General features: G+C 37.0%; 1 protein-coding gene across 5 annotated transcripts; it reads left to right on the top strand.

Moving 5' to 3' along the window:
• The first annotated feature begins 30,460 nt into the window (after positions 1 to 30,460).
• On the top strand, positions 30,461 to 54,687 carry LOC131627716 (probable leucine-rich repeat receptor-like serine/threonine-protein kinase At3g14840). 5 transcript variants are annotated; one of them, XM_058898568.1, is made up of 24 exons: positions 30,462 to 30,769; positions 31,060 to 31,210; positions 31,469 to 31,540; positions 31,668 to 31,739; positions 31,931 to 32,002; positions 32,120 to 32,191; positions 32,316 to 32,387; positions 32,484 to 32,555; positions 32,644 to 32,715; positions 32,813 to 32,887; positions 47,396 to 47,467; positions 47,670 to 47,741; positions 47,871 to 47,933; positions 48,123 to 48,185; positions 48,267 to 48,302; positions 48,431 to 48,468; positions 50,982 to 51,367; positions 51,598 to 51,796; positions 51,887 to 52,036; positions 52,337 to 52,458; positions 52,573 to 52,783; positions 52,901 to 53,138; positions 53,295 to 53,445; positions 53,978 to 54,686. In XM_058898568.1, the coding sequence occupies exons 1-24, from the start codon at positions 30,673 to 30,675 to the stop codon at positions 54,374 to 54,376; spliced, it is 3,027 nt and encodes a 1,008-aa protein (XP_058754551.1). In that variant the 5' UTR covers positions 30,462 to 30,672; the 3' UTR covers positions 54,377 to 54,686. The 5 variants fall into 5 exon arrangements, with proteins under 5 accessions (XP_058754554.1, XP_058754551.1, XP_058754553.1 ...); XM_058898569.1 differs by having other exon boundaries at positions 30,463 to 30,769; positions 52,340 to 52,458; XM_058898570.1 differs by lacking the exon at positions 32,316 to 32,387.
• The last annotated feature ends 17,402 nt before the right edge of the window (positions 54,688 to 72,089 follow it).

Below are 72,089 nucleotides of genomic sequence, written 5' to 3'. Positions count from 1 at the left end.
TTAAGGATCTCCAAGCTCAAAACACTGAATTCCAAGCCTTAATTCTGAATTTGTCCAAGGGGCAAGAAGAGCTGAAAGCCATGCTGACTAAAAAGAAGAAGAAGAAGGGTAAGAAGACTAAGGTGAAAAAGCTTAGACCAATCTTGCAACTCAGGGATGCTGAAACCTCTGAAGACAGTGACGAAGATGAGCAAGATGATGATGCTAGTATCAAAACTGAGGCAAAAAGTAACCATGATTCTGCCAAACCCTCTGAAGAAGAAGAGGACTACCACCATGAGGATGAACATCCTGATGACAAATATAAGTTGCTGGAGGAACGTATGAAAGCCATAGAAATTCAGAAGGTACCTGGACTGGATTTTGAAGATCTAGGACTCGTCTCTGGAGTTGTTATACCTCTGAAATTCAAGATTCCAACTTTTGCAAAATACGATGGAGTCTCTTGTCCTAAGCTGCACTTGAGGTCCTATGTAAGAAAGATTCAAGCTCATACTGCTGATAAGAAGCTATGGATTCACTTTTTCCAAGAGAGCTTATCTGGAACTCAACTCGAATGGTACTATCAATTGGAAAGTACTAACATCCGTACATGGGAAGATCTGATGGGTGCCTTCTACCAACAATATCGATACAATTCTGATCTTGCACCAACTCGCATGCAACTACAAAGCATGTCTATGGGCTCTAATGAAAGTTTCAAAGAGTACGCTCAGAAATGGAGAGATCTAGCTGGAAGAGTCAAACCTTCTTTGACTGATAGGGAGCTGGTAGATATGTTTATGAATACATTGACTGGCCCTTTCTAAAGTCATTTGCTGGGAAGTTCGTCATCTGGATTCGCTGAGCTTATACTAACTGGGGAACGTGTCGAGAATGGCATCCGAAGTGGTAAGATTCAAGTGGCTACATCCTCAAGTACTACAAAGAATCATTTCAATGGGAGGTCTGATTCCAATGCTGTGTATGGGCAGAAAAGGATAAATCACGATCAATCTATTGGGGCAGTTCTGAGCACCACACCGGCACCTCAACAAGGTCGTCAAAACAAAAAAGATACGCCCAGACGTCAATTCACAAAGATCAACATGTCACTAGGTCAAGCTTTACAACACCTGCTAAAGGCAAATTTGATCACCCTGAGGGATCCTCCTAAGAATCCTAACACCTCTGCTCCTAGTTATAAGCCCAATGCAAGGTGCGCATATCATTCTAATAGTCCTGGACATGACACAGAGAATTGTTGGCCGTTGAAAAACAAGATCCAAGATATGATCGACGCTGGCGAAATTGAGTTCGACATCCCTGCAACTCCTAATGTGATCACTGCTCCCATGCCTAATCACAACAAGATTGCTAATGCTATGGATGGCTAGAAGGATGAAATTTTTAGATCATTAGATTTACTTTCATTTGCAATTTCTATTCTGTTTGTTTAAACATTCGACTTATGATAGACATTATCTGTTTTAATAATTATCATCAGTGCATTGCATATGTTTGTCTTGAATACATTATTTCGTTATCACTCATTTTAAATTGCGTATTTACTTTGCATATGTTTTGTGTTTATTCAACTCCTGCTAAGCTGTAGGCCTTTTAAGGGAGGATGACGAAAATGATACCGCAACCTCATACAGTATGCTTTTGGACGGACTATGTTAGAACAAGATTTGTTCTTATCAATTATCTTAGTTTTGATGATAACAATAATATGAATTTTGCTTAAGATAATATGGTACTCTAATCCAATGCAATTTCCCTTTCAGGAAATATATAAAGAGTACGCATAATTCAGCGCTCAGAAGTTGTGTCTCAAATGGTTCAGCATGCAACATCAGAACATGGTCTGGCAAGACATCAGAAGATGGTCGAAGCAGAATCAGAACATGGGTCTATGGAAGCATCAGAAGAACATGAGATCAGAAGCACTGAAGATCAGAAGATGGTATCACGCTCAGAAGCACTTCAAGATCAGAAGATCAGAAGATGCTATGCACCAAGCTGTTTGACTCTGATGATATTCAAACGTTATATTCACAAACATCAGATCAGAAGGAAGTACACGTGGCAGACTACGCTGACTGACAAAAGGAACGTTAAAGCTACTAAAGGCAACGTCAGTAGACACAGCGTGAACAAGGCTCGAGGTAGTTGACAAAAGCGTATAACATTAAATGCGATGCTGTACGGAACACGCAAAGCATTAAATGCATTCAACGGTCATCTTCTCAACGCCTATAAATATGAAGTTCTGATGAGAAGCAAGGTTAACGATTCTGCACCAAAACAACTTATATCAAACTTGCTGAAACTCTGTTCAAATCAAAACTCAGAATCTTCATCTTCATCAAAGCTCACTACATTGCTTTTGTAATATCTTAGTGAGATTAAGCTTAAACTGTAAGAGAAATATCACAGTTTGTGATTATAGCTTTTAAGAAGCATTTGTAATACTCTTAGAATTACATTAAGTTGTAAGGAACTAGAGTGATCGTGTGATCAGTATACTCTAGGAAGTCTTGGCAGTTGGCTGAGCAGTTTGTAACTAGAGTGATCAGGTTGATCAGAATACTCTAGGGAAGTCTTAGGAGTGAACTAAGCCTAGAGTGATCGTGTTGATCAGTAGACTCTAGAAAAGTCTTAGGAGTGAACTAAGCAGTTGTTCCTGGAGTGATCAAGTTGTGATCAGAATACTCTAGAAGACTTAGTCGTGGACTAAGTGGAAAACCATTGTAATCCGTGCGATTAGTGGATTAAATCCTCAGTTGAGGTAAATCATCTCTGCGGGGGTGGACTGGAGTAGCTTCGTTAACAGCGAACCAGGATAAAAATAATTGTGCACTTTATTTTTATTGTCCAAGTTTTAAAGTCACACTTATTCAATCCCCCCCTTTCTAAGTGTTTTTCTATCCTTCAATTGGTATCAGAGCGCCGGTTCTAAGGTGCAAGCACTTAACCGTGTTTAGAAAAGATTCAGGAAGAGAAAAACGCTTCATTTAAAAGATGGCTGGTGAAACTCCGACAAATCCACCTGCATCTACATCTGGCTCTGCTGAGCAATACAACGGTAACAATGGTTATACAAGACCGCCGGTATTTGAGGGTGAAAACTTTGAATACTGGAAAGATAAACTGGAAAGTTACTTTCTTGGTCTAGATGGTGATCTATGGGATCTTCTGATGGATGGTTACAAACATCCTGTAAATGCCAGAGGCGTAAAGCTAACAAGGCAAGAAATGAATGATGATCAAAAGAAGCATTTCAGGAATCATCATAAATGCAGAACTGTTTTGCTGAATGCTATTTCTCATGTTGAGTATGAGAAAATATCAAACAGGGAAACAGCCTATGATATATATGAGTCCTTGAAAATGACTCATGAAGGAAACGCTCAAGTCAAGGAGACCAAAGCTCTAGCCTTAATCCAGAAGTATGAAGCCTTCAAGATGGAGGATGATGAAGACATTGAAAAGATGTTTTCGAGATTTCAAACTCTGACTGCTGGATTGAGAGTTCTTGACAAAGGATACACCAAGGCTGATCATGTGAAGAAGATCATCAGAAGCTTACCCAGAAGATGGGGTCCTATGGTGACTGCATTCAAGATTGCAAAGAATCTGAATGAAGTTTCTCTGGAAGAGCTGATTAGTGCCTTGAGAAGCCATGAAATTGAGCTGGATGCAAATGAGCCTCAAAAGAAAGGTAAGTCTATTGCATTAAAATCAAATATCAAGAAATGCACTAACGCTTTTCAGGCTAGAGAAGAAGATCCTGAAGAATCAGAATCTGAAGAAGAAGATGAACTGTCCATGATTTCCAGAAGGCTAAATCAACTCTGGAAGACCAAGCAAAGGAAGTTCAGAGGCTTCAGAAGTTCAAAGAAATTTGAACGTGGAGAATCTTCTGATGACAGAAGATTTGACAAGAAGAAGGTCATGTGCTATGAATGCAATGAGCCTGGACACTACAAGAATGAATGTCCTAATCTTCAGAAGGAAAGTCCCAAGAAAAAGTTTCATAAGAAGAAAGTTCTTATGGCAACCTGGGATGAGTCAGAAGATGATTCAGAAGATGAGCAGGCTAACTGTGCGCTGATGGCGACAGAAGATGACGGATCAGAATCTACATCAGAATCAGATTCTGAAGAGGTATTTTCTGAACTTACTAGAGATGAGTTAGTTTCCGGTCTAACTGAACTACTGGAACTCAAGTCTCAGATTAGTCTCAAATACAAAAAGCTGAAAAAGCAATTTGAATTTGAAACAAAGAAGCTTGAGTTGGAAAATTCTGAATTAAAAGAAAAACTTTTAAAATTATCCAATAATGTTGGATCTCCTTCTGATTCAGAAAAATCCACTCCTAGTCTAAACCATATTCTGAAAGAATATGATTTAAGTTTCAGGAAGTTCTTATCTAGAAGTATTGGCAGAAGTCAGCTAGCTTCTATGATATATGCCGTATCCGGAAACAAAAGAGTTGGCATTGGTTATGAGGGTGAAACCCCATACAAACTTGAACCTGTTGATGAAATGAAACTCACATACAAGCCATTGTATGATCAGTTCAAGTATGGCCACTCTCATGATATTAGGCACACTTCACATGCACAAAGTTTTCACATAACACACACCAAGAAGCATGTGACACAACCTAGGAAATATCATGAAACTCATATTAAAAATTATCATGCTGTTTCTCCTATTGCTTATAATGTCAAACCCAAGTTCAATCAGAACTTGAGAAAATCTAACAAGAAAGGACCCAAGAAAATGTGGGTACCTAAGGATAAGATTATTCCTATTGCAGATATCCTTGGCTGCAAGAAGGACAAAGCACAACATGTCATGGTACCTGGACTCTGGATGCTCGCGACACATGACAGGAAGAAGGTCTATGTTCCAAGACCTGGTGCTTAAGTCTGGAGGAGAAGTCAAGTTCGGAGGAGATCAGAAGGGCAAGATAATTGGCTCTGGAACTATAAAGTCTGGTAACTCTCCTTCCATTTCTAATGTACTTCTTGTAGAAGGATTAACTCATAACCTCTTATCTATCAGTCAATTAAGTGACAATGGTTATGATATAATCTTTAATCAAGAGTCTTGCAAGGCTGTAAATCAGAAGGATGGCTCAATCCTATTTACAGGCAAGAGGAAGAACAACATTTATAAGACAGATCTGCAAGATCTTATGAGTCAGAAGGTGACTTGTCTTATGTCTGTTTCTGAAGAGCAGTGGGTCTGGCACAGGAGATTAGGTCATGCTAGTTTGAGAAAGATCTCTCAGATTAACAAACTGAATCTTGTCAGAGGACTCCCTAATCTGAAATTCAAATCAGATGCTCTTTGTGAAGCATGTCAGAAGGGCAAGTTCTCCAAACCTGCATTCAAGTCTAAGAATGTTGTTTCTACCTCAAGGCCATTAGAACTCTTGCACATTGATCTGTTTGGACCAGTCAAAACAGCATCTGTCAGAAGAAAGAAATATGGATTAGTCATCGTAGATGATTATAGTCGCTGGACGTGGGTAAAATTCTTGAAACACAAGGATGAGACTCATTCAGTGTTCTTTGATTTCTGCATTCAGATTCAATCTGAAAAAGAGTGTAAAATCATAAAGGTCAGAAGTGATCATGGTGGTGAATTTGAGAACAGATCCTTTGAAGAGTTCTTCAAAGAAAATGGTATTGCCCATGATTTCTCTTGTCCTAGAACTCCACAGCAAAATGGAGTTGTAGAACGAAAGAATAGGACTCTGCAAGAAATGGCCAGAACCATGATCAATGAAACCAATATGGCTAAGCATTTCTGGGCAGAAGCAATAAACACTGCATGCTATATTCAGAATAGAATCTCTATCAGACCTATTCTAAATAAGACTCCCTATGAATTGTGGAAGAATAAAAAGCCCAACATTTCATATTTCCATCCTTTTGGATGTGTATGTTTTATTCTGAACACTAAAGATCATCTTGGTAAGTTTGATTCCAAAGCTCAAAAGTGTTTTCTTCTTGGATATTCTGAACGCTCAAAAGGCTACAGAGTATACAATACTGAAACATTGGTTGTAGAAGAATCAATCAATATCAGGTTTGATGATAAGCTTGGTTCTGAAAAACCAAAGCAGGTTGATAATTTTGCAGGTTATGATATTGACATATCAGAAGTTGTTGAGCCAAGAAGCAACGCATCAGAAGCAGAGCTTCTCAGAAGCAAAGAATCTGAAGATCAAGTATCAGCTTCCCTGGAGGATCTAAGCATTTCTGAAGAACCATCTGTCAGAAGATCATCCAGACTCATCTCCGGTCATTCAGAAGATGTCATTCTTGGAAAGAAGGATGATCCAATCAGAACAAGAGCATTCCTTAAGAACAATGCAGATTGTCAATTAGGTCTTGTATCTTTAATCGAGCCAACTTCTGTTGATCATGCTCTAGAAGATCCAGACTGGATAATTGCTATGCAAGAAGAACTGAATCAGTTTACAAGGAATGATGTTTGGGATCTTGTTCCTAGACCAGATGGATTCAATATAATTGGTACAAAGTGGGTCTTCAGAAACAAGCTCAGTGAGAAAGGTGAAGTGGTAAGGAACAAAGCCAGACTGGTAGCTCAGGGTTATAGTCAGCAAGAAGGGATTGATTATACAGAAACCTTTGCACCAGTGGCCAGGTTAGAATCTATTCGTCTATTAATTTCATTTGCCACTCAACATAACATCACTCTTTATCAGATGGATGTTAAGAGTGCCTTCTTAAACGGTTATATAGATGAAGAAGTTTATGTCCATCAACCTCCTGGTTTTGAAGACTCTATGTCTCCTAATCATGTTTTTAAACTTAAGAAATCATTGTATGGATTGAAACAGGCTCCTAGAGCTTGGTATGAACGTTTAAGTTCTTTCCTTCTAGATAATGGTTTCACTAGAGGAAAAGTGGACACTACTCTCTTTTGTAAAACCCTTGAAAAGGATATTTTAATTTGTCAAATATATGTAGATGATATTATTTTTGGAACATCTAATGCTACACTTGGAAAGGAGTTTGCTAAGTCTATGCAGGCTGAGTTTGAAATGAGCATGATGGGAGAACTCAAGTACTTCCTTGGAATACAAATAAATCAAACATCAGAAGGAACGTATGTTCATCAAACCAAGTATGTGAAGGAACTTTTGAAGAAGTTTAATCTTCTAGACTGCAAAGAAGCCAAAACTCCTATGCATCCAACATGCATCCTAGGTAAGGATGAGGTAAGTAAGAAGGTAGATCAGAAGTTATACAGAGGTATGATTGGATCTCTTCTATATCTGACTGCTTCTAGACCTGACATTCTGTTCAGTGTTTGTTTGTGTGCTAGATTCCAATCAGATCCTAGAGAATCTCATTTAACTGCTGTTAAGAGAATTCTAAGGTATCTGAAAGGTACTACTAATGTTGGTTTAGTTTACAGAAAATCTAAAGAATACAACTTAGTAGGATTCTGTGATGCTGATTATGCTGGAGACAGAATTGAAAGAAAAAGTACTTCAGGAAGTTGCCAATTTCTTGGAAGTCATTTGATCTCCTGGTACAGCAAGAAGCAAGCAACTATTGCTCTATCAACAACAGAAGCAGAATATGTCGCTGCTGCTGGCTGTAGTACACAGATGCTCTGGATGAAGAGTCAGTTGGAAGATTATCAGATATTTGAGAGTAACATTCCTATTTTCTGTGATAATACTTCTGCTATATGTTTATCTAAGAATCCTATTCTTCATTCAAAAGCTAAACATATTGAGATTAAACATCATTTCATAAGGGACTATGTTCAGAAGGGTGTTATTTCTTTAAACTTTGTTGATACAGACCATCAATGGGCTGATATCTTTACAAAACCCCTGGCTGAAGATAGGTTTAAATTCATTCTGAAGAACATCAGTATGGATCTATGCCCAGGATGAGAAGATGAGAAGTTCTCATGTATGAGTATCTTCTGAAATGAAAATGGATTATTTTTTTATATCAGAAGTTCTGATTGAAATCTTTTAGAAATTATGATTCGGTTATTACTAACGTTTCATTGTCTAAGTTGATTCAGAACCTCTTTTAAAGCAAAACAGCTGTTACGTTTTTATCTCGGGATGGTAAACCTGTCGTTACTATTCATGGATAAACGTGCGTGCAGTTGAAGGGACACCGACCATAGGTAACTGTGCTAGTCACCTCATTTGTCTTTATTATCTCTCCTCACGTCACGTAACATTAAATGCTTTTCATCATTCGTTTCATTTTATTTCTTTTTAAATACTCTTCAAAATGGTTTTTGGTTTCCTATCTCTTTGTTTTCCCCTTAAAGATTTTTTTTCTCTCTCTCTCTCTCGTTTTTCATTTCTTCTCTCAAAACCTAGCGTTCACCCTAAGCCTGTTGAAGCTCCATGACTCAAAGGCGACAGATCTCTGTGCATCTCGGAATGGCTCTTCTAATACCTCTCAAGTCAGATCCTTCTTTGATGTTGTTATCAACTTTCATCCAAAGACAGAAGACTTTCTTGAGTTGTAGGAAGATATGCTCAACTTCTATGTTGAGTTTCTTGACCGAATGTTGTATTTTTTTTAATTTTTGTAGTGATTTCCTCTTTGGAAATTCTACTGTGTATTTGCTAGGAATGTTTTTCATCTTGTTAAACATAGGAACCTTTTGTAATATCTTTTGATTATCAATGAAAAGTTTCTTTGTGTTTTACATTCCAGTAAAATGTTTTCCTTTGTCGTTTTATACATCTGAATCTTTTGAAATATTCTTTTTGATGTTATGACAAAAAGGGGGAGAAGATAAATGATAAATGATTTGATTAAATCTATCAGTTGCTGGGTAAAGCTCCCACACATTCACTAACAAGAACTGCAAGTTCTATATGGTTTAAGTGTTTTGCAGGTACAAAGAAGTGAAGAGAATCTTCAAAGCAAACACTAGAAGCAAAACCATAAGAAGCGTTATTCTGTAAAAGGAATAAGCTCTTGGAAACTGAAGCAAGCTGAGTGCTGTCAAGCTTCAGGAATCAGAAGCACGATCAGAAGCACTGATAATAGAATTTGAATATCATTGTCTATCCTGTTCTGACAAAATTCTATTTGCTCTGATACATATAATGTTATGGCTCTGATACATTATTTGCTCTGATACACGTTTTTAGCCTAAATGCTCTGATACATTTGGCTCTGATACATATCATGTATTGGAATATACATTTTATGTTCTAACTCGTTCATGCTGACTTTTGTCGTTTAGTTTTTTGTTCTGTAACATTTCAGGATTTAGAGATGCTCTGATGATGCTCTGGTACATTCAACAATGTTCTGATACAAATCTAGCATGAAGCGATGATTGGTAGACATTCAAAGTTCTGAAGCTATCCGAGGGAAGCAGAAATCAGAAGATATGAATGTTCTAGAAGATCCAGAAATTCAAGTTCTGAAGCTGTCCTGAATGGAAGCAGAAGTCAGAAGCTGTGAATGTTCTGAAGATCAAAGAAATTCAAGTTCTGAAGCTGTCCACGATGGAAGCAGGAATCAGAAGCTGTGAGTGTTCTAAGGATCTAAAGAAATTCAAGTTCTGAAGCTGTCCAATGGAAGCAGAAGTCAGAAGCTATGAATTCTCTGAAGGCGGAAGCTTATATGATCGTCTCTACCGAAATAATCAGGGAAGTCTTTTATTAAAGTTCTTCGAGTATTTATTTCAGGGGGAGATTATTTATCTCAGGGGGAGATTGTTAATCTCAGGGGGAGACATATTCATATGCTTATGCTATAGCTGTGTAATTTGTCTTTTGCCGTCTACTCTTTCTGATCGCAAATTCATATCATTTATATATGTTTTTGTCATCATCAAAAAGGGGGAGATTGTTAGAACAAGATTTGTTCTTATCAATTATCTTAGTTTTGATGATAACAATAATATGAATTTTGCTTAAGATAATATGGTACTCTAATCCAATGCAATTTCCCTTTCAGGAAATATATAAAGAGTACGCATAATTCAGCGCTCAGAAGTTGTGTCTCAAATGGTTCAGCATGCAACATCAGAACATGGTCTGGCAAGACATCAGAAGATGGTCGAAGCAGAATCAGAACATGGGTCTATGGAAGCATCAGAAGAACATGAGATCAGAAGCACTGAAGATCAGAAGATGGTATCACGCTCAGAAGCACTTCAAGATCAGAAGATCAGAAGATGCTATGCACCAAGCTGTTTGACTCTGATGATATTCAAACGTTATATTCACAAACATCAGATCAGAAGGAAGTACACGTGGCAGACTACGCTGACTGACAAAAGGAACGTTAAAGCTACTAAAGGCAACGTCAGTAGACACAACGTGAACAAGGCTCGAGGTAGTTGACAAAAGCGTATAACATTAAATGCGATGCTGTACGGAACACGCAAAGCATTAAATGCATTCAACGGTCATCTTCTCAACGCCTATAAATATGAAGTTCTGATGAGAAGCAAGGTTAACGATTCTGCACCAAAACAACTTATATCAAACTTGCTGAAACTCTGTTCAAATCAAAACTCAGAATCTTCATCTTCATCAAAGCTCACTACATTGCTTTTGTAATATCTTAGTGAGATTAAGCTTAAACTGTAAGAGAAATATCACAGTTTGTGATTATAGCTTTTAAGAAGCATTTGTAATACTCTTAGAATTACATTAAGTTGTAAGGAACTAGAGTGATCGTGTGATCAGTATACTCTAGGAAGTCTTGGCAGTTGGCTGAGCAGTTTGTAACTAGAGTGATCAGGTTGATCAGAATACTCTAGGGAAGTCTTAGGAGTGAACTAAGCCTAGAGTGATCGTGTTGATCAGTAGACTCTAGAAAAGTCTTAGGAGTGAACTAAGCAGTTGTTCCTGGAGTGATCAAGTTGTGATCAGAATACTCTAGAAGACTTAGTCGTGGACTAAGTGGAAAACCATTGTAATCCGTGCGATTAGTGGATTAAATCCTCAGTTGAGGTAAATCATCTCTGCGGGGGTGGACTGGAGTAGCTTCGTTAACAGCGAACCAGGATAAAAATAATTGTGCACTTTATTTTTATTGTCCAAGTTTTAAAGTCACACTTATTCAATCCCCCCCCTTTCTAAGTGTTTTTCTATCCTTCAGACTATGCTGACGATGTACAGGCATTGTATCAATTCCTAAACAGTGGAGATATAAGGATGATAATCCCTCGTCAACCCCTTTTGAGCCTAAGAAGTAGAAGTTTCTTGCTTGTACTAATTAAAACCCTTGATCATAACCTGGGGCAGGGTAGTTCTCAGTTAATTTGGCTGTGCATTCTATTTTAAGAGAATCATTCAGTACACCTTTCAACAAAGGTTTCAATCACAAGTGTTCATCCGCACACATCAAAGAAGTGTTGGAGATGTCAATCAAAAGCCAATGATGGTCCAATCAATCATTACGTAAGGCAGTCAATATCTTTCAAAAAAAGAAAAAAATGAAAAAACGTATGTACAAAGAAAAGCCTGCTAAGTCAAAAAACAAAAGATGACTTAGGCAAAAATCAAGGCGTCCCGCTGACTGTAAGCTCAAAAGAGACAGTTCAGGCAAAAGTTAGGGATATCAAAAAGATGAAAAAAAGAAGTCAATAAATTCTTGAACAACTCAAAGTTGTGACTACCAAAAGGAAGAAGTGACTGTCATCTCAAAAGTTCTCTCTGCTTGTGAACCATCATCATTATCAAAGGTGAAAATCCAAAAGTCTCTTGGAACCTGAATGCATAAGTTGAATTAGCTGAGCTTAGGATCGAAGAACATCACGAAGAGGGGTGGGTACAAATAAACTTTGAGCCTTTATCCTTTGTTTCTGAAACCATGAACCAAGCCACGTTACAACCCTCGAAAGTCCTAATTGAAGCATGGTTAGTTCGAAAGCATACTGTCACCAAAAGGGTATCCTGACTCCTTAAGGTTTACCAAAAATGCTGAGTTGATATTTCTTCTACAAACATCATGTTGTTACAAAAATCATGTTTCTATAAATATCCCTCTTTTACATCTCTTGTTTTAATGTGTTTTCAAAAACTCAAGACAAACGTATGCATTGCATCTCATGAATACATTATTAAACATATTCTGCTACATAATTTCAAATGTTAGCAACAGAAAGAATTTGCACAGGGTACAACTAATGACTGAAAGTTATCCCGACAGACAATATTACTCCAAGAAGCCATGTCTCTTACGTATACAAGGGGCATGACATGTTTTGCCCAATCAATCTGGGGCAATCAAGTCAAGATTCCGAGAATCTCTCATGGATGCTCGAACAATCAGGGGCAGGCATCCAAGTATATCTAAAAGCTACTCCCCGATCAACATGGGACATTGTCATGAGCCTATAATTACTGGGGGCATGCCGCCCATAGGGAACATCTCATAAAGTCCTCGCGAGGCGAATCTTTCCAAAGTTCCTGCTAACTGGGGCAAATCTATGCAAGTCCAGTTCAACATCTTGATCAATACTCAGTAGCGTGTCCTGAATCGAGTAGTAAGTTACTATGATAATGGGGGCAACTTTCAAGACACCCACATCTCCCCACAGAGCCAGGTTCATAAGATCATATCCCCACAAAGTAATCATTAAGAAGATATCTTCAAACATACCCATCCAACAAAAGACATAGCTCCTCAACAGAGTTTACCTCTTCAACATTGCTGGTTCCCCGACATCTTTCTCTTCTCCAACATGGGTCACTAATACTTTTGTCCCCAATCAGGGTACATCAAGTTACTGATCATCCCCAAGCAGAAATCATAAATCCCCAGCTGTACTTCTTCAAGATAAGATCAAGCGTCAAAATCACAATGATACAGAGATTTAGTTTCTCGAGATACTCCAAAATAACATGTTCATACATCATGTATCATAGTAAATTCATACATAACATACATACGTCTCATTACATAGTCATATTACTCTCATTCATTTCAAAATCACAATACATGCATCACGACATTGCATAAAACTGATGTTTCTTTTGCAGTATACTTCTACAATCAAATGAATATTATCTTCTAGATATAGTGCAGAGATAATCCAGTCAAAGATTTAATTCTGACACTCATTCAAGATGAAGATTTAGTTCTGATACTTAATTTTGGATATCTTCCAAAGATAGTTCAGAGATAATCAAGACAGAGATTTAATTCTGATACTTAATTTTGGATATCTTCCAAAGATAGCTCAGAGATAATCAAGACAGAGATTTAATTCTGATACTTAACTTTGGATATCTTCCAAAGATAGTTCAGAGATAATCAAGACAGAGATTTAATCCTGATACTTAATTTTGGATATCTTCCAAAGATAGCTCAGAGATAATCAAGACAGAGATTTAATTCTGATACTTAATTTTGGATATCTTCCAGAGATAGTTCAGAAATGATCAAGACCAAGATTTAGTCCTGACACTTAATTTTGGATATCCTCCAAAGATAGTTCAGAGATAATCAAGATAGAGATTTAATTGTGACAATTATTTCGAAGATAGTTCAGAGATAATCAAGACGACGATTTAGTTCTGATACTTAGTTTCGAGCATCCTCCATGAATATTTCAAAGGATTTGGATCTAATTCAGTCACTACGAACAGTGCTGACATGATCAATCTCTAATAAACTTCCTCTCAAGGCTTCGATGGCATCTTTAAGCCCATCTCCGACAAAAGTCCCTACGTTAGCTAGGGCAAATTTCTTGGTATTCTAGTGTTCAATCATCTTCCACCTTCAGATACCGACTGGCACACAAACCACTCTACATCTTCAGGTTTAAGATAATTGAACAGGGGCAGCTGTCATACCCCAAAATTTGCCCACACTATTTTTCTATTCAAAATCAGTTCAATGCACAAAACTCATAAGACACATTCTCCTACACAAAGGCTCTGAACTAGGGTTTGATTCTTTCAAAGGAAAATCACTGAATCAATGGCTTCCAAGAATCTCATATGGCTCAACATGTCTCACACTATCCCTATGACAAGTATCAAGGCTCAATTCAAAGGAATAGTCATTCATTTGCTCAGAAAGTCAACAGTCGACTATCTTAACCTAAAAAGTCAACAAAAAGACACTTTTTTCAAAAGGACATAAAATGAGCATGGAAAATAATTTTGATATGAGACCAAAGACACTGGTTAGAGGACTCTCTAAGGTTTCTAAAAAGTCCTAGAACACCTCCATACCTCAAAAATTGAGGGAGATATGTCTTGTCAAAGTTGGACTATTTTTGAGAAAAAATGTGAAGAGAAAAGGTTCAAAATTCCAAACATTTCCAAATGGGCCTATGTTTTTTCCATCCAAACTTCATCTTAGGCCCATGCACGTCCCAAGGATATATACTTTTATTTTTTATTGTTTTTATTGATATTTATGGTTTTTATTTATTAAAAATTATAAATTAATCATGAAAATAATAAAAGTAAGAGATATGATTTTTTTTCTCAATTATAAATCAAATTCAATCATTATTTATGTCATATAGCCAATATAATCTCATGGATATGGTGATTGAATCGATTAAGGTCAAAAATAGAAACATTCAATACCAATTATCAATCAAATTTCTCCAAATCCAATTTCATGGTTTAAATGGATATTTGGTTCAGATTATGACCTAAAAGTGATATATTATATATACTTGACAAACCCTGGTGAAGAATGGTTGGAAATTCGCTGCAGAGAAACCCTTGCCATGTTCAAGAAATCCGTGAGATCCAAGCAAGGTGCATACTGAGAATTTGATCGATTCAAGCCATTCTGAGGATCCTGGAAGCTACCTCGGCATTCTCTGAAGGGAATTGGATCGTCATCAACATCCATCACGTCCAGAATCGTTCCCATTAAGACCACGGTTTGAGCAAACTTTTTGAATTCGATTCTCATCGTACACATATTATGAATTGAATTTGATTGTATAAATGTGTTCATAACAATGTTTGTGAGCTTTCTGTGTCATTCAATTTGATTTGTATCGCATGATTAACAATTCACCATTGCTAGGGTTTATAAGCCCCAAATTGGGGAATTTCGGATAAAGGCCAAATCATTCGAGATTAATGGCATTTTCATGTTTAGGGGATAATGTTTAATCGATCTGTTTTTTTATTTGAAGTTTATTGAGTCCGTATCATGAGTTTGAAGACGGCAGGGATTAACCACGACCATAACCGTAGCTAAATGGAAGCTACATCGTGGCAAGAGTTTCAGTCCAAGGTTGAAGATGAAGAGACTGGGCGCGGGACTGCTTCAGTTTGAATTTTCTCGCTTTTGATTTTTATGATATTGATATTGAAGCGTTTTAATTGCATGTGATGACTGCAGCTCGTATGGCAAGAGGCGTGTGACTCCAAGTGGGAAAACGTGAGTTCGATCCTTACTCACGACGTTATTTTTTAACTTGTTATTTTGCTCACAGATCCTATGTAGCAAGCAGCCCCGGTCCATGGTGAACCTACGCCCTCAACCCTCAGATCTCCGTGAAGCATGATCGGACGCCCATAGATCTGCAGGCATACGGTAGACATTCAAGCGCCAGCCACACAGAATCAATTTCGCTAAGTTTCTCCAAATTTCTTTTTATTTTTCTTTTTATTTCATATTGTTTTTTTTTATATTGTTTCATTGTTTTATAAAAAACTATATATTTTCTAAAAAAAAAAAAATTCTTTATATATAATAATAATGTTTATTTTCACTTTATTTTTTTTAACATATTTATTTATTTATCTATTTTAATTTTATAATTCATATATATTCTATTTTAATTCATAAAAATTCATATTTATTGTATTTAAATTCCAAAAAATACCTGAAATTCTTTTTACACTTAGTTTAATCTTCTTGTTCCGATTTAATTAATTAGGTCGAGAACCAATAATTAATTAATTCGATTTTATTTATACTATTAACCATGGTTAACTTGCACCCTAATCAGGGTTTACGAGAACATTACCCTACACTGAATATTTTTCTATGCTTTTTCAGGGTCGACTTTTCAAGTGCCTTCCGACTGTGCGCCTGATCAAGGCTCAAAGCTAAGTATACTATTTTACTCTTAAAAGTCTACTTTGTTTCCTTTTAAAATCAGGGTTTACCTTGCCTTCATTATTTTGCCCTTGCCCTTTTTTCAGGGTTTTCCTCCGACTGTCAACCATGTCCGATCAAATCCAAATGCAAAGCTAAGTATTACTTATTTAACTTATTATTAGTTTCTTTATCCTTTATCTTATTAAGGGTTAACCCTAATTGTCCCTGAACTAATAATGTACTCACCCCTTTCTGTTTATTCTTCCTTTTCCAATTTTCAGGGTTTGTCAAATTGTCAAAGCTACGAGTATCGGTAACCCTAAATCATAACCCTGATATTTTCTGTCTTTATTATTACTTATGTCAAACCCTATTAAGGGATCCGCTGGTTACAATTTCCCTCCCCCTTTATTGCTTTATATACTGCGTGGTTAGTAAGTTAGGGAGTGCAAATTTAAACTGGATTAGAGTCACTAACTACAAGATAAATAACTGAATTGAACCACATGATTGATGCACACACGCACTCTTTTGGGGTAACCTCTCTGTTGCCTTGTTGCCTGTTGCCTTGTTGCCTGTTGCCTTTGTGTTTTTTGCAGAATAAGCCATGTCCCTCGAATACGAGGATACCTCAGCCATGCTGCCTCGATAAATAAAGGTCATGCGACCCTAAATGATGCTGCCTTCGATACACAAATATGACCTCGACCCTCGGAAGTTGCCTACGGGAAAGGCTGAGGTATCTTCTGGCTGCCTACAAAAAGGCTATTCTGATCCTTCCCTTTAGACTACCTGCCTCTCTATGGCATGGGATAGTTTTAAGGTGAATGATAACTCGACGACCCTTCAACCTCCAAATGAAAGGCTTCCTGCCCTCTTATGGCAAGGATAGACCCTTTCATTCTGAAAGGCTAAAAAGAGACCTATCATCTGAGTTTAAGGTAATTGCCTCTAATTGCCTTGCCATGCTCTATTTTCTATATTCTTTCTCAAAATTCTTCAAAAACTGGCTACGCTCATTTACGAGCTAAAGTCCATTTTTCCTCTTTCATCTACATTTTCTGAAAACGAGCAAGTAAAGCAATTAAGAGCCCATGGAAAACCATGGATGCAAAGGGTGCCTTACACCTTCCCTTTGCATAAATTACCCCCCGAACTTAGATTTCTTTAAAAGGTTTTTTCTGTTTCTTTTAGCCTTTCTGAATTTGTTTGGATAAAATAAAAGTCGGTGGCGACTCATGCTTAACCGCGACATTTCGATCGATAAAAAGTCAGTTCACCGTATTACAGACCGTCAGAATTGAAGACCGGTATCATACAGTTGATTTGTGCAAGTCCTTTCGGCGGATTAGACCACGAAGATCCGTACACGCATCTTACTCGGTTCTATGAGTTAGCGGGTACAACTAGTGTAGCTCAAGCTGATGAAGAGACACTATTCAAGAGGTTGTTCCCACATTCTTTGTTATCTAAGGCAAAAGATTGGTACTTGTATCAACCCGAAACAGTGATGACCGACTGGAATACCTTAGAGGAAAATTTTTTAGAAAGGTTTTACTCTCAAAACCGATTCTTTGAAGCAAAAACAGCAATAGCAGTATTCTCTCAAGGCTGTAATGAATCATTGAATGAAGCATGGGAAATGTATAAAGCTATGTTGAGAAAATGCAAAGGACACGGTTTTGCAGAAGTTGATCAAATCCACATGTTCCGTAACAGTCTCACAGCTACAAACAAGACACTCTTGGATGCCACAGCTGGTGGTTCACTTATGTCCAAGACACCTGCTGAAGCTACTCAGATAATAGAGCGAATGGCTCTGAATGCTCGTCAAGGGAATCATGATCGAACTGTCAGAGATAAGAAAGCCGGAATTTTGGAATTGAATAACAGTGATGCTCTGCTGGCCCAAAATAAGTTACTAACATCACAAGTGGAACTTTTGACACAACAAATGTCTAAATTACCACAACAACTCAAGGAGCTAAATGGTGTATCTAATTCTTATCAAGTTGCGAAGTGTGAGTTATACAAGGGAGAGCATCAAACAGGATTCTGTCCACTAGTTCTGGAAGAAGAAGTGAATTACATGAACAACAACCAAGGACAAAGACAGAATCAATATCAAAATCCTCCGTATCAACAAGGTTATCCACCAAGGAATAACAATCAAGGTTATCAGCAAAGGCCATATAATCAAGGTTATCAACAACAAGCCTTCCAACCTTACACCCAACCACCACCACAACAACAAGGAGGACCGTCAAAGTTAGAAGAAACTATGACACAATTCATGCAAATGTCAATGACAAATCAAAAGAATCAAGAGGCAGCTATAAAGAATTTGGAAACTCAAGTGGGCCAACTGGCTAAACAGATTGCAGCTAATCAATCAAATGCAACTTTCTCAGCCAACACTCAAGAAAATCCAAAAGAGCATTGCAAAGCGGTGGTGACAAGGACTGGACAAAAAGGAAGTAATAATGAAGTTGGAAAGAATGATGTTGAAGATGATACGGAAGAGAAAGCTGAAAAACATGATGGAGAAGATGAAGAATATGAAATTATTGATAATAATGCTGAAGAAGAAAATGTGAATAAAGAAGTTAAAAAGAAAGAAAAGCTAAAAAGAAAGAGTAGTAGAGAAAAGATGGCAAGCAACGTGATACCAAGTCAACATTTGCCATATCCCCACGCCCCATCAAAGAAGGACAATGCCAGGCAATATACCAGGTTTATGAGCATCTTCAAACAACTTCACATAAACATACCATTTGCCGAAGCACTAGAGCAAATGCCCAAATATGCTAAGTTTATGAAGAACATGCTCACAAAGAAAAAGGGATGCAAGGATGAATCAACTGTGATGCTTGATGCCCAATGCAGTGCTATAATCCAAAGAACTACCCCACGAAAGGAATCCGATCCAGGGCGAGTAACCTTACCGTTAAATATTGGAAGAAATTTTACTGGTGATGGGTTAATCGATCTGGGGTCGAGCATCAACTTAATCCCGTTAGCCATTGTCAAGAAGCTAGGGAATGTGGTAATGAAGCCCACTAATATGACACTACAATTAGCCGACAAGTCCATCACTTCACCTTATGGAGTGATTCAGGATCTGCTAGTTAAAGTAGACAAATTCTTTTTCCCGGTGGACTTTGGGGTAGTCGTCATGGAAGAAAATCATGAGGTACCAGTAATTCTAGGAAGGCCATTCATGAAAACAATCAGAATGATGATTGATCTGGATGCTGGAATCATGAAAATAAGGGTGCAAAATGAAGAGGTAAAATTTACTCTGTTCAAGGCCAGGAAGCATTTTAAGAACAAGAGTGACGTTTTCCAAATCAATGCAACTGAGGGAGCAGCTAAAGAAGATAAAACCCAACCTCCGGGACGCTATCAAGTTGGACAAAAGGTGCTCCTATACAACTCAAAACCAAGATGTCTCTTAGGTAAAGCAACACAAAAGTGGTCTGGACCATTTATAGTAAAAGAGATATGCAACCAAGGAGCCATTATAGTAGAGAATCCGCAAACAACAGAAAGGAGAACTGTTAATGGGAAAAGGTTAAAAGCTTACTTCGAGGGCGTGGAGAAAAGTATGCCACACCTAAAGTCTTGAAAGCATGCATCGTCGAGCTTGAACGACGTTAAACAAAGCGCTTGTTGGAAGGCAATCCAACATGGTAAGAAAGTTTTAGTTTTTTTTATTGAATCATCAGATCACTATGGCAAAAAGGAGGGGGGGAAAACAAAAGAAAATTTTTACTTTTGAAAACCGGCGAGCCGCGCTAGTGAAAGGACGCGCCACGAGCACAAACAGAAGGTTCTGCGCGCCTCGCCAATAAGGACCGAGGCGCGCCAGTGCGTCTTTTGTTTTTTTTTAAAAACTCAGAAATAGGGTTTTAGTGAACCCCATTTCAATTGTTTGCCCCACCGAGCAGCCACACTTCTCCAGCGAGGCTCGAACCAAAAATTTCAAAAATTTCATTCATTCTCATCATCTGCATCTCATCCCTATCACAACTCAAGATGCAACCAGCCAAGAGAGGTCGCACAAAGTCCACAAGTGCCGGTCCTCGTGGAACCCATCCTCGAGAACCCATTGCCCGACGCTTCTTAGGACCTGCCCAGAAAGAGAGGTTCACTCAATTGGCCTCTCGCACCATTCTCCCAGAGAAGTTGATTGTCCCGAAACCTAAAAGCGACTACAGCACACTGTGGAGTTACTTTGAACACAGGAATTGGGGCCGTGTGTTTGAACCATACACGGAGATCAACATGGATATTGTGAGGGAGTTTTATGCAAATGCTCTCAAACTTACTCCAAAAACTGTTGCTTACAACTACGAGACGTTTGTTAGGGGTCACACAATCCGCTTTGACCGACAAGCGATCAGCGAGTTTTTGGGTAATCCACTGGAGTTACCTGAAGGTGAAAAATGCTATTATAGGAGTCATCTATATGAAGGATCATACAGGTTGGATGATGTGACTAGGAAGATCTGTGCCAAGGGAAAAGGACCCGTACTTGGAAAGAATGGGGCACCAATCCACTACCATAGGAAAGATTTAAATGTCGATGCTCGAGCTGTGTTGTCAATCATGAGTTACAACATCCGACCTCGGGCACATGTAACCACCATTCCTATGGATGCAGCTTTGCAAATAAGAGTCCTCATGTCTCGACACTCAGTGGATATAACTACGATTATGGCACAAGAGCTGAGGAGAGCAGCTCTAAGTGATACTGAGCATGGGATTAACGACAAATGTGTCCTACCGTTCCCTAGTCTGATTATGGGTTTGTGCCATGTTGAAGGAGTGGATTGTTCTGATAAGGGACATCTATTAATCCACTCCACTATTGATGATGTTTACATTGATAGGTTTTGCAAGACTCCATTTGAGAAGGAACAGCAGGCTGCAGCAACAAGCTCTCAGGCAGGACCGTCTGCTGGACCTCCTCCCTCCTTTGACCCGCTGGTAGCACATCACTACTATGAATCCATGTGAAAGGCTAGTCAGCGTTCTCATGTTTTCTTGCATGATGTGATGCAGCAGCAGTACAGGAACACCATCTGTGCCCCTGAGGAGCGTACCTTTCCCACTCGAGAAAGCTATTTCACATACTGTGGATGGCCGGAGTCCGATCCTTATCCTGTGGGGGGGTGGGGCCACTAGTGGAGTTGATCAGCAAGGGCAGACTGAGTAGGAGCATGAGGAGGACAGTTTGTCAGATGATGAGGATCACATGTGGTGATCGTGAGGAATGAGAGATTATTATGGATTTCCTGTTTTTTTGTTATTATTGTCTGATGATATTTTTAATTCCTGTCGATTAGTAATTGTCTTGGTTTGTGAATCTAGGGTGGCATTTTTGTCACCATGACTCAATTTAGTTTTAATATTTATGTTTGAATGATTTTATTTTATTTATGTTGTTCCCAATTTAGAGTGAGTAGTCCTGAAAACACAAAGAAAAACTCAAGTGAAGAGCAAGCAAAGTACCAACAATGGAGCAACATGTATGAAAGTGGTAGTAAGTGAATGTTCAACAATTTCAATTTTCACTTTCTTTTTCAATAAGTAACAAGTCAGGTATGAATTTTCAAACTCAAACTCCTAGTGTGTGCAGGAAACATAGGTTGTTAGTAAATACTTGGCAGAAGTTCTTTATGGTACACTATTTTTGTTGGATCGGCTTAGCCTTAACCATTGTGAGGAAAACTTTCCATTGTTTACTATATATGCAGAAGACCATCGATTATTTCAACTTTTTTGTATCATGCTAAACCATTTGTCGCATCGTTTGTGGAAATCTGTGGAAGTGATTTAGGCATTTGTTTGAATCTGAGAGTTTCTTTGAGCCGATTCCATCTTAAAACTTATTTTCTTCTGTGAGAGTGTGATCCTTTGCTAACCATTCTTGGAGCCTGAGGTCAAGATAAATTTCATCATATGCACCAAGGAAAAACCTGGTGAGTTTTGATCTCAATAAAAAATTTTATTTTGGACCATCAACCACAAAATTTGGTGATGTGTTTTCTCTTTTACCTTCATAGAAAGTAGGGGAGCATTCATAGAATTTGAATACAGGGTGATCTCCAAGTTGGGGAGAATCATACTAAAAAGAAGAGTAAGTCTGTAGGTGGTGATTTGTAAAGAACGAAAGAAATTCGTAGCTTAAAAAAAAAGAAACAAAAGAAAAACAATGTTTGAAAGAAAACAATTGGTGAAAAAAAAGAATAAGAAAAACATCGAGCTACGAATAAAAAAAAGGGAGAAGTGGGTGAGAAAGTTTGAGGTATAAAGGAAAAAGGAAAGGAGTTATGATTCGGATACTTCCCTAGAATAGGAACAACCCTCGTTTATCTTCTTCTCTTTGAATTTAAAACCACATTACAACCCTGGAAAGACCTTCTGATTCTCAGATTCCACAGGACTTGATGCTAACGATATGGTGAACGTATGATATGGATTTTTGTTGACTTAATCGTTTGGATGAGTGTTTAACCCCTCTATTATTCATCATACTTTTTTATGAGAGTGATTAGTGCTGATTCAATTGCGATTGTGTAGTGTTTTGAACTTCTGGAGGTAATTTTCTTTCAAAATCTGTTTCATGTATGTGTTCAGAGTTTGCAGGGAGATGAGGAGTATCTGATTTGGCTGCTGAATTGAGCCACTTGAAAAACCTTTTTTGAAAAACTCTTGGCATGATTGTTGGTAGTTTTTTGTTGTTTCGTTGAGGTAAGTAATTTTGTTTAGGGACAATCAAAACTCTAAGTTGGGGAGAGTTTGTTAGGAATGAATAAATGGTGTTTTCATGTGTTACATTAACTACCTTTTGAGCTAAAAGTGAATATATCTTGTGATTTTTAAAGATTTTATAGTTAAAATTGAACTTTCGAGGTTCAATGTTAATTGTAGAATGACTTGCATCACTTTGGGTGTTATTTGTGCAGATATTGAAGTTAAGAAGCAAAGACGAAGGAACACGCAAGCGTAGAAGCTCTAAAGAAGAGGAATCACAAAGAATTGGGCTAAAGCAAGTGGCGAGACGTGCGAGACCTTCTGACTTGGGTTCGCGCCTCGCCAGCCCATGTCGCGCCGCGGCGATTGCGTTATAAAGAAAAAAGGCTATAAATAAAAGCCCTAATCCTCATAAGGAGGGGACTTTTGGAGAGACTTTTGGTGAGCGAAATTAGGAGAGCATTCTGATTCTGAAGCTGAGAACAACAATTGAAGGTGGATTCTTTACCAATTGAAGACATTCCTTTGATGAAGATGAATCCCTCCATTAAATCTTGTGTGTTCTTCATGTCTATGGAGAGCTAAATTCCTCTTGTTGAGTTTAAGGTAGTAGTTAGCCTATGAATATGCAATACCATTGATTAATTCCTATGAACAATTGTTTGAATTTATTATCAATAAGAAACCGTGTTTTTATCTTAAATCATTGTGGAGTCTTTAATCGAAAGAAAAGATTCTAACTTTTGCCCTAGGTTACTATATTGATTCAGTCCCAATTTGCAGAGATGGAATTGTGGTTGAGTTTTCATAATTATCGTTCTTTATTACTATTACCGATATTGATATTTGGAGAGATCGAGTCTCATAACGGTAAAAGTCTATCTAATTTGGTTTGCAGACATGGAATCATATTTAAGGATAAGTGAAGATAGTAATTCAAATGATTGTTCAATTGTGATGTAATTAACAAATTGTATAGGAATAGGTTGATGAACCCTAAAGCTCAACATATCTCTTTAATCGTCAACAAACTTTCATAATTTGCATTTAAATTATTGTTTAGATTTAATAGCATAGTTATAATCACACAACAAATTCAACTACTTTTCTCACTCAAAATAAACAACTATAGAACGGCAGTAATATTAAACCAATCCCTGTGGATACGATATATACCGAAAATATTTACCCACAAATACTTTCAACAGCTAGGCTACCTTATGAACCATAACACTCTTCTTAAGTTCTATAGTTTAAGAGGACAAGTGAGATATGTTATGTACTACAACACTTTACCTATACTTCCAAGGACTCTTAACAGTCTAGGAGTACATCTGAGCTACATCCACACTACAACACTCTTGCTAAACTCAAATCTAGGAGGACATCTGAGCTACATCCGTACTACAACACTCTCACTAGACGTCCGTAGACTCTCAAATATTTAGGATTATATATGCGCTACATTCGTACTACAACACGTTTTCTATATACAACCTACTCTCACTCTAGTATGATGCTTGATGAATCAAACATATGTGAATTCCTCTCGAACCTCCTTCCCCTCTTGAAAACACATTTCCTCGATTACCACATTAGGGTCTTCACGAGATTTAACCACACTCTTACTTTGATTGTCGCATTTGGGTTTCATAATGGTTTTATCAATCTTTCAACTTGATCTCCACATTAGGGCTTTGCAATGATTTTAACAAGTATCGCATAGTCAACAAGGTTCATTGTTTGATAAGTGTTATCACATGTAAAAAAAGAATTGCATGGAAAATTCAATTTTTTTAACATAAATATGTCATACAAGCATAATTTTAATTCACAATTGGATAGAGATTTGAACTAACTTTCCAACGCACCCGACAATGTCTCAATTGGAGTAACAAAACTCATTTTATGGTGTTTTCAGGGTGCATAACCGATTACACAAAACACGTAACTGGTTACACACCGGTTCTGCCTCAAATTTTGACCAGTTTTGAGGGCGGTAACCAATTATAGACAGAGTGTAACCAGTTACACCCTTTTCAGAACCAAAAACCACTAAAATCCCCATCATTTTTCCAACCATAACCCCATAAAATCATGTCTTAACATAAGATAAACCTGGAAACATTTCAAAGTAGCACATGCAAGTATAGTTTCACACACATTCATGACAATAATGTAAGTTCATAGAATCAAATATGCAAGTTTCAATAATTCAACCTAATTCCCCTCATGCAATAATCCTAGGTTCTAATCCTAGTTAAAGCCTAAAAACCCCACCTTAGGTTTAAACCTGAACTAAAGAGGAAATTAGATGATGATGAAAGAGATTCATAGCCTAAAGTTTATGAGTAATTATCTCGTGGGGAAATTCTCATAAGAATTAGGATGAATCTGCGATTCAAGGGAAATCCCGCTATCCTACACACTAAAATTTCAATGTTATAAAATAATCTCCACCTTACCTTGTTATTGTAGAAATTCCCCTGCGAAGCTTTCAACAATGACAATAACTCTTCCTTTCACAATATATACTGCGATCTCCTTGATGAATTGGTTTCTTTGGAGAATAAGAGAGTGGCTAGGTTTTTTCTCCTTTTTCTCAGAAAAACCTGTGATTCTCTATTGTTTCTCTTTTTTTATCTCTTTCCTTTTCTCTTCTCTATTTCCTTCTTCTATCTCCTTGAAAGCTTATTTTTATTTCTTTATTTCACTCCCTTTTTCTCTCTATTTCTTTCACTATCTATTTCTCTCCTTTGTCTTCTCTCTACTGATTCTAAATTATGAAATTACTCCCAAAAAATCATAATAATAATAATAGTGTGTATAATAATAACAATAATAATAAAATTTTAAAAATACAAAAAAGTTGAAATAATAATAATAATAATAATAATAATAATAATTCTAATATTTTAATTATTTTTGGGGTGTTACATCTCGTCTTCTTCAAGTTAAACTAGGATGGGCAGCTATGACAATACTTCTTTGAGTTTTGTCAAAGTAGTCTCGCACTTCGGGGACCACTCAAACGTGACTTATTTCCTTAGTAATTTATAAAATGGTAAAGCATAGTGTGCGGATTTGAAGATGATTTATGAAAACTGTATTAATGTCTGTTCAACTGTTTAATTCCCTTTTTGTGTTCTTAAGGATGTCATGTTGATCACGATCTAACATATGTCTGTATGAACTTGATTTCCCTTCTTAGTGAGGTAGTATCCCAAAAAATTTGGATATTTTAACTTCTAATGTACATTAGTTCAGATTAAAACGCATGTTTTGCTTCCTAAGTTCCTTGAAGACGACCTCTAAAATGGGTCTTGTGATCCTCTTCCTCTTTTGATTTAATAGTAATGTCGTCTATATATACTTCAAAGGAATGATAATGGTATTAAAAAAATGGGTATTGACTAAAATTGACATAATAAAAAAGTGCAAATAATGTGAATACACTTTTTATGGTGTCGAACTAGTAGCACGAGTGGGACAATGTTTCCGGTTGTGTCCGACCTGACGGCACAAACCACACTTTCTTTCTAGCTTGTCAAGGGAGTCCATTTCAGCTGCGATACACTTGATTTTGGGACGACCCTTTTTATTCCTTTGCATTTGCTCGTTGTGCCAAACTTTGTCTCCTTCGTACGCAGGCCAATAATCCAGTTCTGCCTTATAAATGGGAGATAGAAGTAGTAATGCATCTTAATGAGTATAAGTACATGCCACAATGACATGAGAGCAAGGCATACGAAAGTCTTGAAACCTTACACAATCACACCAACGAGAAGGTAGCATAGCCCTAAACTCTTGTCTTAGCAGCCCCTCGTTATGGCCAATTGTCTCTTTGACAGTGAAGTTGTGGTTATGTCAGTGGAATCTTGTCACATGATGAGTGTGTACTTTGGTACTTTCTGCCTTGATAAATTTCAAGCTGCTTTCACTCCATAGTTTCCCGATTGTAACACCTCATTCCACATTTCACCTCTTTTTGCAAACAATGAAGCCATCCTAAAATATGTTGATTGGACCAAAGCGGTTACTAGGAGGTTTCGTATGCCTTTGAAGACACCATTCATTGATTCAATAATATTTGTTGTCATGTGGTCCCATTGTTGTCCATTATCGTACGACATCGTCCATTTCTCCACTGGAATATTATCAATCCACCTACCTGCCTCAGGATTTGACAATCTGATCTTCGTGCGATAGTGTCGGAACGAAGGTTGTGTTAATGCACACCCCACGTTCATAACTTATTTCCGAAGAGCTCTGTCTTTGATCTCCCGCATGAAATTTTTTACGATATGTCTAATGCAGTAGACATACGTTGAAGGGGGGGTCATGACAACCATTAGCAGGATTATTGTATGCACTCTTTATGGAAGCATGTCTGTCGGAGATCAAGCATAGACCAGGTTGTGAAGCCACATGTCTTCGGAGATTCTTAAGAAAGAAACTCCAACCACCACTAGTCTCTCCCTCGACAAGAGCAAATGCAATTGGAAAAATGTTACTGTTTCCATCTTGTGCAACCGCCATGAATAGCGTGCCTTTGTAATTACCGAACAACCACGTTCCATCTATCTGAATAATAGGTTTGCAGGACGCAAATCACGTTATGCAAGGTTGAAAATCCCAGAATAGGTGACGGAATATTCCATTTCCTTTGACACAGGAATCGTTCGGGGCATATGCTGGTAATGTTTCCATAATATAAATTGTTCTAGGAGCATATGTGTGAAGTGCATGCAAGTAGCTCGGTAATTCTTTGTATGAATCCTCCTAGTTTCCATATACCTTTTCAATAGCCTTTGTCTTTGCTAACCATGCCTTCCAGTACAAGGGAGTATAGTTGTAGGTTGTAGCGATGTGAGAGAATATTATTTTCACTTTCAATGACGGATCATTACTGATCGATGGCAAATTTATTCTTGCAATGTTGGAAAGGTGGAGACCCGAGACACACATCTTTTATTTACCAATTGGAGAATGTACCATCATATTAGAGGATGTGTACATGTTAATAGGACTCGTTATTGATGGTGATGAGGTAAATGAGTCGGTTCAACAACACAATACTCTATGTGAGGAAATGTTGGGCAAAGATATGGTGGATAGAGTTATTGCTAGGGGCCAAGGTATTTTTCTAACCGAACTTAAAGAGCATTATGCGTCTCTTAAGTTGAATGAAAATTCATCTTACGAAGATAAAATAATTTAAGCCAGAAATTATATTATGATACTATTTGAAACCTGTTATTCCCCAAAAGCACATGAAATAATGTCAATATGATGTATTTAAGTTTACTTGGGGCTCCGCCGTTTTAGCCAATCTATACAGTTCATTATGTAAAAATGCAACAAAAGACACATGTACTTTTTATAGATGCACTTTCTTGCTCCAAGCATGGGGTTGGCGGAGAATGAAGTCCCTTAACCCTGTCAACTACAATCTGTTCACGTTCCCCTGCACAACAAAGTAAGTATATATCGTAAATAATTCATTATTTCTCTATTAGCTAAATAGATGTACATAATTAATTTTTTGTGATTCCTTAAGTTTTTTGTAAAGGGTATGAATTACAACAAGAATCCAAGAAGTAATGCGACTCTCTATCGTAATATTATAGATCACCTTGGCCCAGATGATGTACACATTAACTCGAAACTTTTTCTTCTTTTAATTTAGGCATTTTTTAATTTTTAATTATTCTAATTTAGTTTTATCCATAGTTTATCTAGCGACCATATTTGGGTTTGGACCATGAATGCAACCCCGAGGAAGCATTAGTTTGGACTGCAACTACTGCAATAATACGGTTCAACATCGTGGAGATGCACCAAAGCGACCGTGTCAAGATGCATTTCGGAATGAATCAAGAAATACCGCGCCCTCCAACTTGTTTAGAATCTTGACATCTCAAAAGAGTCGATGTCCAATGGGTATTAATTGGAAAGAATTTGCTCCGAAATGGTGTAAGATGTGGCATAGGCGTCACCGACATGTCTTACAATTCCCTGTTTTCCTCAACCAGAATAATATGCGACATATTGATCAATATATTGATTGCTACCGATCGGTTACTAATCGTGAAATTTTTGTGTCTGACCCAAGGTATTTGATCGACCCACACACACAATGGGCATAACAACAAACACAACATGCATCAACCTCCCACCAAACAGTACGACGACGCAGATCCACAAACATCTAACCCCAATCGCAACCTCAATTCCAATACACCCAACTGTCTCACAACACCCAACCCCAATCACAACCTCAATACCAATACACTCATATGCCCCACACCCAATCATAGTACCAACAACACCAACCATACATGAGCCATCCTGATGTGGGCTCCTCATCATCTCACCTTAGCCCAAACATTGGCCTATCTAAAGAATATTCCCCCAACCAACCCAAGTTACAGTCAACAACCTCAATACCAATACACCTAACAATCATAGTACCAAATTCCACAAGATTCATTTTCTTTGCAGTCCCGTTATTCATATGACCAGTGCTATCGACCCTCCATGGAACCCCACCCCCATTGTTTCAAAGCGGATCTTCCAGAATGACGATCTGACGAATTTCAGGGATCCTGAATGCATCGACTACGCAAGACCCTCGACCCAACCACAACAACCACCGACCCAACCGCAAGAGGAAGATCGTCGAAACCCACCACGACTTAGGCGAGGAGGCAGGTGCGGAACAACAGGTCGTTATTGAGTTCCGAGAAACCATTAAATAATATGTAACTTTTTTTTATTAATGTAATCGTTTAATTATTAATGAATTCGTTTAATTATGTAATTGTTAGTTATTTTTTAATAAATTTTTTTTTAAAAAAATATCTACATAGGCGCTGTTTGACATGGCTTGATCAAAAGATCATACATGATGGAGTCATGTCAATTGTCGCATTCCTTTAATTTTTAAGAGGAGAAGTTAATTCAATTGGCATCTCTTTTATAGCTTTTTCAAAAATATAATTATTTTTTTATTTTTTTGATTATTTGTGTATTTTTTTTCTTCATATTTGGTTATTAAAAAAAAATTCACAAAGAAGTTTATATTTGTAACAACCTTTTTCTTTTTGACAGTTTGTTACAAACCTAAAAAAAAAGGGAAAAATGTAAATATACATAGCTTACGATGGAAGAAAAGCGCGCGCGAGAAGTATACGGTGGTGAACGGCGGAACTGTGAAAATTTTCACAGTAAAGAAACCATAATTACTTCTACGATTACAGGTATCAATGTTATTAACACTAATATAGACACACTAATTGTTTTAGAAAATGAATTGGTTATTACTATGACAATGACGTTTATCTGTTTGTTAAAATTCCTAGCTGGGGTATACATCTCTAGTACATGCAGAATAGTCTAAAGCTTGACTTCTATATGCATTTTGTTACTCATTATCTATCTTAGTCTCTGAAATTATTGAAACTTTAAGACGTTTATCTGTTTGTTATAAATTCTGGCTGGGGCATACATATCTATAGTGTAAAAGCTTGACTTGTATATGCACTTTCTGAGTCTTCTCCTCAAAATCTTTCCAATGTCACTTTCCTCCCTTAAATATATGTCTGGTAATCATCCATGTGAATCAAACATCTTTGAACCATACACTTGACTTTAAGTTCTTTTATTTATGGGTAGTTAATAAGTTGATTGATTCATCAATGTACAAGTTCTCAATCACATTAGTTTTACATAGATAGGTTAAGGGATTGGATTAACCCTTTTAAAAACACTGAGTATATATTCAAACTCTCAACTTCTAAATTATTGATATATATGAGCTTCCCTTGTTAATATTAAGATGAACACTTCCTCGCAGTGTATCTTCCTTTCACTCATTGCCATTTGGCTCATATCTATATCAGCTTTTGGAGCTACTACGATTCACCCCGATGAAAGTATGATATCTATTTCTACCATAGCTCCCATTTCTCTCTCTCTTTTCCAGATTTTCTTTATCTAAGGATTCAAGTTTTTTTTTTGTTCAGAATTTCTATAGAAATTGTCTACATATATATATATATATATATATATATATATATATATATATATATATATATATATATATATATATATATATATATATATATATATATATATATATATATATATATATATTTGATGACATGTGTTTGAAGATTAGAAAATTTTCAGTTCTTAGCTGATAGCTTCTGAATTGTATATTTAGAGAAAGCTCTTCAAGATATAGCTAACTCACTTGGTAAGAAGGATTGGAATTTCAACACAGATCCATGCAGCAACTGGGTTACAAAGTTAGAGAACAATGTCACCTGTAACTGCTCTGTAGCTGGTGACAACTTCTGCCATGTTGTTACAATGTAAGTTAATTTTCCATAGAAGCGACCCTCTGATATCAGTAGTCTTAATAATTTGGTTTGATTTCTTATTTTACATGTCTTTGCTGTCAAAGATATGTATTGTGCTAAAATTATGTTTGACAAATGGTAAAACAAGTCTTAAAACTCTCAGCAGTAGAAGAGCTTGTTGCAATTTTCTTTTAAATCTATAGGCTAACAAATATATTAGAATTGATTTATTTAAATAAAATTTTTTTTTATGGTAAAATAAACATACAGAATTTTGAACAAGCAAAATCTCCCGGGCACTCTCCCACCAGAACTGAACAGGCTGCGTTACCTTCAAATTATGTATGTAATTCCCAAGCTTTTTCCTAATATCCTGATAAAAAATATTATTGAACTTGTTTTATATCCTAAATCACATTTATCTTGCATGGCAAACTCTTTCTCTCCTGCCATTGCTCTTCTATTAAAGTGATCTCTCTCGCAATTACTTGAACGGTACAATTCCTAAAGAATGGGGCTCCATGACGAATCTTCTTAACATGTATGATTTGTCTCTTATTTTTCTTTTCTGGTTTTTAATCATGGGTTGTTCTTTAGAGGTATATATTCTAAGATCTTGACATATGGGTCTTATAGTATATTCTTTTAAGACTTAGCATTCATTTTCTTATATACTTGTAATAGTTACATGCAAAAATAAGCTAATGATCGCATATTTCTTAATCATCATAGTATTCTCTCCGGAAATCGATTAACCGGTTCAATACCAAAGGAGATTGCTAATATATCTACTCTGATACAATTGTGAGTTACTTGTTATCCTACTTAGCAAAAAATAATTCTATTTCATAAGTACATAAGCATGTATGCGTTCAATTCATAAAGTTTTAGTAGAACTTAACTTTAGCTTGAAATGGATAGGAACTTGACAGGCAATCAAATGTCTGGAAATATTCCTTCTGAGCTTGGGAGTCTAACCCATATTCAAGCACTGTAAGTATTTTTTCCCCTTAATTGATGTACTCAGTTCAAATGTGAAAGTACAATGTTCATAGTCCACTTTTGATTCCATAGCTTAGAATCATAATTTACTGTCTTGTTTTTTAATTATATATAGGCAACTTTCGTCTAACAATTTTACTCGAGAACTACCCGTAACATTGGCCAAGCTAAGTACACTGCTAGATTTGTAAGAGACAAGTTTTTTCAGTGATGTTTACTTATGACTATAATAAAAAAATATATTTTTATGATGTTTCAAATTCCACGCCCCCTTTCAATGCAGCCGAATTTCAGACAACCAGTTGTCCGGAAAGATACCTGATTTTATTCAAAATTGGACAAATATCAGTACACTGTATGCTCTATCCTTTTTTATACTAATTTTTCCTCAAATTGTTTTTGTATTTCTTGACTTTTAAACAATGGTCACTTTACTTTGACAGAATCATTCAAGGGAGTGGATTAAGTGGGCCGATTCCTTCCGAAATATCACTTTTGAGAAACTTAATTGAATTGTACGTATGGTATTTTATATCATGATAAAGTTAGTGTTGAAGTTTAACTTTCATTTTAATTATGTTTATTTTGCTGTGATTCAAATGTGATATTCAGGAGAATTAGTGATTTGAATGGATCCGAATATGCACCCTTGCCACAACTTAGCAATATGATATCGTTAAACAGACTGTGAGTTGATTCCTTGCCGTTTTGCAGAAATAGAAAGAAGAGGTTTAAATACATTTTTTCCCTTTACTTATTGGAAAATTCTCAATCCACTTTCCCTTAAGTACTACAAATTTTTCTATTTTGACCCTTATCTTTTCCGTAATTTATTTTCAAGTTCTCGAAAATCCATTTTTATTCACTGTTGGATTGAAAACTATTATTATATAGATCACCTATAAAATTTCACATCAATAAAAAATCATTTGATATATTATAGAGAATGATCAAAATTAATGGTTTTCATGAAGTTTTGTAAGACGTTAGTTTTTATGCATCTCGTTGACTCGTCAAATGATTTCTGGTTGATGTTACATTTTATAGACATGATCTATATGTTAACAACTTTCAATCTAACGGTAAATTTTATTATACGAATATGCAGTAAAGAATTATCGGAGATGTCATGTTATTAAGTTCACCTTGGTGTCATTTGATCCTGACCATACCCTAACTAATCCCACTAAGTAAAGAAAAATTATACCCTAACTAAAAAAATTATACTAACCAATCCCACTAATTAGGGGAAAGATAATACTAATAATAAAAACAATAAATAAATACTGTTTATAACTGAATAATATATTTCAAGTATCTTAAAATTACAAGTACTAATCTCTTTATATAAGAATATTAATCTAATGTGCCTAACTAATGGACTAAAAGCCCTAATATAAATTACTACTAATAATAGTAAAAATAACTTATTTACAACACTGTCCCTCAAGCTGGTGAATGAATATCTATCATTCCCAGTTTGAAAACAATTTTTTCAAAGTTATTGTTGTTCAGATCCTTAGTTGGAAGATCTGTAAGGTTGTCTTGAGAAGAAACAGATGAAGTGCAAATAAGACCACTATGTAACCTTTCTTTGATGAAGTGTTTGTCAATTTCAATATGTTTAGTTCTATCACGCTACACTAAATTATGGGCTATGATAGAACCAAACATATTGAAGTTGACAAACACTTCATCAAGTCAAAAAAAAAAAAGTCTCATTGGTTCATCACTTTTTATCTTCAAGTCTTCTAATATCATTTTCAGCCAAAGTAGGTCCCCATTGCTCCGAATTATGCTTTAGTACTAGATCTAGATACAACACTTTGTTTTTTACTCTTCTAAATCACAAGATTCCCGCCTAAAAAAGTACAATATCATGTAGTTGATTTTCTATCCACAACTGGCCCTGCATTGTCAGCATCATTATATGCTTCAAGACTCACACTTCCATTTCGTTCAAACAAAATTCCTCTTCCCGGAGTTCCTTTTAAATATTGCACAATTCAGAGCGCAACTTGTAAATGAATCTCCTTTGGTTGGTTCATGAATTGGCTGACTAAGCTTACAACAAAAGCAACATCTTGTCTAGTATGTGATAGGTATATAAGTTTTTCGACAAATCTTTGATACATTCCCTTATCAACAGGAATATTTTCTTCTGCATTCCCTAACCTTACCCTTGGATCAATTGGTGTACTTGCAGGTTGTCTTACCTATCTCTCGTAGAAGATTAGTAATGTATTTCTGTTGAGATATGAAGATTCCTTTCTTACATTTCCTGTCAGACAATGCCTCAGATAAAGAGTTAGGTATTGTTTGTTATAGTGTTTAAACCCTTGAGGAAGGCTTTATGGGTGGGTGAAAACTGTTCAAAACTTAGGTAGTTGGATATAGGATAAAATGGCTTTTTAGTACATTTTCTGATATCTTTTCTAAGGGCAATTGGAAGGTCTAAATCCTTGTAGTGTGATGGTAGTACTGAGTTGGATTCTGTTTCTTATTCATGAGAAAATTCAAAAATTGAATCACTAGTGCTTGAAGGATCAGGAGAAGTTATCTCATATAATGTCGGATTGGATTCTTGGATATGAGTAGATTCATGAATGTTCTTCTTTCTTGTATATACTAAATTCTTTCCAAATCTCACATCAGTTTCAACCTATGTTGTTAATCTTGGAAAGCGGTGCGACACGGTCAACCCTAAAATGGGAGCGGCACAGAAGCGGGGAACGGCGCAGCTGGGCTTATGGTTGGATATGGGTAGATTCATGAATGTTCTTCTTTCTTGTATATTACTAAATTCTTTCCAAATCTCACATCAGTTTCAACCTATGTTGTTAATCTTGGAAAGCGGCGCGACACGGTCAACCCTAAAATGGGAGCGGCGCAGCTGGGCTTATGGCCCAAAAACCATAAAAAATAGCAATAAAAAAACTTGGGTTCAAATAATAGTGAAGAGTGGGGTTTAGAAAAGGGTTCAAATAATAGTGAAGAGTGGTGTTTAGAAAATAAAACAACTACTTTTGGGCTTATGACCCAAAAACCATAAAAAAAGAGCAATAAAAAAAACTTGGGCCCATCATTCTGAGCCAAGCCCTAAGTTATAACATAAGCATAAGAGAAGGGCGTGGAGTGGCAAAAGCGCCGCCTACCCTAAGTAAAGGAAAATAAACGTGTTCTCTCTCCTTGCTATTACTCTATACTCTCTACCGTGATTTGTTTCACTCTTTATCGGAAAGCTTTTCACAAGATCTTTCTTCTCTCTGCTCTCTTGCGATCTGTTTAACTGCTTCTCTCTCTCTCTCTCTCTCTCTCTCTCTCTCTCTCAACCTGTTTCACTATTTGCTGGAAACTGAGTGGACCTAACCCGCAAAAATGGAAAAAGCGGCCGCTTCCGACCCGCTTCGCAACCCAATGTCGCGGCCGCTTCATCCTATTGCGCCGAACCGATATAGCCGAAAGCGGCCTGGCCTTTTTTTCCGCATCGCGCCGCTATATCGGCCACTATTCACAACATACGTTTCAACATTTTCATTTTTCCAGAATCAAGTTCAGTCTCAACATTGTCACCACTAGTTTTAGTTTCAACTTCCGGTTCGAAAGTAAGGTCACGAAGTAGAGAAGACTCATCGTCCTTACTTATATTCTCCACCTGAAGATGAGTTTGAAGGAAGTAACTTTCTTGTTCATGGAAGGTGACATCTTGAGAGACAATATTTATTAAATGGTGGATGATAACATTTATAACTGAAGAAAAGTATATGGGTGATAATTTTCTATTATTTTATTATAAAGAAAAGAGTGCTCCTTTTATAGAAGAGATAATACAAAATCAATTCCTTTATTTTAGGAGTAATATAATGACTCATAATGACTCATAATGACTCTTAAATAAGAAAATAAATAATACTAAATAAGAAATATTCAAATACCCCCCCTCAAGTTGGTGCATAGATGTCAATCATGCCCAACTTGCTGATCAAGTATTCAAATGTTGTTCTTCCCAAGCTTTTGGTCAATATATCAGCGGTTTGTTGATTGGAAGGGATAAATGGCAAGCAGAGAGTACCAGAGTCTATCTTTTCTTTGATGAAATGACAATCGATCTCGATATGTTTTGTACGATCATGTTTGTTGATATTTGTAAATATAGTGTTAAGAATATTTGTATATAGAATAGTCCCACATCGACTATATTATGTAATTAGCTGTAATCTCTCTATATATAATAAAGTCTCCGTAGTGCTTTACAAGACACACACTTTATTCAAATGCCTCTTAGTCTTTCGTATCTTAACAATGTTGAACCGGATAATGAACTATGCTTATAGCGTCCTTGTTGTCACAGTACAATTTCAATGGGAGTTCTACCTCTTTCTTCAGTTCTTTTAGGACTCTGAGAATCCACATACCTTCACAAATTCCTTGGGCAGTTGCTCTAAACTCAGCTTCAGCACTACTTCTTGCAACTACTCCTTTTTTTCTTCTCCAAGTCACTAGGTTTCCCCACACATATGTGCAATAACCTAAAGTTGATTTTCTATCACTAATGGACCCTGCCCAATCTGCATCTGTGAAATTGCCACATTTTTATCATTGGTCTCTTGAAGAATAACCCTTTTCCAGGAGTTGCTTTTAAGTATCTCAAGATTCTGTGCACAGCTTCAAGGTGTTCTTCATATGGTGCATGCATGAATTGACTCACAACACTAACAAAGAAAGCAATGTCAGGACGAGTATGAGCCAAATATATTAATTTTCCAACCAATCTCTGATATCTTCCAATGTCAACTGGTGTGTCCCCTTTCTCCCAAAGTTTGGCACTTTGGTCCATCGGTGTGTCAGCAGGCTTACAACCACTCATATCTGTCTCTTATAGGAGATCAAGAACATATTTTCTCTGTGAAACAACAATTCCTTTCTTTGACCTTGCTACTTCCATGCCAAGGAAATACTTGAGGGGACCTAAGTCTTTGATTTCAAAAAATGCTGCTAAGTTTCTTTTTAATCTCTCCATTTTTATCTCATCATTACTTGTAAGAATAATATGATCAACATAAACTATCAAAACAATTATCATTCCATTATAACATGACTTTGTGAACAATGTATGATCTGCTTGTCCTTGAGTATATTCCTGTTTCTTCACAGATTGAGTAAACTTTTCAAACCAAACTCTCGGAGATTGTTTCAACCCGTACAAGGACTTCTTTAGTTTATGTTAAGATACGAAAGACTAAGAGGCATTTGAATAAACCGTGTGTTTTGTAAAGCACTACGGAGACTTTATTATATATATAGAGAGATTACATCTAATTACATGATATAGTCGATGTGAGACTATTCTATATACAAATATTCTTAACACTATATATTTACAAATATCAACACTCCCCCTCAAGCTTGAGCATATAAGTCAAATGCACCAAGCTTGCGACATATATAATTAGTTCTAGAACTTCGCAGGGATTTTGTAAACACATCTGCTAATTGATCATTGGAGTTGACAAAGCTTGTAACAATTTCGCCTGATTCAATCTTCTCTCTGACAAAGTGACAGTCTATCTCAATATGTTTGGTCCTTTCATGAAAGACTGGATTTGAAGCAATGTGCAATGCAGCTTGATTATCACAAACAAGTGTCATTGGTCTTACTTCTTCAATTTGAAGTTCTTAGAGCAACTGCTTTAACCAAATGAGTTCACATGTTGCCATTGCCATGGCCCTATACTTTGCCTCGGCGCTTGATCTTGCAACAACATTTTGTTTCTTACTTTTCTAGGATATAAGGTTTCCTCCAACAAGTACACAATACCCAGAGGTGGATCGCTTATCAATGGGTGACCCTGCTCAATCAGCATCAGAGTATCCAACTATATGGGTATGTCCTTTATCTTCATACACGAGACCTTTTCCTTGAGCACACTTGATGTATCTCTGAATCCGGACAACAGCATCCATGTGTTCTTGGCAAGGAGAATTTAAGAACTAGCTTACCACACTAATTGCAAAAGAGATGTTCGGACGAGTGACTGTGAGATAATTCAACTTTCCAACCAATCTCCTATACCTTCCTGGATCAGATAGAGGCTCCCCCTGATTGGGTAGCAATTTGACACTTGGATCCATAGGAGTATCAGCTGGTTTAGCGTTCAACAACCCTGTTTCTTGCAAAATATCCATAACATATTTCCGCTGGAAAATCACCAAGCCATCTTTAGATTGGGCCACCTCAATTCCCAAGAAGTAGCGGAGTTTGCCAAGATCTTTTGTCTGAAATTGATTCGAGAGATGTTGTTTCAACTGGAGTATTCCCTGCTGATCACTGCCAGTTATCACAATATCATCCACATATACAATAAGATAGATACACCCTTGGGCAGAGTCACGATAAAATACAAAATGGTCAGCTTCACTACGGACCATACTAAACTGTTGTACTACAGTGCTGAATCTGCCAAACCAAGCTCTCGGAGATTGCTTAAGACCATAAAGAGACCTTTGTAGCCTATAAACCATATGTGAGGACTCCCCCTGAGCAACAAACCCAGGTGGTTGCTCCATATATACTTCCTCTTCAAGATCACCATGTAAAAAGACATTTTTGATGTCAAGTTGATGAAGAGGCCAATGTCGAATGGCTGCAATGGTTAAAAGAAGTCTAACAGATGCCATCTTGGCTACAGGCGAGAAGGTATCACTATAATCCAACCCAAAAATCTGAGTGTATCCTTTGGCTACCAAACGAGCTTTAAAACGATCGATCTTACCATCTGGACCAACCTTCACTGTATAAAGCCAACGACAACCTACTAAAGATTTTCCAGGGAGTAGAGGAACCAATTCCCAAGTACCACTGCTTTGAAGAGCACATATTTCGTCAATCATTGCTTGCCTCCACTCAGGGTGAGATAATGCTTCACCTGGAGTGTTAGGAATAGAAACAGAAGACAAAGAAGACAAACAAGTATACTGCAAAGGAGAAAGACGATGATAACATAAATCAATATAATGTGGAGAAGGATTTTGTGTTTGACGTATAACTTTTCGAAGAGCAATCGAAAGATCGGACTCAGGTTGCGAGATCGGATCCGGTGATGGCGGAGGCGTCGGAGGAGAGTCTGCAATGACCTCAGGGACATGTACTGCCTCAGGAATAGGTACGACAAAAGTGGGTTGACGACGTTGATATGTTTGAAGTGGGCGAGTAGTGGGAGTGTCAACCGTAAGGCTAGAATGATGGGGGATAATGGGAAATGGGACAACTGGAAGAGGTGTAGGAGTACTTTCCTGAAAGAGTTCCGGAGTTACTTGGCTGGACTCGAAATATGGAACAGACTCGAAGAAGGTAACATCGGCTGATACGAGGTATCGTTGTAGAGTATGTGAGTAGCAACGATAACCCTTTTGAGATCGATGATAACAAAAAAGATACACTTTAGTGATCGAGCTGATAGTTTATCAAGACCAGTGAAGAGATTGTGTACAAAACACGTAGACCCGAAAACTCGAGGAGGAATTGGGTGAAGAGGAGAGTTTGGAAACAGAATTGAGTGAGGGATTTTATTATTGAGGATAGACGAGGGCATGCGATTAATGAGGTAACATGCCGTGAGCACCGCATCCCCCCAAAACCGGAGAGGAACATTACCATGGAGAAGTAGGGTACGAGTGGTTTCTACGAGATGCCGATTTTTACGTTCGGCTACCCTGTTTTGTTGGGGTGTATGAGGATAAGATGTTTGGTGCAGAATACCATTGGATGACATAAAAATTTGAAATTGTTGGGATAAATATTCACGTGCATTGTCACTTCTTAAGGTACGGATAGACAAGCCAAATTGGGTTCTTATTTCTTTATAAAATTTTTCAAAAATAGAAAACAATTCTGATCTGTTCTTCATTAAAAATAGCCACGTACAACGTGAAAAATCATCAATAAAAGTGACAAAATACCTAGATCCAAAGGTAGACTCAGTACACGAAGGACCCCAAACATCGGAGTGAACTAAAGCAAAAGAGGACGCAACCCGTTTATTGACTCGATTGGGAAAGTGACTACGAGTATGTTTCCCTAACTGACAAGACTCACAATACTAGATAATTTAGATAAACTGGACACCATCTTTTGGAGCTTGGAAAGACCTGGATGACCTAACTGCGCATGTATAGTGAGTGGAGAATCTGTGGCAGAGCATGTGGTGGATGACGCGGAGAAGTAGTAGAGGCCTTGAGACTCACATCCGACGCCAAACGTCTGTCCCGAACTCCGATCCTGCAAAGTAACAGTACTATTAGTAAAAGTGATAGAACAATTAAGGGCACGAGTTAAACGACTGACTGATAGTAAATTAAACGGACAATTAGGTACATATAAGACAGAAGTAACAGAGAGAGACGGTAGGATTTGAACAGTACCAATCCCTTGGGATTGGGTTTGAGAACCATTTGCTGCAGTTATACTAGGTAAGAAACCAGAGGTAGAGAGGGAAGAGAAAAGACCTTTATTACCGGTAACATGATCAGACGCACCAGAATCGAGGACCCAAGGACCAAGAGGAGATGATTGAGAGAAGCAAACAGATGAATTACCAGTGTGTGCAACCGAAGCCGTGGAACCAAAGTTCTGATTAGTCTTACACCACCTGAGAAAATCGTCGTAGCTTGGCGTAGGATTTTGAAGTGAAGGCGAAGTCTGTGTAGTATCTGGATAATCAACTAGAGTTGCATTTACCTGACGTGGAGGTTTGCCATGCAGCTTCCAGCAACGGTCGATAGTATGCCCAAGCCGGTTACAATGGTCACACTTGGGACGAGGTTTGGAGTTGGATGACCCTCCTCGAAGGCGATTTTGATTGTTTCCAAGAGATGCAAGGGCAACAGTGTCACCTGGTGTTGGAGAAGCAATAGATGGAGGAGAAACCGGGCCAAACGCATGAGGTGTAGCCAAGCGCAATAGTTGTTCACTAACTATATCATAGTTAGGAACCATAGTACCTGATAAAATCTAATTACGAACGGATTCGAGTTCTGATGGTAGTTCTTTAAGTGCCATGACCATGAAATATTTACTCTGCTGTTCGACATGAGCTGTTGCATCTTTTGCGTAAGGCATGAGGGTTACGTAACTTGCTTTCAAGGCATCAAGCTTACTCAGATAAGCTTGCACATCCATATTTTCCAACTTCAGTGTGTTGAGTTTGTGGATGACACTATATAGAGAGTGAACGTCGTTGGAAAAGACTTTCTTGGCCTTTTCCCATACCTCATAACAAGTGGAGAAGGCTTGGTACTGCGCCTGGAGGTTAGGTGCTATGGAAAACCACAACACTGTACACAGAGAGGCATCATTTTTCTTCCATTTAACGAGTTTGTCGGCTGCAACGACAGTCAATTTTGTGGTTAGGTGCTCTTCATATCCCTGACCGTGAAACCACATATCGACAGCACGAGCCCATATGTTATAATTGGCTGATCCTGTTAGTTTTTCACATGGGATCAGCGGAACTTTAGTAAACGAGACAGAACCAGCGTCTCCCATAGCTTCAAGTTAACAAGAACGGGGCTGTTTGAACTGGAGGGCAGATTTTCGCGATTCGGAAGAAAAAACAGAGATCAGATCGGTGATCAGGGGACAAAATCGAGCGGGGAAGGAATTTTTTTTTCGTGAACAGTACCGCGGCGGTGAACAATGTCGCAGCGATGAACAGTAGCGGCGCAGTGAATAGTGCGCGTGATGAACAATAACAAAGTGGACGCCGAAAAAAAAGGCAAACCGGAATGATGACACGGTTTGCAGAAGGAAATTTCTCACCGGAAGACAGTAGGTCAACCGGGTAAAACACGGCAAAGAATTTCCTCTTAGTAGGCTCTAGATACCATGTTAAGATACGAAAGACTAAGAGGCATTTGAATAAACCGTGTGTTTTGTAAAGCACTACGGAGACTTTATTATATATAGAGAGATTACATCTAATGACATGATATAGTCGATGTGAGACTATTCTATATACAAATATTCTTAACACTATATATTTACAAATATCAACAGTTTACACACCTGTGACCCAAAGGTTTCTTCAAAACATGGAGGACAATCCATATATACTTCTTCTTCTAAATCACCATTGAGAAATGCATTTTTGACATCTAGCTGATGGAGAGGCCAGTCTAAGTTAGCAGCAAGGGATAAGAGTATTGTGTTTGTGTTAAGCTTTGCAACAGGCGCAAAGGTCTCTGAGTAATCTATGCCATAGGTCTGAGTGAATCCTTTTGCAATCAATCGAGCTTTGTACCTTCCGATTGATCCATCAGAATTGTACTATATTGTGAACACCCACTTACATCCCACAGTTCTTTTACCTTCCGGCAGAGTTGTGGCACTCTAAGTTTTATTCTTTTCAAGAGCTTTCATCTCCTCAATGACAGCTTCCTTCCACTTTGGAATTTCTAGAGCCTCCTGTACATTCCTAGGAATTTTGACACTAGATAGATTAGAAGTAAATGTAGCAAAAGAGGGAGACAAATTTGAATAAGATACAAAGTTAGATAAGGGGTGCCTAGTACATAGCCTACCTGGCTTCCTAAGGGCTATGGGAACATTAAGATCAGTATATTGTTTCCTAAGTTCTATGGGGACATCAAGGTCGGTATATAGAGAATTAGGATCAAGGAAAGATTTACCTGTCTGAGTCGGTTGACTTTCACTCGGTTCAGATTCTTGGCTGAGCTGAGGAATTGGGTCTTCTACTACTTGATCATTGTTTCTTCTGACATAAATTTTGCCTTTCCAATTGTTTGCCCCGTACTCCAATCTTGTATCAAAAAGGATATAGAAGTAAAGGTTATGGCACAATTTAAAGAGCTGGTTAATTTGCTTATAGAAATCAAATTGAAAGGACAATTAGGAATCCATAAAACAGAGTTCAAAGAGAGGGAGGGAATGAGTGATACTTGTCCAACACCAGTTGCCTCAACTTTAGATCCATCCGCAACAGTAACATAATGTGGATATTTTTGTGGTGATAATTTAGAGAAAAGTGAGGCATTACCGGTCACATGGTTTGAAGCACCAGAATCCATAACCCATCCAGTAGATGTAGAGTGAGAGAAACAAACCGTAGAATTATCAGTATATTGAATGATGGCCGAGGAGGTGGCATTTTGTGCTTCCTTCAACTTCAAATACTCCTATACCCTTCAGCAGAAAAAGTAGTTTCGAGTTCACCCTTTGACTTAAGGTTTGTAGAGGTTTCAACAACATTAGCAGTTTTGTTGGGGAAGTCATGTAAGTTGAAACACCGATCTTGAGTGTGCCCATATTTCTCACAATGAGTACAAAAGAAGTTACTTTTATCCCCTCTATTACGCCCTCAACCGCGACCACGTCCACTACGTCCTCCACTACAGAAGTTAGATAAAAAAGCAGAGGACTCAGGAGTAGTATGAGTGTCATCACTTGATAAGGATACTCGGACAAGGCTATCTATTAGCTCTTCTACCATAGGGAGACCATGAATAACAAAAATGAATATATAGTCAAGCTTGTCCAATACCTTCGTAATATCATCACTAACCAGCGTAAGTTTGAGGCCATCAATAATGGACTGAGCACGAGTCAAATATTCTAATGAGTCTTGGTCATTCATCTAAAGAGTGACCAAGTTGCGAACCAATTCATTCAATCTTTGAATATCGTTTGCTTAGAGGTTTTTAACCTTCTCCCAAACCTCATAACATGTCCTATATAGACAAAACAAAGTGTGCCATCAGTTTTGGCTCAATAAAACAATATCATATCTCAACTATAAATATGCTATATAGAGTGGAGTTTTTCAAAACTCTCACAAAATTCTTTAGCAAGGATCCTTTTAAAAAAGATAAAATTTAGAAATTTGAGGGTCTTTTAAATTATTTGAAGGTAGATTGAGAATGTTGCATAAGTATCTATAAGGTGCTAGGTTGTCCTTTAGCTAATTTTTTATTCAAATTGGTTCTACAAACTGGACCAAGTTGGTCTTTTCCGTTAAAATTACACTAACCTCGTTGATATGGGAAACATGTGGCAAAGGAGTTACCAAAGATATAAATTTTTTAACGCCACATGTCTTTTGTCAATTTTTCTTGTCAATATTAAAATTAAAATAACTAACCATCAACAAATGTACTCATCCAATTCCAAGAACCATACCCAAAATAACTCAAAAATGTGAACAAAAAATTCAAAAATTTTTTGAATATACACACGTTGGTGCTGGAATGATGCAAATTCAATGAATTTATTTTTAAGTTTAAACTTTTAACCACACAAACCCATTATCACCAATTTGATATAGATTTTTCTTTATGTTAGAAAAAAGGGAGTTTGGATTTGGCAATAGGCGTGTTGATTTTGAAAGTGAGGGGTTTAGATTTGGCAATGGAGTATGTTCTTTTTATACTGAGGTTTATTTTGAAGTGATAAAAAGGGTGGCAATAAGTGTGATGATATTTGTTGATTTTATTTCATTATTGTTATGAAATTTAGGAAATGAGTGTTGTGATTTTTGTTAGTTTTGTTTTATGAATTTTTATGAGGAGTTTTTTGATTTTACGGAAAATTGTTGACAAATGGCTACGATAGAAGAAAAACTCTCTATTCCTTTAAAGAGAAGTTGAAGATTTTAAGAGATTAAGAGAGAAGTTGAAGAAGTGGAATCGTGAGGTTTTTGGTTATTTGAATTTGAAGGTGGATGGGGCTTTCAAGGATCTTAATGCTCTTGACTTTGTCATGGTGGGGGGAATCCTATGGATTTAGAATCTTTGGCCTTTAAAAGATCTTTGGCTTCTAGTAGAGTTTGGAATGCGGTTCGTTTTAAGGAAAGTATTCTCAGACAAAAGGCTAGGTCTCTTTGACTTAAGGATGGAGATTCTAATTCCCGGTTTTTTCATAAAGCGGTAAAGCAACTGCTAGCCGAAACACCTTAGTAAGGTTAAGTACGGAGGAAGGGTGGATTGATGACGTTTTTTTATTAAAGGGGAGATTAGGAGTCATTTTGAGAAGAGGTTCTCCGAGACCATGCTTTTGCGGCCCAAGTTGGATGGTGTTGAGTTTCCTCAACTTTCTCAAGTTGAATCCTTAAATCTGGAGATTCCTTTTTCTGAGGAGGAGGTGAGGGCAATGCTTTCTTTCTTGCAGGTACAGTGATATTAGGAGGGCAATGCTTTCAGATTTGGTGATACATAAAAGAAATATGGTTTCTCTTTGGTGGAAAGATGTTTGTTCAGTGGGATCGGCGGGAAAGGATCCGCTGAAAAATTGGTTTCCTTCATCTGTTTCTTGTAAACTTTGAAATGGTGAGAGTATTGATTTTTTGGCAGATCGGGGGGTGGGAGGGTACCCGATTTGCAACCGTTTTCCATCTCTGTTTTTGTATGCTGAAGTTTCTTCTACTAAGGTTTGTGACAACGGTTATTGGAACAATGGTTCTTGGGTTAGGTTTATTAAATTTCGCGAAGGCTTTTCTAATGATGATGATGGGGAGCCTCTTGTGGATTTGTTGAGACTTATCAATTCGTTGCAGCCCGTGATTGTAGTTTCGGATTTGTTTGTTTGGTGGAAGAATCCTACGGGTTTTTCGGTTAAGGCAACTTATGAGATGATTATGGAAGGTGAGTCTTGGGGTCATGGCTTGGATGAAAACATTTCTAAGGAGCTATCTTGTTTATGGAAGACTAAGATTCCGAGTAAGGTGTCTATCTTTGGATGGATGCTACTTTTGAATAAGATTCTCACTAGGATGGCTTTGGCATCTCGGGGTATTTTATTCGGCCCGGATAATTTGGTTTGTCCTTTGTGTTTGTCGGCAGAGGAGGATACAAATCATCTTTTTAGGAATTGTTCGGTGACTTTAGGTTGGTGGAGTAGTTTCTTGGATTGGCTTCGTATTGATGTTTATGCAATTTCCGGTAATATCTTTGACCGTCTTATTGCTCTTGAGGTTTCTTGTAAGTCTCTTTTTGTTGTGAACACTAGATGACTTTTTGGTTTGACTTTTTGTTGGAGTATTTGGTGTTGTAGGAATGAAATCCTCTTTAATGGAGGGGTTTTGGTCAATATCGATACTTTGGGGATGATTAAATTGTTAACTTGGAAATGGTTTTTCACTTTCTTTAAGGCGGGTGACAATCTTGTTTGTTCGGATTGGTGTGTTAATCCTGCCTCTTGTATTGGGGTTATATAGTTTTTGTTGGTTGGTGGGGGTGGTAGTTTTTTATTTCCATCTTCCTTTTCTTTGTTTGCTTTTGGGTTAGCATCCCTTGTGCTCTTATATGTTCCTTTGCTTATAAAAAAAAATTGTGTTTATTATGTTTTTAAATCTTACTCATCTTGCAAAACCAGTTTGTAAAGTGGGGGATGTCTCATTTTATAAACTCTTGTCAAGCCTTATTTTTAACTTTTGTGATTTAGGTTTGTCCCAATACATTCCTCACGCCAATACTATTTATTGGACTTGGTGTGTGAATCTAAATTATGAGCGACTTGAATCGATGAACTCTCATATCATTATATATTTTTATATTATATCTAACTCATCCTTGTAAGGGTGTCTCTTTTTATAAACTCTTGTCAAACCTTATATTTAATTACGCGAGACTTGGATGGCAACAAAGCCAATTTTGAGGTCATTCATCATTCACATCTATGCACCAAGTTTAATAGTGTTGAACGTGAGAGGATGTGTTGAAAAAATCAAATCCCACATAAATTAAAGATAAAATTTGAATAAATTTTATTAAAAGTAGCACCCTCATATTTTAAGCTGATTTTATAAAAATAAGTTAGGTCTAATATAAAAATCAAAAGTGTTGTTTGAAATGAAAGTGATATCTTTCTAATGCAAAGATTGGCAGTAGTGTCCCTACAATGGTGGTTGTTAGGATGATTTGAGAGAAAGAAAATTACCTTTAATTTTTTAGGTTACTGAAATGATTACTAAATAAAAAAAAAAAGTTGACTTATATAGCTTGTTAGATCCACATGTAGGTATGACAATGTGAGAAAACAGAGGTAAGGAAAAAGACCAATTCAATCCAATATAGAGTTAAAAAACCAAATAGTATCTTATAAATAAGTAAAGGGATCAAAAAGATATTTAAGACAAAAGAAAGATGTGGAAAAAAAGTTACTCATAACATATTGTTGTCTTGCAGGGTTATGAGGAATTGCAACATCAATGGAAACCTACCCGAATCTATTGAGAATATGACAGCATTGAAACACTTGTAATGGCATACTTGCTACATTTTGTTTGACTATTACTAACCATTGAAGTTTTTTTTTTTTTGACAAATTTAACTTATTCTTAGTCTTTGACATTTTTGTGTTTTAAAATTATATCTCCAGCTATTAGAATGCAGGAATTTTTTTTCTTACAAATTTTCTCTGTATCATTTTAACATATTTTCAATGTGGTATCCCTTTCAGAGATCTCAGCTTTAACAAATTAAATGGAACGATTCCGGATAGCTATGCTGACATGGACAGTTTGAATTTCGTGTATGAAACTTATCATAGTTTTTCTTGGAGTACTTTTTAATCACACATCTGTTGGCTTCTTTGCACGTACAAGTCTAGTTTCAACTTTCAGTCTTTGTATATTAATATCTTGAGATTCTTTTATGGTAGGTTTTTAACTGGAAACCTTCTCACTGGACAAGTGCCTTCTCCTTGGGGAAAGAATGCATATGTGTGAGTTATCTTTCTAATACTACTTGTATGGTTCCTTAGGTTTAACAATTTAATTCATTTATGTGGCAAAATTATATCGTTTCCTTTTTACTTTTCTAACTAAACTTTACTTTTTCTTTTTGCCTTTTTCCTATCTCTGATCATCATATTGTTATAATATTCCGAATTAAATTTATGACTTATGTATAGAGATCTTTCATACAATAACTTCACCATCAATCAAGAGAGTCAGATATGTCAAAATGAAAGAGTGTAAGAATCTTTCCATTTGTATGCATTTGTTTGCAAACTTAAGAACCCTTCTGAAAAACAAACTTCTATAATATGTCACAGGAACTTATTTTCTACTTCATGGGCACGCAATGACATGTAAGTTTGACATTATAAATACTAAAACATGCATATACATATTGCATATTCATGTTTGCGCATATTGTGTGATGAATCTTATTTTACTAATCATGCTAACTTTTCTGTTTCTTACATCATTATCTCAGAGGAACAAATTCGTGTTTGCGCTTTGAATGTCCCGAACGTGAGTTTCTTCATGGTGACTGTTGATATTTAAATATAGGAATATCATATTCTATTGTAGTTAATGATACTTACTGTATATTGATTTGTTTCTAAGTGCATATAATAGAATCTCTTTAGTGTAGTTTAGACGGTACGGTTTCACCATATTCCTCCCTCATTTTTTCTCATTCAACTTGGTATCCGGAGTCTATTGAAAGGCAACCGTATTCAATGTTTTCCCGGTCTATCCACTTTCCTTGTCACTCCTTACATCCCACCTACCACATCATCAAAACCGCCACAAAAAACCGAGCCAACCCCCAAAAAACAGTGCTAGCGCCGCCGCCTTCATACGTGCCACGAGGGGACTACAATATTTCCTTTGTGAATCTTTCAAATGACGCACGAGGGGACTTTTTTAGTCCATATAAAGCCTTCTTTAATCTTTGTTGGCTTCATCCGCGGTACTAAAACCGAGTAAATCTCCATACAGACCTCCTCTAAGTTTCCATGTAGGAACGCATTTTTAACGTCAAATTGTTGTAATTCTCATCTAGAATAAACAACAAGAGATAGTGTTGGAATTTCCGCCTTAATTGCGGCACTTTGGCTTGCCTTCATTGCAGCCCCTAGCACCTTCATTGTGTTGGGTTTGGAGGGCTGAATTTAGTCCCACATTACTTAAAGATTTGGCATGTGTTGTGTTTATAAGTGGGGACTATCCTCACTTTACAAGCCAGTTTTGCAGGGATGAGTTAGGTCCAACCCAAATTTTGAGATGGTATCAGAGTCTATCCTATATCTGTTGTTGGACTTCCCGCATCATCTACGCGAGGGAGTGTGTTGGAATTTTCGTCTTAATTGCGGTCTGTCCCTAGTCGCCTTAACTGCGGCACTTTGGCTTTCCTTCATTTCAACCCTAACACCTTCATTGTGTTGCGTTTGGAGGGCTGGATTTAGTCTCACATTGCTTAGATATATGGTCTGTGTTTTGTTTATAAGTGAGGATCATCTTCACCTTACAAGCCGGTTATGTAGGGATGAGTTAGACCCAACCTAAATTCTAACAGATAGTAAGATTTCAACCACGGGTGCAAATGTCTCCTTGTAATCAATGTCATGTCTGAGTATAACTTTTTGTCACTAGTCTTGCCTTGTAACGACCAAGGGTGCTATCTGCATCCCCCTGGCTTCTTGCCTCTCAATAGTTTCTCAAGTATTATTTTCCTCAAGAGCTTTCATTTTCTCACTCATAGCTTGGGTTTAATTTTTACATTTCAATACTTCTTCAATAAATGATGGAATTCTCACAGAATCAATAGCTACAATAAGATTTTGATATTGCATGAAAAGAAACAAGCTTGAATGCAAACATGCAAGTGTTCCTGTAGAAAAAGTATTTTCATATATTTCAAAGTTGAAACTTCAGTAGGAGAATAAATTAGATTAAATAGAAATAAACCTAAACCTAATGGACTTATTTAATGAGCCTCATACTAATAAAATAACCCATAAAACACGGGCACCCCGAACATGACACCGAAGCTGAGACAGCAATTTCGTACTAATATAAAAAAAATGAATAAATTAAATATAATCACAAGTGTCAGGGTAGGTGTTCGACACGAACACGTATTTTTTAGAGGTGTCGGTGTTACAGAGAAAATAATTATAAATGTTAATATTTTGAATAGTTCCCCTTGAGCAAAATCACAAGATGAACTATATGAGGTACAATATCAAAGATTATTAAAAAAGTTGATTTACTTGAGAGTTGAGACACACTAGACCGAATTTGGCTGATGCAGTTAGTGTGGTGAGTAGAGAAAATTATTTTCAAATTGTAGAGTGAGTTTTATAGTATCTCAAAGTCACTGCAGGAATATGACTCTACTGTTTAAGAGATGTGAAAGCCTACTTTTGTCGGAATCTTGTTACATGGAGGAGTCAAAAGCAGAGTGTAGTGGCTCAAACAAGAGCTATAATTCAGATTCTGAAATACATACAAATGCTATTGAAAATCGTCTCTATTATGAAGATAGAGGACATACTTAGATAATTGATTACTCATATACTGATTGGGCATAATCATGCATTGGTAAACGATCTATTTATGGGTATTGAGTTCTTCTTGGAGGAAACTTGATATTTTAAAAGTAATAAACAAAATGTAATCACGCGATTCAACGCAGAGGCAAAATAAGTGACCATGTCATTAGTAAGAAACAAAATGTACTCGTTTGGTTGGAATACTTCCTCAAGGAGTTTTAGTTTGAAGAGAAAGGCCAACAACAAGCTGTGTGTATATGAAAATTTCCAGCAAGAGTAAATCATGATTTTTGCTTGACTAGCTAGAGTATGTAACCCTCCGTGATTCCCTCCTTTCATCTACATTTGCAGTGGGGGATAAACATGAAAACTAAAAGAGAGAGAGTATCTAACACTAAAATTTCAAGGAACATATTTTTCTTTATTTGATTTTTTTAGTTTCTTTAATATTCAAATGTTACTCACATGATCTACACAACCCAGACTTTTACTCCCTTCATATAAATTGTGGGGGAAATCAAGAAAAAGTCAACGGAACAAATTATGAAGATGATCAAGATTCATCTGGACCTGCCAGATTCGATGGCAAGGACAGTCCAACAGCAAAGTGGGCATTTAGCAGCACTGGCAAATTCATTGATAGTGGAACATTTGGAAACACTTATACTCCGGCAAATATCTCTAAACTTACTATGGTGGATGCTGAGTTGTACATGACTGCACGTGTTTCTCCTATTTCATTGACTTATTATGGGTTTTGCCTCGCAAATGGAAGCTACACAATAAATCTTCATTTTGCTGAAATAATATTCACAGACAATCAAACTTATGGTAGTCTTGGAAGGCGTGTATTTGATATCTATCTTCAGGTACACGGTTTAACAATTTTCTTTCAATCGTCAAGTGATCACTAGGTTACTATAGGGACATTGGCGAACTATTTTTCCAATTAAAATATATAAAATATCGCACTAACAACTGAATATTTTTCTAATTAGCAGTTCACTTGTTTGCCATTATTTATAAAATAAATGACATTTAAAAAATTTGTAGGTTGTAATCATCACGGTACATTATGGTTGTGATTGGAATGTTGCAGGGAATGCGCGTGCAAAAAGACTTCAATATTGCCGAAGAAGCTGGGGGAGTTGGTAAGAAAGTCACAAAACAGTTCAAAGATGTTAATGTTTCTAGTAATACTTTGGAGATCCGATTGTATTGGGCTGGAAAAGGGACACAGTATCTCCCAGATAAATCCGTATATGGTCCTCTTATATCAGCTATATCAGTGGAATCTGGTGGGTTATACTTTGTACCTTTCTAATCTTATGCCATCTCCATGTTATGTTCTAACATTGAAAATGTACTGCATCATAATAATCAAGCAGACTCTCCACCTAGAAGCCCTAGAACCCATAGAAGCAAACCTGCTGGAGCTGTGGTTGGAAGTGTGGTTGCAGCAACAATTATTATCATTCTAGTATTCGGTATACTCTGGCGGAAAGGATGTTTTGGAAAGAAAAACTCTTTAGCAAAAGGTGATAACAAAGAAATTTCTTTTGTTGCTATTATTATAAAACTTTTTGCCAACACATGAATTATTCAAGTGATACGAGATAAACTTGCTCATGTTGTGTAACCGAATGAGTTTGAGGATACACTTTTATTAGTATATCATGTTATGGAACACGAGATTAGTTTTAGTATTCATGCGTTAGTTCAAGCTAATTTGATGAAAAGAAAGTTGCAAGCTTTCAAGAAATAGATTGTTGATGCAGAGGGTCCATGTGTAAGTTATTAATTCAAGCTACCTTTGATTCTTCTTTTACTTCAACTAGCAGAGCTGAAGAGTTTAGACCTTCAAACGGATCTATTTACCTTAAGACACATCAAATCAGCTACAAATAACTTTGATATTTCAAATAAGATTGGAGAAGGAGGATTTGGTCCAGTGTACAAGGTATTTTGCATAATATAACAATTCCTCTTGGGTGTCATGTTTTTATTTTAATTGTACTTGTATTTTTGAGAAAATCACTTCTCTACTTCTAAATCAACATTCCTCAAAATGCAGGGATGTTTACCCAATGGGACATTGATAGCAGTCAAACAACTTTCTTCTAAATCAAAGCAAGGGAATCGTGAGTTTCTAAATGAGATAGGCATGATTTCTGCTTTGCAACACCCTTATCTTGTTAAACTCTATGGTTGTTGTGTGGAGGGAGATCAGTTGTTGCTGATTTATGAATACTTGGAAAACAATAGTCTTGCCCGTGCTTTATTTGGTAACTTCCCTACATTGTTTACTTCGGCTGCTATTTATGTGATAGTTCACGTTTTTTAACTTAGCACGTTTCCACGTGGTATCTTGTTCTGATTTTTTATTACATTAACAAATAAAGGTCCCGAGGAACACCAAATAAAACTAGATTGGTCAACTAGGAAGAAGATCTGTGTTGGTATTGCTAGTGGTTTGGCATTTCTTCATGAAGAATCAAGACTGAAGGTTGTTCATAGGGACATCAAGGCCACTAATGTGTTGCTTGATAAAGATCTCAAACCAAAGATATCTGATTTTGGTTTAGCCAGGCTTGATGACGAGGACAATACTCACATTAGCACTAGAATTGCGGGGACATAGTGAGTACCTGATTTCTTGCCTTCTCTGAGTTTATTAAAAAGTATTCCAAAAAGTTATCAAGTTCAATTCAAATGATATCTTTGTGATAATAGTTTTGATATCTTGTTGTGTATACTAATATCAAATTGCTGCAATGATATGTTTCAATTATGTAGTGGTTACATGGCTCCTGAATATGCAATGCATGGTTATTTGACGGACAAAGCAGATGTTTATAGTTTTGGAGTTGTTGCCTTGGAAATCGTTAGTGGAAGGAGCAACACCCTTTATCGGTCACAGGAGGAAACATTCTATCTTCTTGATTGGGTAACTTTTTTATGTACTCCCTGATCATGTAAATTTAATTATCCATGATACTTATCTAGTTACATTTTTGTGTCATACATATGTCGTTATTCGTTTTTCATGTAATAATTCAACTCTACAAGGGAATGAAATCGCGTGTCACCTTTTCCTACCCCTTTCCTTGTCCTTACCAACATGGAGACAACATTTTTACAAAAATATTAACAATTAAGAAACAGAACGTTAATTTTGAAAAGTAGGAGAACATTTCTCTGTTGAAATATTACATTTCACTTGGACGATGAAGAGGATTGGAAAAGTATATAATTTTAATCTCTCTAGAAGAGTAATTGCAGAGGACATTTCATAGTTACTGCAATTTTCTAGAATCTTACTATCACGAAGCTTCTTGATAAGTGACGTCCTTTTGGTTTAGATATTTTACAGAAATATGACCAATTACTCTGAAGAATTTTTCAAAGTTTAATGTATCTATTCTAAATGACTTAGGTTTCAAATCAAACTATTCTTTTTTTTTTTCTTCTTTCAACAGGCACATTTGATGAAAGAGAAAGGTGACTTAATGGAGCTAGTTGATAGAAGATTAGGATCAGATTTCAACAAAAAGGAAGCTATGGTGATGATCAATGTGGCTCTCCTATGCACGAATGTCACGTCAAACCTTAGGCCCTCCATGTCGTCGGTGGTAAGTATGCTCAAAGGTAGGACCGTGGTTCCAGAATTCGTTGCAGATTCAAGTGAAGTATTGGATGAAAAGAAGTTTGAAGTAATGAGGAAGTATTATTATCAGATTGAAGAAAATGAGAAAAGTAAGTCACAAACACAAAGTCAGAGTTTATCAATTGATGGGCCATGGACGGCTGCATCTTCATCGGCTGTAGACCTTTATCCAGTCCACCTTGATTCCTCCTATTGGGAGGAAAGAAATTAAGAGTTTATCAATTGCATATGCCTGCTTGATGTCTTGCCAATATGCCTTGTGATGAAATAGAGCACTCCGTCCCTATTTATAAATCTCATTGTCATTCTAAGTGTCGTGTTTATTCAATATCCGTTTTGTTGAATGTAGAGTGCTCATAGGGTTTTTGATAGTTAAACAGCTTCATCATCTATATTTTGAAAAGATTTGACCCTCTAAGGTGACATTCAAATATTAGAAACATCCATTAAAAGTTGTTGATTTCTTGAATGTTATAAATTAATTGACTTAAAATTATAAGAGCTATGTTAGCAACATGTTAGTCGTTGGTTTTCCTATTCTTGCATATAGTTTGCACAGATTAAGCACCACTAAAGGAAAGAATTATCATACCATATAAAAAAAGATATCAAATGTATCATTTCAGCCTTTTATGCATCTTTTAGTCTTTATAGTTTTTATAGTTTTAGAGAGGTCTTTTTAGTGACCAAACTTTTGCAATATTGATCAAAATCTAAATCTATGTTTAAAAAAAAAAAAATGTGTCGGGTAATTTACTCACTTGGCAATTAACTTAAGAGGTGAACTAAAAAAAAGTTGACCATAGACCACTATAGACTCCATGACACAAGTTAAATATTTGACAATTTCTTTTTTCATCTTTATAACTTTTTTCAAATTCTTGGCGAAAATTAAAAAATCTCCAAATTTTTGGAGTTGAATCTTCGAATGCATCCATTTTTCACAAAATTGAACACAAACGAACGAGTCACCTTTATGATTTTTAGAGTTTTTCCTGATTAAATAACATTGTAAAATTTTGATTCACAGTTGATTTTCCAAAAAATCGAGTTTTTTACGCTAGTCCGCGTAAAGGCCAGAAATGCAGGAATGCAAGGATACAATTCACATGACTCTAAATTAGTTAAAATCAACAGAGTCCCCGACAACGGCGCCAATTTCAATGAAAAACGTGTAGCAAATAGGATTATGGGTGTTTTCGGAAATACATCTTCGAATGCATCCTAGAAAATTTCAGAGATGCGTCTCCGAACCAATTTGTGTAAAAAAAGGGGTGGCTAGTTGATTTACAAAGGATGAGGTGATTTAAGGCGCGTTCGGAGATGTATCTCCGAAAATTTCCGACGATATTTTTGAATTTTCAAGAGTGTGGGAGAAGGTACAAGGGTGAAAAGAAATTACCAAATATTTTTCAAATAAAATATGGGGAAATGTTAAGATTAAACGTTGGAATCCTTAGAATACGACCCAACAACTCTTCTTTTTGATAATATATCCTTTTTGATTTCTTAAGTTTATCTCGGGGTCCGTTTTGGTCCTTAAGTTTAAAAAGTTTCAAATTGATCATTTAATTGTTCAAAAAGGTCCACAGTGATCCTTACTGTCGAATTGACTGAAACTGACGTTTGTTTTGGTCTACGTGGCAGGTGATGTGGATTACATAAACTTCTTATTCGTTCCATATTTCTATTCCCTTTTTGTACAACCCAGATTTTCCCCAAATTTTAGGTTTCTTAAATTTTAAAGCTTCCAAGATTGAAATTGCTTGTGGAAAATGAAGTAGTAATCATCAACTAACTCTGGGCAATGTACATACAAATCCAGTGTGAAGAGCGGTGGTCGTTGGATGCCAATTTGCGATGGAAACCCATATGTGGTTGTGGACACATGGCTCTTCTTGGAAAGGCTTCAACTGTCACGAACTTTGGGAAAGAATTTTAGGGTTGTCGTCATTATAAGGTAAAAAAGAAATTACATTGCTTCTTCATTTATGTTTGTTCTGATATAGTCGAAATGTGAATTACATAGGGTGCAACAAAAGCTGACTGTGGATATTTTCAATGGTTCTATGATGATGTGGTGGATGAGAAAGACTAGTTTATGAAAAAGCAAAATAGTGGATCGGAAAAGTTTCAAAATGAACTTGATGCAACACAAATGGAGATGAAGTCTTTAAAGGAAACAAATGATGGACTCAAGATACAAATAAGGGACTTACAAATTCAAATGAAGAAAATGATGAATTCGGAAAAAATTTGGAAGAGAATGTTTGTATGGTTTTAGTTGTGGTCCTATTTAGAATGTTGTAACAATTGTATCAGTTTGAATTAGTTTGAGTCAGTTGTAACAATTTGTTTTAGAATGTGGTGGCATTTAGAATATTAAAACAATTGTAAAAATTGTATCAGTTTCAAATGTTTGTTATGAATTAATGTGTTTCCATTTCATTATTTATTTGATTTCAAGTATTGTGTATGTTTGTTTTCAATTGAATATGTTTGCTTTCATTCACAGTTGGTTTATACAATTATTTATCAGTTGGTTTATATTCAAACATATAGACATTCAATTGAACAAAGCCCTTAATTCTGATCCATTAATAATATGGTGTGAACCACCAATATTCAAACATTTAATAATACCAAAACACATGTTCATGCTAACAACAACAAACATTACATTACATGTTTAAAAGATCTACATTAAAGGTTCAACGGACCTTACATTACAGGTTCAACAGACCTTACATTATAGGTTCAATAACAAACTTAACTTACCAAGTTGCAACTTAACATAACTTAACTAAACAACAACTCTAACATTAAACTAAATTTTTCAGTTTGGTGTGGATCTCTTAGTAGGTGTTGTCCTTCTTGTTGTTGGACCAACATCAATTTTGGCTGCATTTAACCTAGTTGTTGTAGGTGGTATAAAAGGTGTAGTTGGCATTCTGACTGGTAACTTCTTGGATTTTTTAGTCACTTGCTTGGATGCTTGTTGTGATGGTTTTTGGGATGCTTGAGTAGGACCATATTGGGATCTTTGATTAGGAACTTATTGGGATGCTTGAGTAGGAACTTGTTGGGATGCTTGAGTAGGAACCTATTGGGATGCTGAGTAGGAACTTATTGGGATGCTTGACTAATTGGTGTCACCTTGCAAGTAACCTTGTTGTGACCTGGTTTCTCACATCTATTACACTTGATAATGAATCTAGTTATTCTCATCTTTATATCAGATCCATCAATATCACCTTGCTCTAAATTCCTCATCTTTTTTGTCCTTCCGAGCATTTTCCTATACTTTGGGGGCAAAACATCAGAATACTTTGTTCTTACCCACATGGAGCCAATAACAAGAAAAATTACAAGTTTGTAAACTTCCATATATCTTGATTTCCTGTAATAATCAGAGATGTAGTCATCAACCTTATGGTTCCTACTTTTCATGGCTGAAAGTGAATGAACACAAGGTAGGTCTGTCAGCTCCCATCTTCTGCATGAACAAATCTTTTCCTTCAAATTGGCTGTAAATTTTTCTGCTCAGTTTTTTAGATGCCTTACTTCAAAGATATGCTCATGAGACATCCTAACACAGAACAATAAACAAAATACAAAGTCATCCAAAAATATATTGCTCAAAGGTAAGATCCGCAGACAAACAAAGTCATCTCAAAACAGACAAATGCAAGTATTGGGATTAAAGGTATTTACCTGATAAGCTACAAGTTTGTGTATGAACTTGTTTTCTCAATTTTCCTTCTAATGTTTGCTAACACTTCAACATCTGCCAATTTTTGAAATCTCAACCTATTTGTAGCCCATCTCTCCATCATGTATGTCCTTATTTCTTCACCATGGTTATCAATGGCTTAGCCCTAGACTCCAGGAGCTTGTGGAGGTAGAGAGGTATGAGATTGCCACTATGGCGTACATGCTACATGTAATAGCATATACTTTCTTTGCAGATAAGTCAGGTGTTTACATTGATGTCTGATAACTGTGGTTGTTTAGTATCCTAGAAACTCCATGTTGGGCTTGTGGAGTAGCCGCCTTGACCATGAACTACAAGGCACTTGGAGTTGCGACTATGCCACAGACTAGACAACTTGCTGGTTATCAAAGTTTAATACAAGTATACGAGCATTTCTTATCTGGTTTTAATTAATTATTGTTTGTGACATTAATTATTTTTTATTCTCCAGTGCTGGATATACGAGTATTTTCCTAGCATTTGTGATAAGAGAGTGCAATATGCCGCAAAAGACGATCCAAGGGCCATGAAGGCAATTGTCGGTGGGGTTATAAAGTACAGAAGGAGGTTGGATGCTCTGAGAATAGATGATGTCATCTAGACACCATATATAACTCATCGGGCCCATCGTCCATTCAACGAAGCTACATTATATTCATGGCATATGAGGTGGGAGACATTGGTGGCTAGACATTTTCCTGAGAGGTGTCTTCTACAATATGGTTATGTCTAGAGTATCCCTCGACCAATTCTAGAGGCTTTAGAGGGGAGTATTGATAGATGGTTTTAGAGCCATAACATCAGCTCTTCCCGTGAGATTAGATATAGGGTAGTTCCATTTTAGTACCCTTCGTAGTGTGAGGATGGTTATCTGGAGTGGTATCTCATAATATCACATCCTTGCCTCATACCACTTGCTTCAGGGTCTTTGAATGCTAAGGGCCTTCTGTTTCTAGGTTTTTGATCCTGGGGTACCGGATGACGACGTGCCTCTGCCACTACCTCTATCAGGCACATATGACCAGGATCATCTCCAAATGATCATCGTTATTATGGATAACCTCATAGGTTTAGCAAACCCGGATGGTGAGGTTTTCACAGGATTAGCTCGGGTTGCACACATATCCCTGTGACGTCAAGACTTTCCATCTAATGTGTTTTGATGAAGACAAAGTACAAGTCAAATAATCATGTCAAAAAGTATGGAAAAAGCTTCAAGAGTATTGTATCAATTCAAGTGTCCAAGTCTTATCATGGGAAAAAGCTAGCACAAAATTATTTAAGATTAAAGTTAAATACTAAGCATGGATCTTGATTGATAGAGGTACAAACATTAGAATTGATATATTGATACTAAGCATGGATCTTGATTGATAGAGGTACAAACACTAAAATTATATTAAAAATCACTTTCAAATATTTTTTTTATCATATATGAACCATGTTAAATCACTTTCAAATATAATTTTTTTATCATGTTTGAACCATGTTAAATCACTTTCAAATATAATTTATTGACTCGGATAAATCAATAGATGTTGCATTGGGTTGGTTCAAATAATTAGACAAATTTTCAATTTTTCAAACATGCAGTTTTTGGAAAATCGTGGCATTTTGACTAGCCATACAACATAAAACCCCCCACAATTTACAACGTTCCGAAACAGTATTTTTAAGGAGGTTGGAAGCAAGAGGTTGAAAGTGAGAGGATTGTTCTCATTTCAACTTGATTGATCCAAGATGATTTTTCTTTGTGGTCTTGTTGTTAGAAGATTGTAGGAGAAGTCTTAGGTTTAGCCTTGTACAAATATCTAACAATAGTGAAATCTCTTTCGTGTTGAAAGGGGAATGGAGTACTCTCAAATTGTGAGGGGAACCAGTATACATCATTGTGTTCTTTACTTTTCCGCATTTACCGCTTTCATCATAAATCAAAAACTAGAAAAGAAAGAAACACATGTATAAACTCTTGCACCAAACCAGAAAAATAAGAACAAGTATTCTAAAATCAGATAAATTTTCAAAGTCATAATTCACCCCCCTCTTAGGCGCACTATTAAACTTATAATTGGTATCAGAGCAGGTTATAGGTAACCTAAAAGATCCTGATGGCTTCCGCAATCAAATTCCAATTTTTAGAGACGGTGGTAGTAACAACAAGCCTCCATTATTTTTTGGAGAATACTTTGATTTTTGGAAAATTTGGATGAAGGCTCACTTAGAAGCACAAGGAGAATAAGTATGGGAAGCAGTCCAAAATGGTCCTTTTATTCCAACAACTATTGCCAATGGTGTTGGTTCGATAAAACCTAAAGGTTCATGGGATGACGACGATAAGAAAAAAATCCTCTATGATAAAAAGGAAATCAATCTTCTTCAAGGTGCACTTAGCATGGATGAGTTTTTCCGTGTTTCTTCATGTACGACGATAAAACAAATATGGGATACTCTAGAAGATATTCATGAAGGAACCGTTGAAGTTAAGAGATCTTGATTAAATACATTGAGTCAAGAATGTGAGTTATTTAAAATGCAACCCAGTGAATCCATTCTCGACTTACAAAAAAGATTCGTGCACTTAGTAAATCACTTGAAAGCACTTAGTAAGACTCTTACTACCGAGGAACTCAATCTTAAAGTGATTAGATCCTTAACAAGGGAATTGCAACCAAAAGTGACGGTAATATCCGAGAAGAAAAACCTATCAAGAATGACTTCCGCAACATTGTTCAGAAAACTTCAAGAATATGAAACGAAACTCAGAAGACTTGAAACACATGAAATTCAAGTAAAATATTCAAAAGAAATTTCCTTAAAGACTAGAGTCAAACATCATGATGGCAATCAAGAAGGATCCACTAGTGATGAAGATGATGATTTTATCAAGAAGTTTTGAAAAGTTTCTAAGAAAAGAAAGGAAAAAGGAGATCATTAAAGGGAAAGCACCAACAAGGAAGGTTAAATGCTTTGAATATGGAGAAAAGGGACATGTCAAAAATTAATGCCCTACACTTGAAAAGAAGAATAAATACTTCAAGTGAAAGAAGAACAAAAGACCAAATAAAGCATATGTAGCATGTGATGACAATGAAGTAAGTTCATCTTCTGATTCCAAAAGAAAAGAATGTGCAAATTTAGTATTTATGGCTTCACACCATTCCGATGATGAAGACAATGAGGTTAGTAATGAATTTTCCCTTTATGATAATGATGCACAAGGTGCCATAAATGAACTCTTGAATGAATGTACAATTTTGTAAAAAAATATATCATCTTAAAAGAAATAAATTTCATCTCTAGAAGAAAAAGTTGAGACAATGGATAAATATTTCAAAGATGAAAAACAAAAGATGATTAGTGATAAAAAAATTGTATGAAATAAATGTGAATCACTTTCTTTCCAAATTTTCCAATTAAAGAGAGTTCTTGAAAGGTATGAAAAAGGAAAAATTGGGTTGGAATGTGTCCTTAGTAAACAAAGATATTCCAATGATAAAAGTGAGCTTGGTTATTCAAAGTCATCAAAAATAAGTTCTAACAAAACTATCTTTGTTACGGCTAGTGATGAAACATTTCAAGAGAAAGTGAAGAAGCTTAAAGTGGTTCATCTTTATCCTAAAAGGAAAAGATTTTTTTAAAAGAAACATTATGTTCCAAGATACCAAATCAACTTTATTCATACATGCTTTTATTATGGTATAAGTGGCCATACACCTAATGCTTTATATGTTAGAATTTTTAGTGTGGCAAGTGGGCATTATGTGTGGGTTAAGAAAGGAACTAAATATGATGGACCCAAGGCACAATGGATACCAAATAAAACTTAATTTGTTTTGTATGTTTGCTTGAGGACCACTTAAAATCTATGATGTTTTGATAAGTGGTGGCTCTAAGCATTTGATGGAAGACTTAAACTAACTTTCAAATCTAGTTCTAAAGTCCAAGGGTGATTTCATATATGGGGAATACCTAAAAGGAATAATTCTTGGCATTGAAAAAGTTGGAATACTAACTCCAATTGAAGATGTACTTTATGTTGAAAGACTAAAGCAAATTCTTCTAAGCAAAAGTCAACTTTGTGACAAAGGCTTCAAAATCATATTCACCAAAGATGAATGGTTGATGAAGTCACTCATGAGGTAAAATTCATAGGTATAAATTTCTTTTATTATTATAAATTTCTCTATAATTTTAAAAGTCTTTTCCCATTATTCTTGCTAATGATAAAGGGGGAGAAGTTATATATGTGTATGCTTGTCTCTAACTATTGCAGATCAAAAGAAAGATGTAAATTCTATATGAATCAAGGGAGAGCTTTGATCAAGGAAAGTTATCAAATATAGGGGGAGCATTCACATAATAGATTCAAGAATATCAAGAGATTCAAGCATTTTAACTTTCAATTGTTTGTCATCATCAAAAAGGGGGAGAATGTGATGTCAAGACTCTCCATCCAATGTGTTTTGATGAAGACAAAGTACAAATCAAATAATCATGTCAAAAAGTATGGAAAAAGCTTCAAGAACATTGTATCAATTCAAGTGTACAAGTCTTATCATGAGCAAAAAGCTAGCACCAAATTATTCATGATTAAAGTTGAAGACTAAGCATGGTATGAGAATTGGATTGAACTCTAGTGTGTCGAAGGGTAGCTTCTGTTTCGATAGAGATTGTGTCGAAGACCTACATACTGTAGTCGAAGTGTGTTCTAGTATGTGGGTGTTGAAATGCTATGGTTGTTAGTAATTCGAATTGGGTCTGTTTGTAATATCCAATTGGTTAAGTTAGCTTGTACCCTAAGTTAGCTTGTAATAGTTATTTGTGAAAAATCTTATTAGTTTAGTATGTTAGGTTTTATTATAAATAACATACTAGTCTTTCATCATTGCATACTGCAAATCCTAATTTAGGGTGAGAGAGTTATTTGTTATTCTTGTAACTTGTAATCTTGTTTTAAAGAGAAAGGAAAGAATAACAGTTATAACCAATCCTTGTTCTTCTTGTTTTCCCTAATTCCCTATTATACTTTGTTCTTAACATCGTTTTTCACAACAAATTGGTGCGGTGAGTATGAAGAAGATGCCTTCAACAAAGTATGAGATTGAAAAATTCACCGGAGAAGATCCCTATTATATTTTATTAAAAGACATATAACAACAATTATTTAATACAACTGTTTTTGTATGTAGAGCGCTTATTGAGTTACTTCACTATCCATAAACAAATCTTGGTCGTACATTTAGTTATTATCAACACTCAAGACACTACTATTGATGATTCACGTGAAACCTAAAACTTAGACGAACTTCTAACTTAGAGGAACTTCATCTTCTACCTTTAAACGTCATCTTTTATATACGACACTCTGCTTCTCCACTAAACCAAACTAAAAAACATCATTTTTTCATAAACAAAACTCGAAAGCATTGTCGCACGCTCGCGAAAAATGAACAGAGTCGCCACCAATATATTTATCCCATAAGGGAAAGGAATATCAGAAAACCTAACAAAAGGAACAGGGTCTTGCGACCAGAGAATCAAGGTACGGGAGTCGGTTGCGCGAGGGGAAGGTATTAGCACCCCTCACGCCCATCGTACTCGATGGTATCCACCTATGTTTGTTTCTATCTAAAGGGTGTGTACTATGTCTATGTCTAAATGCGAAATGAATGCAAAATGTAGGGAAAATAAAGAATTGTACTCGCACGGGCCCTACCCCGCTGCCTACGTATCCTTTTCAGGAATCAGAGTTACCGTAGCTCGGCTCACGATTTTCTGTTTGTTTTGTGTTTTTTAGTTGGGCGGCGTTAACGCTCACGCTCTTGCATAAGGGATCGCCTAGGATGCAATGGAGCGGAGATAACTTGCCCTTAAGAAAAGAAAAAAGAGATTGGTTTGTGTCTTTTAGGGTAATTCCATGATGACGAGAACCCACTACAAGGTCTCGCATCACTTCCTTACTTTGTTTTAAATCTGACCATTTATTAGTGTTTTTTGAAGTGTTTTTGGTTGGTGTGTTTTATGGGGATTTTACTTTGTGACTCAGATCATACCAAAAAGAGTTTTATTTTGCATATTTAGAGAACGCACATCGAGGCCTACGCCACAATCGTTTCTCTAAATAACGGTTAAGAAATACATCGAGGTTTCACACCTCAATCATTTCTTCTCCGCTAAGTAAAGGAGATACAAAAAGAGTTTTTTGTGAATATTTAGAGAATGCACATCGAGGCCTACACCACGATCGTTTCTCTAAACAACGGTTAAGAAATACGTCGAAGCTTCACACTTCAACCATTTCTTCTCCGCTAAGTAGGAAAGAACATACATCGGGGCCTACACCCCAATCATTTCTTTCCTACTATAAAATGTAGTAACGGTATGATCTTCAACGATATTTATTAAGTATTTTAAAAGTCGAAAGGGAAAAGAATGAAGGAAGGGAACTATTTCTAAATCTAATCTAAGTTGTCTAATATAGGGGATTTAAAATGAAAAAACTATACAATTCATTAATAGGAACTATACATGGAATAGGTAAAGGAAAATCAATATGCGACAAATAAAATTGAGAATTATAGCAAACACAAGATACTCACGAGCACACATACATCCATTAATTCTATGCAAAAAACGGGACTAAACTTATTTCTAAGTCCATTAACAACATTTATTTACAAGGAAGCTAAAAAACAAAAGAGAACTCAAGATATTGTAAAGAAAAAGTTTATTAAAAGCGTCAAAACAATTAACAAAAATCAACAAAAATTATGAACATTATTTACACACACTACAATACCTAAAAACAATTTTTATACATATTTATTTGAGTTAAAAAGGTTTTATGAAACAAAAGTTAATGGAAAACTAAAATTAAATCTAAACTACAAGGGGGTGCGTCAGCATTATTCAAATGAACTAAAATCAGTTAAATGCAGGAATTGGGCCCGAAACTGGGGGTGGAGAAAGCAGGGACGCTCAGGCCCAAACTCACTACGCTACATGTGTGTTAGCAAAACCAGGGTGCAATCCAGGAAAACTCCAGGCCCAATTGCGTATGGTCCAATGCTCACTTCCATTTCCCTTTATTATGCCACTTTTATTTGTTTTTATTCCAGCATTTATCTCATGTGATTCATATGTGATCAAACATAACATGAAAAAGAGTGAACATTATGTCAATTGGGTCAGGTCACTTAACTCACTACATGACAAAAACTGATGTCTAAGCCAATCATCACGTTCCACTTCATCACCTAATCATATGAATATGGACAAAACTGCAATTAAATGGGAACCAGAATCCAATTAGGGCGTGCCACGTAAGCAAAGAGGGTTGAAAACGTGAACAACAAAATAGATGCCGGAGAGCCACCTCCGGTCATCTTCTCCGATCAACCCCGTCGGAACTATACTGCGATTCGCCCAGAAATAAGGGAACAACACACTACTCCCTTCGGATTTTCGTGCTGAGCACGAATCTGGCTTTAGATTCTATTAACTCTTTCTCTAACATCCAAACCATGATCAAACCTGAAACCCTAACGTAAGGAACCTTCATCAAAACTCACTCTAAGCATGCTAACGTGTTCATAATCACTTGTAGAACTCAAACGAACAGTTTAACATTCAGATAACAACATATTCGAAGCAAATCGAAATCAACACTTAAGAATCCAAAGCTATGCAAGGCAACAATCATCCATCTCACATAGTAGTATTAATATGCTCAGGGAGTTCGAAATACTTACTTGTTCAGATTCTTGGATTAAAAACGAGGAGGAAGATCCACTCTTGTGTTGCTCTTGAATCCTGACTCTCGGTGAAATGATGATGGAAATGCTTTAAACTTCTGCGAATCACACTCAGGATCTTAGAGGATTTTATGCTGTTGCCTGAAACCACACTGTGATGATGATGACACGAGCAGAATCATGATGATAGTGGTGGTGCTTGGAGCTAGATGAAGACGGAGATTGATTCGGGGATGATGAATACGTTGAGTTTGGAGATGATGAAGTCTTGGAAAATGGATGAAGATTTGAAGGTGATTAAGAGTTTGTTATGATGGTTGATGGTTAGAGGCGGAGGAGAGTGGTGGTTGAAGGTTGGCGTGATGAAGAAGGTGAAGGTGGAAGGAGTGTGGTTATGGTGGTGGTTTCGGTTCTGTTAGAGTTTGTTACAACTTGTAACAAACTTTGAAGGTGACTTGATGAAGTAGAGCGAGAGAGAGAGAGAGAGAGAGAGAGAGAGAGAGAGATGAGAGAAGAGTTGTGTTGTTCGAAACTGTGAAAAATGAGGCGTGTGTGTTTACGAAGAGCTTTGTCTTTTTATATGGTGAGGTTGCATAGAAGTTATTATGTGGTGTTGTGCAGTGTATCATTTTCTTCTCTACCCTTAGTGAGCAAGTCATGGTGAAATGGGGTAGGTTCTTATACATGCTTTTTGTGTGCAGCATGGTGCATGATCTTAGTAAGCAATGGCAAGGCGTAGTGCAACACCTTGCAGCTGCTGCAATGAGTTAACTTGGCTTGGCCTTGAAAGCATTCCGGATGGTCATGTTTGCGCTATCAGAACTTTCTCCATGGGTCACTATCATCTTCAAACTTACGACCAACGTAGAGAGGGCCCGGGATAGATCATCATTCATGTTGGGAGCTTGTTGAGATGATGCTTGGAAGCGTGGCAAAGGAACTTACCAACATTGACACGCCACTGTGTGGACGCCCGCGCACATGACTTGGGAAAATAGACTACATCTTTGCCCAAACAAAACTAGCTAAGGGCACAACTTTAGGGCTTAGTATCTAACCAACCATGTGACAAAAAATAGAGAACTTCAGTTCATTGGATAGAGGGCACGTAATCAAATGTCTTAGCATTAGAATTGCTTCAAAAAAGTATTTACAGCTCTCTAGAATCAGCTTTGAATTCGGTATGCCACATGTTCGATGAAATGCCTCTGCGTTGCCCAGGATTAGGCTCAAGTTTTTACCAACGTATGAACTTGCGAGAGATGCCCTTTGGGGTCTTGTATCTCACACGGGACTTGTCCAAATTTGCTTATTCTTGGCTTAATTCATGGATGGCATGACATAGAACGCTTTGATTCTTACTTTGGATCCAAGACATGCCCATAGCTCTTGGAAATTGAATTGGAAGTTGGCGCACCACATGTTCGATGGAATGCATACACGTGACCAGAAAAACTTGCCTTGTGTCATGACTTAGATTAGTTTGATTCTTCCATCTTTGCACTTTCTAAACTCTTCAACCAAGAATCAAATGAAAAAGTGTCCAACCACAAAGTTGTTCTCCTCCATGAGAGGAACAACTTTGATGTTGGGAACTTTTCCAGAAAATGTCATTTGCCACGTGTAATTATGCTGTGAAGTAGGCTGATCATCAAGCTTTTAAAGGCCAAAATTTTTCTAAGTATGAAAACTTTCCATTTTTGATCTTTTTTCTATTTTTGGCAACTTTTGTCAAACTTCCGATTTTATTCATTCTTTGACTTTTCTTGACCGATTTTCCACCAAAAGCCAACATTTGAGTGATTGACCTGATTTTGACCCGAAAGTCAACCGTCCCGATTTTTCGACTATTGATGAAATTCCCGATTAAATCTCTTTTACCCACATCCAGTCAAACAAACACCTCCACGCAGTCAGTATGAGAAGTTTTCCACACATAGAAGCCACCTCTGATTAAATGTTGACTAGAAAGTCAACTGGTTGACTTTGGTCAAAGAAACCTTGATTTAAAGAACCAGACGGTTTGCAAGCTTGCACTCTTCAATCAATGCCCTGATTTGAAGCAGAGAGACACCCCAATCCAGGAGGACTTTAATGAACATAGAGCCGCATGATTCTACCTCTGTTTTCTTATTCTCTGATCAAACTTCTTTACAATGGAGTTTTCTCTTGCTAGCCCTTGAATAGTACCTATGGTATGCATGCATGGGTATGGATTATGACCTGAGTGATGCATGTACATGAATGCAAAGCCTAAGCCAGTTAGAAGTAAAGGGGTAGGACAAATTTGGGGTATGACAGCTGCCCCTATTTAATCATCTTAAACCTGAAGGTGAGATTGGCGTTAGCCTTTCGAACATTCGAGGTAGAAGAAGATTAAATATCAAAGACCTGAAATTTGTCCAGAAAAGATGGAGTAATCTTTATTCTTTGCTTTTGTTTTGATATCTGCTGGGGAAAGAGAATTTTGCTTTTTTTTTTGTGAGAATATTTACAGTGAGTAATTGGAAGAAAGGTGATAGCTTGTAACGTAGCCAAGGTGCCAATACAAGGTTTTCAAAGAGAATGTTTCATGAAACAATGACTGAAAGAAAAAGACCTCGTGCGATTTACGACTCAACGTCAGGACTGAAAGGAATAAGATCTCGTGGCGATCTATGACTCAACCTCGAAAGAAGATCTCGTGGCGATCAACTCGTCAATAGAAGAAAAGGGAATAAGATCTCGTGGCGATCTTATGACTCAACATCGAAAGAAAATCTCGTGCGATTTTCCACATTTTGGAAAGGAATAAGATCTCGTGGCGATCTTATGACTCAACATCGAAAGAAAATCTCGTGCGATTTTCCACACTTTGGAAAGGAATAAGATCTCGTGGCGATCTTATGACTCAACATCGAAAGAAAATCTCGTGCGATTTTCCACACTTTGGAAAGGAATAAGATCTCGTGGCGATCTTATGACTCAACATCGAAAGAAAATCTCGTGCGATTTTCCACACTTTGGAAAGGAATAAGATCTCGTGGCGATCTTATGACTCAACATCGAAAGAAAATCTCGTGCGATTTTCCACACTTTGGAAAGGAATAAGATCTCGTGGCGATCTTATGACTCAACATCGAAAGAAAATCTCGTGCGATTTTCCACGCTTTGGAAAGGAATAAGATCTCGTGGCGATCTTATGACTCAACATCGAAAGAAAATCTCGTGCGATTTTCCACACTTTGGAAAGGAATAAGATCTCGTGGCGATCTTATGACTCAACATCGAAAGAAAATCTCGAGCGATTTTCCACACTTTGGAAAGGAATAAGATCTCGTGGCGATCTTATGACTCAACATCGAAAGAAAATCTCGTGCGATTTTCCACACTTTGGAAAGGAATAAGATCTCGTGGCGATCTTATGACTCAACATCGACTCGACATCGAGGGACAAAAGAAGTCATTGTGTCAGACGCTCATCAGAGATTGAAGATACCTCGCATCGGCACCGTGGTTGGAGGAGATTTGAAATGTAGTAGCAGATATCAATCGGAATTTGTAAGGACAACCTTTTGTGTGGGGATGTATTATTGTCTTGATTGAGTGATGATTTGTATTATCTGGCTTATGCTTTGTATGCATGTTTGGATTTTGATGCATGGCGTAATGATCCCCTTTGATGGATATGCTACGCTTTTGAGGATGCGATGTTATATGCCATGGAAACTATATGCAGAGAGTGCCAAATAAAGGCCCTTGGTGGGACAGAAGAGTAGGATCATTGGGGTCCGTTGCTTGTGATCTTGAGACGCCATTGTGGGTGGGCGTTGAAAACCTCATAGTGCCAAAGATGATTGGCAACTGTGTGGAGGATTAGAGCATAACTCTGTTGGGGAGGAAGTGACTTTGCTCGACTTTCCTTACATCTTATACTGCTTGGGGAAACGTGGGTTCTGATGGACACTTCTTTGTCTGCCGTGTAGGGAAGAGACATGGATTTCTTCCGGTGTCTTGTGCTTACCAGTACTGATGAATTATACGCTTGAACTTTCACGCGGGATGATGACGCCCTTTGTGGCATGTCGTAAGCCACGATGACGACTAGAACCTGCAACCTGCACGGAAAACAACGTTTGGACGCCAATGGTGCCCCTTAGAGCACTTTTATGTTTATGTAACATCATGTTTCGTTTTGATTTTGTGATTATTATTCCCCATGTTTTCAATGCAATGTTTAATAACGAATTAAATCACCTCGCATGCGAAAAAATGAAAAGCAGGAAAGAACACTTCTTATCAAAAGATCATTTTATTGATGGAATGCCTGTGGATAGGCTTCTGTACAAGGAAGCAACTCCTAAATGAGGTAGTTGCGAAAGGAAAATAAAATGCAAAAAGCAAAATGGCAAAGAGAAATGCTCGAGTTTCCATTAAAACTGATATTGCTACAATTCCCATATCTTCGATCCTCTCAATGCTTTGCTTCAGAAGGGTAATGGTTGGATTGATCTGTCCGTTCTGCCAAGGGCGTATAGTGGTCTTTGTGAAGGATATTCAGACTGCAGCCTCTCGCTTTTGATCCCTAACTTTTGCCTGGATCGCCCTTTCGGGTTTTCAATCCAGCGGGATACCCCTTTTTGCCTAAGTCGCCCTTTCGGGTTTTCAACTTAGCGGGTTATTCTTTTTTTTTGTTTTATCCCTAATTTTTTGCCCAAACCCTTTTGGTTTGCCGGGATGCCCTTATTTTGCCTAGGTACGTCGACCTAGCGGGTCTTTTATGCGTAGTATTTTTTGACTGAGTCTGAATTGACTGGAAGCGGAACGTCTTCCCCATCCATCTTGGTCAGGATTAAAGCACCACCTGAAAATGCTTTCTTCACAATGTATGGTCCCTCATAGTTGGGAGTCCATTTGCCCCTTGGATCGGTATGAATTGGCAAGACCTTCCTTACGACTAGGTCACCTATGTGGAATTCTCGAGGCCGAATCTTCTTGTCATACGCTTTCTTGATCCTCTTTTGGTACAACTGGCCATGGCAGATAGCAGATAAGCGTTTCTCCTCAATTAGATTGAGATGATCAAGCCTCGTTTGAACCCATTCTGTTTCATCGAGTTTGGCGTCCATCAAGACTCTCAACGAAGGAATTTCCACTTCGACAGGTAGTACGGCCTCCATACCGTAGACGAGAGAGAAGGGAGTTGCCCCAGTTGAAGTACGAACCGAAGTTCTATAGCCATGCAAAGCAAACGGTAACATTTCATGCCAGTCTTTATACGTTCTAACCATCTTCTGGACGATCTTCTTTATATTCTTGTTAGCAGCTTCGACTGCGCCATTCATCTTTGGCCGGTAGGGTGATGAATTGTGGTGTTCAATCTTGAACTCTTCGCACAACTCTGCCATCATCTTGTTATTAAGATTGGACCCATTATCAGTGATGATCTTGTTTGGAACCCCATATCGGCATATGATTTCTTTCTTGATGAAGCGAGTAACGACTTGCTTGGTTACGTTCTTGTAAGAAGCAGCTTCAACCCATTTGGTGAAGTAGTCGATAGCAACAAGAATAAATCTGTGTCCATTTGAAGCTTGTGGCTCTATCCGTCCGATCATGTCTATGCCCCACATAGCAAAAGGCCAAGGTGATGTCAGAACGTTCAGAGGAGTTGGAGGGACATGAATTCTGTCAGCATACACTTGGCATTTGTGACATTTCTTCACATACACATAACAATCACTTTCAATCGTCATCCAATAATATCCTGCTCGCAAGATCTTTTTGGCCATAGAATGTCCATTGGAATGAGTTCCAAAAGATCCTTCATGAATTTCCCGCATGATCAATTCTGCTTCGTGTCTATCCACGCATCTGAGCAAAACTGAATCATAGTTTCTTTTGTACAGGACGTCTCCTGACAAGAAGAATTTGGATGCTAACCTTCGAAGCGTTCGCTTATCACCAATCGTAGCATCTTCGGGATACTCTTGCTTCTCAACATACCTCTTGATGTCGTAGTACCATGGCTTTTCATCATACACATCTTCAGTAGTGAGGCAATGAGCAGGGAATGCATGGGCAGGCTCTTTGTAACGGAGGATCGTTATGTCTGGTACTTCTTTAGGGGAGCTAACTCTGAACATAGCCGCCAAAGTAGCCAAAGCATCTGCCAATTGATTTTCCTCTCGGGGGATGTGATTGAAAGTGATTTCCTCAAAAGCGGGCAACAACTCCAAAATATAGTCCTTGTAAGGAACTAAATTGGGGTGTCGTGTTTCCCAATCACCTCTTACTTGATGTATGACCAATGCAGAATCCCCATAAACCTCAAGGATCTTGATCCTCATATCAATGGCTGCTTCGAGGCCCATTATGCAAGCTTCGTACTCTGCAACATTGTTTGTGCAATCAAAGCATATTCTAGCTGTGAAAGG

This window comes from Vicia villosa, unplaced genomic scaffold (genome assembly GCF_029867415.1).
Source record: "Vicia villosa cultivar HV-30 ecotype Madison, WI unplaced genomic scaffold, Vvil1.0 ctg.000397F_1_1, whole genome shotgun sequence".
Classification (NCBI taxonomy): Eukaryota; Viridiplantae; Streptophyta; class Magnoliopsida; order Fabales; family Fabaceae; genus Vicia; species Vicia villosa.
Note: the sequence above shows the minus strand (reverse complement) of the source record. Positions and strands in the feature narration are given on the sequence as shown.

Bases quoted from the DNA above. Each gene is read 5' to 3' on its own strand.
- LOC131627716 (XM_058898568.1), top strand. From the start codon at position 30,673: ATGAACACTTCCTCGCAGTGTATCTTCCTTTCACTCATTGCCATTTGG. The intron at 52,037-52,336 runs GTGATAACAAAG...TACTTCAACTAG, and splicing joins GAAAAACTCTTTAGCAAAAG to CAGAGCTGAAGAGTTTAGAC. The intron at 52,459-52,572 runs GTATTTTGCATA...CTCAAAATGCAG, and splicing joins GATTTGGTCCAGTGTACAAG to GGATGTTTACCCAATGGGAC.